Source organism: Muntiacus reevesi, chromosome 13 (assembly GCF_963930625.1).
Source record: "Muntiacus reevesi chromosome 13, mMunRee1.1, whole genome shotgun sequence".
Lineage (NCBI taxonomy): Eukaryota > Metazoa > Chordata > Mammalia > Artiodactyla > Cervidae > Muntiacus > Muntiacus reevesi.
The window spans coordinates 13,396,781-13,467,280 of NC_089261.1; the positions used below are offsets into that span (position 1 = coordinate 13,396,781).

Below are 70,500 nucleotides of genomic sequence, written 5' to 3' on the forward strand. Positions count from 1 at the left end.
CCTTGATGTAGGCTTGTGGCCACAGGGTAAGTAGATACTACTATTATCTCTGTGCCACAAAAAGGTACATTAAAAGTTGGAGAAGGTGGAATGGATGACAGATTTATCTGCATGTAGAGGAGACAAAATTCTGCACCCAGGGGCTTGTTTTAGAGAAGCAGAGATCACAAGCGATCTTATCATCAGCTACTGGATAAGAGCAGAGCTTGAAATCAGACTCCAGCAGGTGCTGTGTTACCTTAGGCAAGTTTCTTTAACTCTCTGAGCCTGTGTTTCCTTATGAAAACTGGTGACATCATGGATGTAGAAAACAAATTTATGATTGCCAGGGGACAAGGGGGTTGGGGAGGGACAAGTTAGAAGCCTGGGATTAAGATACACATAATACTGTATATTATATAGATACCTCATAAGAAACTGCTGTACAGAACAGGGGACTCTATACGCTGTAATGGTCTGTATGGGAAAAGAATCTTAAAAACAAACAAACAAACCCCACGAAATTCTCCTGACCATTTTTAATGGAATTTTCTGAATCTATAGACCATTTTAGGAAGAATTTACATCTTAACAGTATTGAATCTGCCAATTTATAATCATGGTATGTTTTCATATATATTTTGGACTTTTAATGTGGAAGTCTTGGTATCTTTTGTTAAATTCCTTTTAAATGATATTCTAGTTTTTTATGTCTCTGTGTCAGATTTTAATTTCATTTTCCAATGATTTGCTGATAGCTAATAAACATTAAATTGGTTTTTGAAAAAAAAAAAAAGAAAACCAGAGACAGTAGTAACATTGACTCATTAATAAAAACAGCAGAAACAACAGGGACAGTATTAATACCCAATAGTACTATGATGTTTTATGATGATAAAACGTTAATGGCAAGAAATTTCCCTAATCCGGAACACACAGAGAATGCTCAAGGCAGGAAAACAAAACATAAATTAATAAATGAAAACTTTTTTTTTTTTAGGTAAGGTGTAAATCTCGCCCCTTTGATATCTTTCCCCCCATTGGTATGGAAAGTTTGGGTTGAATTTTGACAATTCTTCTTCCAGACCCCCTGAACTGAAACCCTTATTGTCAAAAGAATTGTCATAAGCAGTTTTTAATGAGTGAAATTATTTTTTTTTCTTGATCCAGGTATCTTTTTGCACATCTAAAGCAGGGCCTGTCTAACCACTAGGCATAATGGACACCCTTTCTCAGATGACCCCAAGAGAGTAGAGCGGGGTGGATCTTCAGGTTAGAATGAATGCCTGGGCTTCCCTGAGAGCTCACTGGTAGGGAATCCACCTGCTGTGGGTTTGATCCCTGGTCTAGGAAGATCCCACTACACCCGTGCTCCACAACTGCTGAGCCTGAGCTCTAGGGTCCCGGAACCACAGCTACGGAAGCCCGTGCGCCCCAGAGCCCACGCTCCGTAACAAGAGCAGCCCCGAAATGAGAATCCCGCACACCGCAGCTAGAGAGCAGCCCCCACTCGCTGCAACTGGAGAAAAGCCCACGCAGCAGCAGAGAACCAGCACAGCCATAAACAAATAAAATTATTCTAAAAAGATAAAATGAACACATCCTTAAATGTCAACAAAACGTAATTTTATGTGAACTTGCCAAGGCATACAAAATTGTATTTATTACGTAAAGTTGGTGCGTTCTAAGACATGGGGTGAGGGCCCCCAAAAGTCAGAAAGCAGGAAGTTATGCCCCAAGTTATGACAATTCTTGAAGCTAGATGAGCACAAAAGAGTGCATTATATTTGGATATTTGGACATATTTCAGATTTTTCAAAACACCTAAGTAAAAAGGCCCTCATCCTTTGAATTTCAGTTCATTGCCAAGTCATGATTCTCAGACAACTTCTGCTTAGTAAAGTTTGAAATGTTTCATTGAGTTCATTCCTCAGATCACTAGACCTTAAAAGGTGGCTTAAGCTCTCAGGAGACAGAAGATTGGATAAACAAATATTTGTTTTCTGGAACATATCCAAATATCCAAATATAATGGACTCTCTTGTGCTTCTCTTTCAGTTTCAAGAATTATCACAACTTGGGCAGGGACCTTGTCACCATTCTGACTTTTGGGGGGTCCTCACCTCGTATCTTAAAATGCACCCATGTTTTGTAATAAAGACAATTTTGTGCAGTTCCTTGAGTTCTGCTTTGGTAAACTGACATAAAATTATACTGTGTCCACATTTAAGCATTTATTCATTTTAATTTGGCAAGATCCCCACTTCCTCTGTCACTACCCACTTGGTTGATTCACTTCATTGTGCAGCTAGAAACTAACAGGACATTTTAAAGTAATTGTATTTCAACAAAAGAAAAGAAAAAAACACCAACAAAGCCCAAATATGTGTTTTCTGCTTTTAAAATTCTCGAAGGCACGAGGTAATAGATGAATATATTAGGAAACTTTGGGAGGGGTTTTTCTAAGACTCTAAGCCATCCCACCCTTGTTTCCAGAGAGGTGGTTGCATTTTGATGTCTACCCAGCATCTTTACTCCCAGGCTGGGAGTTGCCCCACCTCCTGCCAATCCAGTGGCATCAGCTATCCTCACAATGACATGAGATCTTTATCCCCAATTCAGTCCTTCTCAGCAGGCCAGCTGGGATTGACGAGGAAAGGAGAAATGTCTCTTTGGATGTTTCCCCTCTGAGTTGGTGCAAGTGTGAATTTGTGAAGGTCAGTTTGGTGAAAGGGATCATAAACCTTGAGAATATGCTTATCTTCCCTCCTGACTTTCCAAATCTTGGAATTTCTCCTGGGGAGATCTCTGAGATGGGAATGCTAAAGTGAATGTTACAAAGGTTAAAGGGCAAAAAGAAAAAAAAATCACAAGTGAAATACTATCACTTGGATAGAATGGTGATATAGCCCTAAAATACATTTTTCAGGTTTCGCAAGTATTAAAATGAGGAAGGGAGAAGGGCATTGTGGGTAGGGACTTGGAAAAATCTTCTTCCTATTCTAAAGAAATAAATTCAATTACAAAACAAAACACTGTTTTTTTGAGGCGAAGCCAAACTATGCGTCATGTGGGATCTTAGTTCCCCCACCAAGGATCAAACCCATGACTCCTACAGTGGAACTGCAGAGTCACACCCACTGAACCACCAGGGAAGCCCCACAAAACAGTGATATTTTCACTAAAGACAAATTACACCAGGGTTGTGCTAAGCACCTTGGGGGTGCATTCTTCCAAAAAATCTTTTATCTTTAGATTTCTTTTTTGGGGGGGAAAAAAACAGTGAGCCCTATGTACATTTAATAACAAAAGGACAGAGTGATTGGGAAAGAAGTGTCAGAAAAAGTTCTGATTTTGATGCAGGCTCCTACTCTGGTTGAATTGATGCTTTTGAACTGTGGTGTTGGAGAAGACTCTTGAGAGTCCCTTGGACTGCAAGGAGATCAAACCAGTCAATCCTAAAGGAGATCAGTCCTGAATATTCACTGGAAGGACTGATGCTGAAGCTGAAATTCTAATAATTTGGCCACCAGATGCAAAGAACTGACTCTTTGGAAAAGACCCATGCTAGGAAAGATTGAAGGTGGGAGGAGAAGGGGACAACAGAGGATGAGATGGTTGGATGGCATCACCGACTCAATGGACATGAATTTGAGTAGGCTCCAGGAGTTGGTGATGAACAGGGAAGCTTGGCATGCTGCAGTCCAGGGGGTCAAAAAGAGTCAGACACGACTGGGTGACTGAACGGAATGGAACTGAACTGAACTTACCCTGGTTGTCTACAGTTTTTAGATTTTTGCCTCTAATGTCATCTCCTGGAGGGTCTTCTTGTCCCCCTCTGCCTTAGTGGCCCCTCTCACACATCAGTCTGTTCAGTCTTCAGAGCACTTATCACAATCTGTATCTTTCAGGTACATGTTAACTTGATTTTTAATCTCCCTGGCCCCTTTAGAATTTAAGCCGTGACCTTGACCATTCATGGCTGCAAGGCCCAAGCAACTATATGTAACGCACAAAGTGTGAGGAGCAATGTATTAAATATTGTAGAAGGAACAAATCAGACAAGGACTGTATGAATGGCTGAGTGTATGCGCAAATGAATGAAGGAGTGAATGAGTGAATGAAGAAGTGAGTAAATGAACGAGTGAATGACTGTTAGATGAGTCAATAAATGAGTAAGTGAATGAGTGAATGAATATCTGCAAAAATGGTTAGGTGGTTGAGTAAACGAGCAGGTCAGCAAATGAGTTAGTGAAGGAGTGAATAAATGAATGAATGAGTGAGTGAATGAATGAATGGCATAGTGAGTAAAACAGTAAATGAATGAGTGAATTAGGAAGTGAATGAATGAGTGGACTAGTCAGCGAATGAATTAGTGAGTGAGTAACTAGATGAGTGTATAAAAGTGGTTGAATCTCATTTGCCATGATTCGCTCTGTGATTGTGGCGATGTCATGTGACTTCTCCAAGCCCATTTTCTAATCTGATAAAGTGAGGTTCACACCTGATGGAAAGGAGTGAAGTTTCTAGAGGAAAATTTCCAAAGGACTTGGCTCATACTCTGCTCTTAGTAAAAAGGAAGGTGCTGTCAGTTCCTCATTACAACAAAATGCTGCCCAAGAACTCTGCTAGAATCTGCGTTGGAAACATGGTACCATTTTCTAAGGATGATGGTAATGATAGTAAATTGATAACAGAACTGCATGTTCCCAGAGTGACCTCTCCAGGACCACATTTGTGTTTTGTTTTGTTTTGGGCCACATCGTGGGGCAGGCAGGATCTTTTTCGCTGACCAGGGATCGAACCTGTGCCCCTGGCAATGGAAGCATGGGATCTTAACCACCGGACCACCAGGAAAGTCCCAAGATCACATTTTTAATATGTACGCAAGAAATGTGATCGCTCAGAATGGTAGGCTGTTAGTCCTGAGGGCAAGTCCTGTGTTCTTCAACGCTGGGTGCCTGCAGCAAACCTTATCTGCCATTTAAATCTGAATCGATCAGTTGGCTAACAATTGAATTTCTTAGCTGAAGTCTGGAAATTGAGGATTCTAAGTGAGTGAATCTGGCTGGCGTACTCCTACATGCAGAAGACAAAACCTGACAAAGTTGATTCTGTGAATTCCTAATAATAATAATAACAGCGACAAAGTCTAGATGCCAGATGCTGGTCTAGCCACTTTAGATGTGTAAAACTCCAAGTCTGTAGACAGGGTGTGTTGAAAATCCTGGATTCAGAGAGGTTAAGTAACTGGCTCAAGGACACACAGCAAAAAAGCTAAAAAGCTGGGTTTTAAATGCAGATCCTCTGAAAGAATCTATATTCTCTAGGCCAGTGTTTTTCCAACTTTTTAGTATTGTACCTCTTAAGGAAATTTTTTAGACTTTTTTTTCCTAATGGCCCCGACCCCCAGGAAACTTTAATATCACAAATACTGTGACATTAAAAAGAAACTTTAATATTACAGATACTGTAATATTAAACACCGCACATCTGTATATGTACTGTATGTGTATCCTTGCTTTCTTACACAGAGTAAGATGTTTGGCCCATCTCAGAGTCGGTCTTAACCCTCCTTGAGAATGTTTGCTCTAAATTGCCTTCCTCAGCCAGGAGCTCACTGCCCTCCTTCATGTTGTTAGCTTGGCTTGAGGGAACCTGGAGCGGGTGGGTATTGTGGTCGCCACACTCCCCTCCAAAATGCAGATCCAGGTCATCTAAAGTTCCCATCTTGAACGCACATTAAACCATTTTCATCCAGAAAAAGTATTTGGTCCCTAATACCAGCTATTTGGGCTTCCCAGGTGGCTCAGCGGTAAAGAATCTGCCTGCCAATGCAGGAGATGCAGGTAGACATGGGTTCAGTCCCTGGGTTGGGAAGATCCCCCTGGAGAAGGAAATGGCAACCCATTCCCAGTATTCTTGCCTGGAGCATCCCATGGATAGAGGAGCCTGGAGAGCTACAGTCCATGTGGTTGCACAGAGTCGGACATGACTGACCGTGCATACACACACACACACACACACACACACACACACACACACACACACACACACACACCCCAGCCATTTATTATTTCTGAGTCCAATCCTTGACCTCAGCACCTCATGTTTTAAAATTTCACGGATAGAATCAAGGAGCAGGGAGGTTTTCCAAAAACAAAGTGGACATTTTTTTTTAAAAAAAAGAATGAACAGTGTGGATGTTTTTTTGATTCTGAGTCAAAACCTCATGCCCTTAAGTCCTCAGGAGTCCCGGGGGGATCGTGCAAGCCCCCCACCCCTTGCCTTTCACTAATCCCTGGAGACTCAGGGGTCTGTCTGAAGTGGTCTTCAAGAGCCTCTGGGGTGGCGGGGTACCTCACTGGGGACCCACTTGAGCCTCCCGGCCGGCCATGCACAATAAGGCTGCATTCTTGCCCGATTTCCGCTCAGCCCGGCTCTCCCTGACCCTGAGACGAGGGACCACAAACAAGGCTCTTATTAGAGGGGCTGACATGGTGAGGCCAGCTTTTGTGCCTCCGCAGTTCCAGTAGGCTCTCCCCCCACCGGCCCCCTGCTCTTGGCCACTTCCTCCCCACTCCTGTGAACTGATGTCAGTTCCAGAAAGAATGGGATTGTTCTCCGGGACTGCCCGGCGGCAGGGCCCATGGTCCCAGCCTGGGAGAGACAGCAGGCATGGAATCAAGGAAGCACCCACCACTTACCACCCTGAAGATGGAAAACTCATTAAACGTCTTGCCAAAGACGCCCTCATCCGCAGGCGCCCATTCCGACGTTCGGCCGAACAAAGCTGGCATTCCTGGTGAGGGAGTGGGGGACGTTCGCAGTCCCTTCTGAGCTCGTAAAAAAACCAAGACGGCACAGAAAGGAAATGGAGCAGGGAGGGTGGGAGTGGGGGTCAGAGGGGGGTGGTTTTGAAGTCCATTCTTGGCTACAAATGTATGCCCGCCCTATTTTCTCTGAGGTCTCATGGCCTTCAGCCAGTGAAACACAACATCTCCATGGGTGCCAGGGACTTTGATGCAAAACACGAGGAATCTTCTAGGAAACAGAAGCTAACTGAAATTCAGCCTGTAATCTTAACTGTGTGAGGTGGCTAAGGGCCTTGGGAATTCCACTGGCCCAGTGTATCCACTTCACAGTGATGAACATGGAGGTCGGGAGGAAAAGAAGGAACTTACCTGAAGCTCCTTCCCGGACCTCAACTCCTGGTAGACCCTAGGTGCCTCAGGTATGTCTGTTTCCACAATAGGCTTCTTCTTTTTAAGTGTTTATTTCTTTATTTGGCTGCACCAGGTCTTAGCTGCAACACTTGGGATCTTTGATCTTCTTTTCAGCATGCAGAATCTGAAGCAGCATGTGGAATCTTTAGTTGCAGTATGCAAAGTCTTAGTTGCAGCATGTGGCATCTGGCTTCCTGACCAGGGATTAAACCCAGGCCCCCTGCTCTGGGAGCGTGGAGTCTTAGCCACTCGACCACCAGAGAAGTCCCCCACAACCGTCTTCTTCTGCCCAAAGCTTTCCATTGCGTGTCACACCTTCTTTGTGGGACAAGTAGAGAAATCTGCTCTATGGTGACACCCAGGGATGCTGAGGACAGTTCTGGGAATTGAATTCACTTCATAACTTTACTCCATCTGGTGGGCGGCCATCCACAAGCCAAGGAAAGAGGTCTCAGGAGAAACTATCCCTGCCCACTCCTTGACCTTGGACTTCCAGCCCGCAAAGCTGTAAGATAATACATTGGTGTTGTTGAAGCTCCCCAGTCTGTGGTCCTGCCTTACAGCAGCCCAAGCAAAACAAACACCCTCAGTGTTGAGCTCACTTGTCATATGATGTCTGCCTTAATCTTCCTAGTGACCCTGGGAGTGGGGGATTGTATTTTAGTCGCTAAGTTGCACCTGACTCTTTGCAACCCCAGGGACGGTAGCCCACCAGGCTTTTCTGTCCATGGGATTTTCCAGGCAAGAATACTGGACTGGGTTGCCATTTCCTCCTCCAGGGGCTCTTCCCCACCCAGGGATCAAACCCGTGTGTCCTGCATCCCAGGAGGTTTCTTTACCACTAGCGCCACCTGGGAAGCCCTGAGAGGGGCATAGCATTTCTCTTTTCTAAGAAGGAGGGCTTCCCATGTGGTGCTAATGGTAAAGAAACCGCCTGCCAATGCAGGAAATACCAGAGACAAGGGTTTGATCCCTGGGTCAGAAGATCCCCTGGAGGAGGGCATAGCAACCCACTCCAGTATTCTTGCCTGGAGAATCCCATGGACAGAGGAGCCTAGCGGGGTGTCCATAGGATCACAAAAGAGTCAGATACCGTCAAAGCAATTTGGCACGCTAAGAAGACAGAAAACTGGTTGTCTGCCTGGAGAAGGACAGAGTTTGAAACTGGCAACATGGTGATGGACAGAGAATAAGGAAGGGGTGTACACAGAGGGGAGGGGAGGACCAGGCTGGCGACTGAGACGCTGTGTCATGTACAGATGGGCAAAGAGGAGGAACCTATGGGCACACTGATGGGAAGATGGCCAGAGATGCCGGGGGAGAACCAGAGGGCCTCGGGGTCATGGGAACCGAAGGGAGAGAGAGGCGTGGAGAAGGCATGGTCGCCAGGGTCAGTGGAGCCAGGAGAACCGAAGAAGATAAGGCCATGACCTTGATTGACAGCTGTGGATTTAGTGCCGAGAGATGGAGGTTGATCCCTCAGCAATCCCTTTCCAGGAACATACTTAGTTTGACTTAGTCTTGAAGCAGGGACTTTTACGCGTTTGGGAAGAAGGGCAGGGGTGCTCACTCTGAGAATTTGATGAAAACCTTGGACCATCTCCCTCAAAAAATGCCCCTCTGCACAATCACCCGCCACCTTTGCCTCTGATGCCAGGGGGCCATGGAACCAATAAACCAGAGTCTGAGGGGAAGAAACCTAATAATCCAAATTTTAGAGCTGGGGTTCAACAGCCTTCCTTCCTGTTCTTTTTAAAGCCTCTTTTGACTCAGAGAGAAGAAAATATTAGTGGTCTTTTTTTTTTTTCACCACTAAACATGACTTATGAATGAGATTTGAGTCCCCTGGAGGGATTATCAATAACTCTAAATAGTTTAGTTCTTCTTTGGAATTACTTAAGAAACGTTAAAAAAAAAAAAAAAAAAAAAAGACAATATCAAGGGCAGAGCCTGTCCCCAAAACTCTGATTCCACCAGTCTGAGGTTGAATACAAATCTGACGTGTGTTTGTGGGGATGACGCTGCTCCAAATGAGAGGTTGTCATAGATGTGAAATCATCAGAGATAATACACCTGCTGGATTTTCATCATCTCTGCCCGTGTTTTGATCCACACTCAACATTTGTATCCTCCTTTGCGCTTGCTGACTTGGTCTTGTTTTTTTACTGAACACTGAGTTCTCTGACCCTGAAATGACTTCAGGTCCTGACATAAAACCTTGACCTTCCCGGCCCTTCCTTTCCTTATCTCTAAGTGAGGGGTAAGCCTGCCAACCTCCTGCTTCCCGGAGTGGCGTGAGCAGCAGCAATAAATAAATAAGAAAAGAGGCAAGAAGCTTATGTCCTCGGGGGCTCCTGGTTCTACTTGTTGTCACCGGACCCCAGCTTGCCTTACTCCAGACTCTGTTTTCTTTTGAAGTAAACGACCGCCGCCTATAAAACTTTAATGCAGGGATTTCCCATTGTCGGGGCGTCCGTGAGGCACAGCCTTTCTGATTCACTGTGTGTATATACTGACCGACCAGGAGAAGGAACTGACTGGGAGGTCTGGAAGTTGTTGGTTTGTTTCTGGAAATGCACGGGCTTATGTCCACTTTAGCAGACAGTATCTCAGACTCCATCCCTGATAGTAATGGCAGGCGGGCATTGGACTTACTCCATGTCGGTCCCGCAGTCTGTTGTATCTATATTATCTCCCAACAATCCCATAAAGCAAGGATTACTATCAACCCTGTTTTAAGAGCAGAGAAATGAAGGTTCCTGGAGCTGAAGCTTTTTTTTTTCCTCCTAAGGAAACTGGAAAGGGGGTGAGGTGGGGGGATGGGAGGGATGGTGGAGGGTTGGGAGGGTGGGGGGTGGGGAAAGGATGGGGGAGTGGAGGGTAAGAATGGAGGAGGGGACAAAACAACTTCACAGTTCATTCTCTTCTTCTAAGAAATTAGAGAAGGTTTATTTTCAGTTTTTAAAAACTCCTCTACCGTTTCCTTCAGACAAATCCACATGATTATCAATTCCAGTTTCTCAAAACCAAAATTCTCCTGTCTAAAGATGTCAAGGAAAAAAAAAGGGGGGGGGGGCGGAAAAGATCTCAAGGAAACTTGTCTGGCAAACAAAAAGCATAAAAGAGAAATAAAAAAGTCCTCCTTTTTGTGCCTCGTTCTCTTTCTAACGGGCGCACACTCACACACGGAGGTGTGCGAACGCTGTTGTGGCTTTGATGTCTCCTACGTGGGGAGCGTTTCCACTGTCAAATTGCTAGGGGGTGGAGTGTGCCTCCTGGATGGGGTTTTGATGGAAACACAAAGGTTACTGACCTCAAATACAAATTGGCTTGGCCCTCTAGAGTTTGCCCGGCTTCTAGCCCGCTCTCCTTAGCTACCAGGGCCCCGTCCTACCCAGGACAAAACAAACAGGGGCTGTCGGGAGAATTGCCTCTTCAAGGGCACAATGAGAAGGAGAAGTGGAAACAATTACGCCAACAATTCAGACCGGGATGTTAAAACACTCACCACACAACCCCGACGTTTACCTAAATTATCTGGGTAATTGCCTCCATTTTCAGCTTGGATTTGGGCTCTGTAAATCCTGGGGCTTCCAAATGATAAATAAGAAGGCTCCCCTTGAAGCCAAAGCTGAGAGAGAGGGAGGTCTCTCTCATCATTGTAGAAAGAACACAGAGGCGGAGTCCCTGAACTTCGTGATGAAGTCACCCCTTGGATGCAAAAACTTGGGCTCAACACTGAAGTTCTCGGAGCCTCTGTTTCCTCCCCTGGCCGTCAGAATGAAGGCTGCTATCTGGAATAAGGTGGAAGGAAGGAAGAATGGGAGGGAAGGAGAGAGAGAGAAATGGTTGCAGCCTCTTTTGTGTTTTGAATTATTACAAGCTATGGAGAGAAATAAACATGACCTTATGGCGCCCCCATTCATACCAAAGCAAAGCAAATCACAAAAAAAGTCATTCAAGGCAAGCCTCAGCCTTTGTCTCTCCTCCTGCAGGCCTCCTGCTTTTCTTTCCTGAGTGTGAGATCTGAAACAAAGCTGATTCCACCTTGAGTGTACACAAGCCCGCACCATTCTCTTTCCTTAGACTCTGATGATCTGTTATTTTTAAACTTTGTCGGAGATTTTTAAAACCAAAACCGTCTTACTTCACTTTGTGTAATAGGCACTAGGTTCATTCACCTCATTAGAACCGACTCACTCAAATATCTATACTAACGCCAATATATGGAATCTAGAAAGATGGTACTGATGAACCTATTTGCAGGTCAGGAATAGAGACTCGGACATAGAAAATAGACCTATGGACGGAGGAGGGGGGTGGGGGGGGGAGAGGATGAGATGTGTGGACAGAGTAGCATGGAATGTCTATACACAACCATATGCAAAATAGACAGCCAATGGAAATTTGCTGAATGACTCAGGGAACTCAAACTGGGGCTCTGTAACAACCTAGAGGGGTGGGAAAAGGGTGGGAGGTGGGAGGGAGGTTCAAGAAGGAGGGGACATATGTATACTGGCTGATTCGGGCTTCCCAGGTGGGAACAAAAGGTGGGCACAAAAAAGGAGGACTTTTTTATTTCTCTTTTATGCTTTTTGTTTGCCAGATGGTAAAGAACCTGCTTGCAATGCAGGAGACCCAGGTTCCATCCCTGAGTTGGGACGATCCCCTGGAGGCTACCCACTCATGGCTACCCACTCCGGTATTCTTGCCTGGAGAATCCCATGAATAGAGGAGCCTGAAGGGCTACAGTCCAAGGGGTCGCACGAGTCAGACACAACATGGCTAATTCATGTTGATGTATGGCAGAAATCAAACCAATATTGTAAAGCAATCATCCTTCAATTAAAAATAAATAAATTAAAACACACACACACGTGCAGGCAAATTAAGAAAAAACAAAAACAAACGGAAACCGTCTACATCTTGCAACTGGTGCGTTTTCTGCAGGATCCTGTGCCCCTGCCCCGAGGAGGTGACCTTATTGAGAACCTACTAAGTGCTGGGTGTCTCTTCCTGCCGCAGTTCATTTCTATTTCAAAGGGGTCACAAAGATTCAGACATGACTGAGTGATTTTCATTCCACTTCACTTCAAAGTCCTCCAGACTTTCTCCGGATTTGTAGCACCGTTTTCCATTTTGAAAAATGAGGGGCTAGTAGCCAACCTTACCTTTAGACGTGAGGCCAGCAAACTTTTTCTGCAAGAAGCCACAGAAAGATTTCTTACTCTAAAAGTCACACCGTCTCTTGTTGAAACAATTCAATCTGGCAGCCACAGAGAATGTGTAAATGAATAGGTGTGGCTGAATTCAATGAAACTTGATTTCTGAATACTGAAATTTGAATATCAAGTCATTGGCACACGAAGTATTCTTCCTTTGATTTCCCCACCCCCAACTATTTAAAAGTGCAAAAACCATTTCTAGCTTACAAGCCACATGAAACACGGGAGGCTCAAGGACCTGATTCTTTCTTCTGACCTCTTTGCTCCCTCTGTATCTTATTTACAGGGGATGGCTATGAAGCTGGATTTTCTGGGATGCAAATCTGATGAGAACAGAGATCGAGTCTCAGACACAGCTACTTGCTTAATAAATAAATGGGTAAAGAATGAATGACTCATCCTCCTTGAAAGTCTTGAAAAAGTGCCCTGCACTTCCCACAATGAACCAGCAGATGGCGGCAAAGGAACGGCCAAGCAAAGGCGCTAGAGCGGTGGCCGTGAGCCGCTTTTATTTCTGATTCTCCCTCCCCTGATCTCTGCAAAACAGGTAGCTCGATTTTTTCCCCCCCTGCCCAGAGGAAAAACCAAGAGTTAGTGCTGATTGACTGTGCAGTCCTCCCTTCCTGTTTGTGCTTCCTCACCTTTGCTCTTACTCAGAGACCAGGGTGTATCAAGAAATTGGGGGAAATAACACTAGAGAGGCTTTTATGTCAAATAAATCCAGCGCAGAAATGGTCTGTTTATTAACAAATAGAAAACAAAAACGCTGCGTCTTCATCTCCCTGAGTCAGGTCCAGGCTTTTGCCAAACGCTGGTCACACCATGCATACTTTTCTTGTGATTTTCCTGCGGGAAAGTCTTGGGGCAAAGTTTGGAGTGAAGTTGGGGTGGGGGTTGGGAGTTGATTCAGGAGGTCTGAGCAGGCATGGGTGGAGAGAAGTAAGGAGCCCTTGCTTATATCACCTCCTATGAAATCCATCTTGTCTTGACGAAGGGAGGAAATTCATCTCTAAGTGGCCAAGTACCACCAAAAGGGTTTTTTTTTTTTTGGCAAAACTTGGGAGTGGGGATGGGGGACTCCCCTGGGGCCCTATTTTATCAGAGAGGAGGAAACAGGAGTACCCTCCCCTCTCTCCTTGAACATTCTGCCCTGTCTAGAAAGTTTAAGTGCTTGTGAATTTTCATGTGTGCTTGGTGTGTTTGCCGAAATAAAACAAAAGAGGGAAGCATGACAGAGAAAAATGCAGGCGACATTTTAAAATGTTTCCACTATAACCTCTGCCTTCTAAGTTAATGGGGTTCCTGAGCATGTTTAGGCTGGCCTCACACACAATTTGGGTAGGTGCCTACTTTGTTCTAGGCTCTGCGGGGCAGTAAAGATAAAGGGAATTTTCTGCAGTGAAAAGAGGTCCCAGCTTTCCCCTTGTCCATTATTTCACCCGGGGTAGGGGGGGAGCTCTGGTGACCCTCAGATCCTAAACACTCAGATCCCTCCCTGGTCAACACATACACATCTATCTTCCAAAATTTAGGTCCCTGATTCCACCAGGTGTGGTTTTAATAAAAATTTTTTAAAAAAACATGAAAAACTAAGCCCTTCGCAAGGTCTAAATAAAGATGAAATCTGCCAACTCCCCACGATGTATGAAGGTGGCTCTAAGGGGGTGTAGATGCAGGGGGACTCCTAGCCTGGACCCCAGTGTTCTCTCCCCAAAGGAGACTCCTCCGCAGCTCCCCTTGCCCTGGATCTTAAGGTGGGAGGAGGGGGTGCAGTAAAAGGCAATTTTGTTTTATGAAAAGTGGTTTCCTTTTATTACCTGTGATAGTCGAGTGGGGGGTGACCTTAGCAACAGGAAATTAACACAGAATTCATTGGGAGTGATAATGACTGTTCATAATCATTGGGTTGATAAGTTAATATCATTAATTAGTAAGCTAATTAGACGATGCCTGAAGCCTTCCGGGTCTGGAGGCTCAGCTTCAAAATAAGCCAGGAAACAGTGTCCTTGCCGAAGGTGAGCAAGATGGACATCCAGAGAGATGGAGCTGGTCCCCAAAGCTACATTCTAAGTGACCAAAACCAAACTCTCCAAACAAAACCAGAGTCTCTAAACTTTGGAGGTTTTCCTCCCCAAAACCACCCCCCATTTCTTTTTGTCCCTCAAGCACCAAGTGCACCTTAATTTGCTTGGGTTCATATACCTCTGGAAGCTGAGAAAAACTGTAGGGTTTCCTCCCTTGAATCTGTATATATACAAAGTACGAAATTTTTGTATATGATTTCTGGGGATCGGCTGAAGTCAGGAGCCCTGGCCTCCAGTTAAGAGTCCTCACGCTAGAGAATGCCCACTAGCTAAAAGGTGGGTGCTTTCTGGAGAAGGGGCGCCGGGGCAAGCCTGGTGTGGATTGGGGTACACCACGGGCAGTCACGTGACTAACGGGCTCCTACCCCGGGACTGGGGCGTGGGAGCGACTAAAATAACTGCCCCCGACAACTGGCGCTCCTCAGGAGCTCCGGAGAAAGCGAGGAGTGTCTGGTTCCGGCACAAAAAGAAGGGAGGAAAAAAAGTGACGTCGAAGATGTCCGTGCTGGGGACTGGGGTGGGCGGCAAAGCGCAAAAGCGGGAGCAAGTCAGTGCCCCGAGCGTCAGTTCCGCGCCTGGTGTCCTTGACACTTTGGGGACCTTGAAAGGAGCCAGGGGACGCCCCGGCCTGGGCCCGCCGCGCCGGCCGCCGGCGGGAGGAGAGCCTAGACTGGGGGTGGGGGTGGTTGCTGGCGCGGGCCCGGAGAAGCAGCCTTAGCTCCGGGTGCCATTCGCTAGCCCGAAACCAGAGCCCGGGTCATTAGCGGGAAACCGAAGTGGCGCGGGGGATCGCATTTCAAAAGCTCAAATTGACTGACTGACTCGGATCGTTGGACTAGGGAGGACGAGGGGTTGTCGAGAGCCGGACGGCTCGGACGGGGCCAATGCCCCTTCTCTAAGTACCCCCCCGTACCCCAAACTCTCACCCCCACCCTAACCCAGATCTGGCTCAAAGTTGCGGGATCCGAGGGACACAGGCCGCCAGACTTCATCCCAGCCGCGGGGGCAGAAAGCGCCTTGCATCTGCGGCGCACGGAAGAGGGATCCTTATTCCCTACCCAAGCCCAAGGTGGGGGTGTTGTGTCCACCCATCACCCCCGCTCCTGCCACGTCCTCGCCCAGCCTCCATCCAGACCCCTGCCTCGGTCCCCGGGTGCTTGGGGCCTCCAGATGCCCAGGCTGGGGAACCTGGGCCGCGCAGTTCCCTAAGCAGACACCCCCTTTCCTGAGCGGGGCCGCGCCCTCGGTAGCCCCATCTCCCTCCTCTCGGAGGATCTATCTCCCCACCTGCCAAGCCCTCGGCTCCCACCTGGGACCAAAGAGTTCAGAGAATGAGAGAAAGTAAATTTGCTTAAGTTCCTGGAAGTTGATCAGGATCAAATCAGGAAAGAAAACGATGCCTGCGCCGGAGTATCGCCATCTGCGGTCCCCGGCTTCCGCGTCCGGGCAGATGGAGCGTCGCGAGGGCTAGGGTCGCAGGTGAGGCCCCGAGGGCGGCGGAGAAAAGCCCGAGTCTCGCCCTCCCACCCGGCGGGAGAGGGAAACTGGAGTTAGCGTGGTCACCCCGGCGCACGACCGCGCGATTGTAACGCGCTGTCCCTCTGGGTCCGGACCAGAGCACGGTATCCTCCGGCGTGCCCCGCCGCGTGCGTCTGTAAGTGGGTTTTGTCCCCAGCCCACCGTCGCTGCATCCGCCTGGGAACCAGAGCCCCAAGCGTGCGGTCTCCTCCCTTGACCCGGGAGACAGGGCCAGAGAATGAGACCCCGAGATAGAAACTGCACTTTTGCCCTGCTGGACAGACGCCCGAAGAAATGTAAAATGGTCTCTCGTCTGAAAACCCGGCGAGACACACGCCAAAATCCGACACACACGCCCACAGATTTCTCTACATCCGGGATATACGCACACCTCCACCTGAACTAGATAGACTGAGTGGTTCAAGTGGATTCCCGAGCCCACTGGGTCTCAAATGCTGGCTCCACAGTTTCCCCGGGCGCTCCCGGGTCAGTGGTTTCCCGGTTCTGAGCCTCCGTTCCCCCTACTTCGTAAAACAAGGCTAAAGGTCGTCTGCGCACACCATAGGGTTAATTGTGAGGCGGCATTAAAGGCGATCTCTTTTGTGGGGCGCTCAACCCAGTGTCTGTCTCTCGCACGTGCCCCGGTCTGCCAGCTCATTTTATTATTGTTGTTCCGTGTACTTTGAACGCCGACATCTGCAACATATACATCTTGATTATACGCATCTTGATTATAAAACAACCAAAGGCATCTACATCCGGAACTGTCTTGCGCAGCAACTTCGAAATACAAATTGGAAGAGACGTCTCCTGGTGGGGCACGTACAAGTCCACGCGGGCGCACGCGCATCCACTTCTAACACCTGTAGCTCCTGGCCCCAGAACGCCCAGAGTTACCCATAGGTACGAACTTTCTAGAGCTCTGTCTCTAAGGGCCAGGTCGCGATCGAGGCCTGGCATCTACACCCCAACAGCCACTCTCTTGGCTGGCTGCCGTGAGGTCAAAATTGGAAACCAGCGAGGCAGAAAAGCGCACGGACGCGAAGCGTTTCAAGCTTCTCGCAGAGCCCAAAGGCGGCTGCCTGTCTGCTGGCTTATGGGAAAGGTCAGCACCAGGGTTTTCCTTCTTGGATGGAATTTTTGGAAGGGCCTACCCGCCGGGAACTTGCCCACAAAGGAAGGATGGGTTCTAGGACAGCTCAGATTCAGAGGGAGGCTCTACACACAGACACACACACACTAGCACACGCACGCTCGTGAGCGCACACGCGGCTCCATCGAGCTTGTTGGGACCCGGGAGGAAGGAGCGCAGGGTCGTGACCCCGGCCTCTGCTAGAGCGCGCCCTTCGGCCCCTGCAATTAGCGCCGGGAGGTCAGCAGGAACTCGGACGCCTTCACCCGCGGCTCAGAGCACAGCGGAAAAAAAAGAAGGAAAAAAAAAAAAACGGGCCTGCCCCTCCCCCGCCGCCGGTCTCAGACGCCCGGGCGCAGCCAGGCTTGCAGCCGACCTTCCCAAGCGGCGGGGGCCCAAGGGCTCAGGCTGGCACCCGCATTTGTCACCTTAAATCTACAAGTCACGAAATCGCTCGGCCCAGCAGGCTGCGGTAGCTGACCCCAGCCCGGGCCCTTTACGGACTGCTGCTCCCACAAGCCGGGTGCCCTTCGTCCCCGTAGAAGCGACCAGGGTAGAAACCAGAAAAAACAAAACAAAACAAAACAATCCAGCGTTGTAAAGTAAGGAAGAGATAGCGCATTAGACACAAGGGAGTTGCGTCCAGGGGAGATTCTGAGTGGTGTGTAGTGGGGAGCGGGGATCCTTTCTTTATCTACCGATAAGGAACTCGGGTTATGCCCAGTCCAACAGGGTCGGGGGAACTAGTGGAGCTTTCTAACACGAATCAGAAAGGTATTTGGCGAGAAAATAATGAGAGAGGGTCCCCTTCACTGAATTTCCGAAGGCTCTTGGAAACCCAGAGTCGGGAAGGACTGTTTTTCTCATCTGAGGCCCAAACAGGAGTGAAAGTGATATTCAGGAAAAGGATGACGGCGGCTTCTTCCGATGCTGGGGGGTGGGGGGTGTGCTGAGGTGGGGGGCAGAGGAGGGGAGCCCGGGCTGGGGGTGGAGAGGATGAGAACGGGCAAAGGTGAAACCCCCCAGCTCCGGAACTCGGGAAGCTCCGGGGAGTCGAGAAAGCGGCCGCCACCGGGGCGCATTCGTGGGCCAGACAGATAGGTGGCACTCGAAGCTCGGGGAAAAAAAAAAGGCCAAGGCGCCGGCCCCGAGTGGCCTCCGCAGCGGCCGCCGCCACCATAAAGCCCGCGGCGAGATTGCGACCGGCGCCAGGTGAGTAATAGGCAACGAAATCCAGAGAGATTGCGAGCCGTTCACCCCCGTCCATCAGCGCCACAAGAGTTACTCATTAACATCACTATATACAAATAAGATACACGGGAGATTAAATTTAAAAAAAAAAAAAAAAGGAAGCACTGAGGTAGAGAGGCTGGCCACAAGTCTGAGCACCGTCCGAGAATTTGGGGGGTGGGGTGGGGAGGAGGTGAGCAAATCGGGACCGAGAAAGAAAAGCATTCGTTCCCTCTTGAGGCCGAGCCAGTTTTCTGCGTCTCCCCACCCTGGTTAGGGAGAGCGCCTCCCGGGCACCCCAACTGACTGCCACTTTCCTGGGGCGCAGGCACTGCACTTAATAGTTGGATCAATAAACAGCCCTGGTCAGCTGCAGCCTCTGCGCGTAGGGCGCGCGCCCTGGAAATCTTCGGGCCCTTTGGGGAGCTAGCGTCCCGAAGGTCCCCAGGCCCCGCAAAGCTCCCGCACGCACCCACCTCCGACCCCGCTGGTTTTCCCTCCCACCCTGGAAGACAGCGCTGGAGAGGCTGTGGGCTCCCCACGTGCCTGGTTGGAGATGGAAGGGTCTATGCCCCCTCTCCAAAAGGTCTCGACCTCGATCTCCTTCCAAGTACAGGATGGGGCGGGGGGGGGGGGGGGGGGGCGGTTCCTCCTCGCCGGCCATTCAAGAGGCCCCGAAGGTGACAGGGACTTGGGGCCGGGCTGGCGGGCTCCAGGGAGGCGGGGAGGGGGGGGATGGAAAGGCAGCCGCCAGGCAGGCTCCGGCTGCGTCCCCACATCAAGGCCCCCCGAGACAAGAGAAGGCCTGGAGAACCTTCCCGTCCTCCAACCTCCGCGACCCCCACCCCACCCGCCACCCGCCCCAGCACACTCACTTACACACACCTCCGAGGCGAGGCTGGGGGTGGGGAGGCCAGGAGACCAAAGACTGTCACGGCCTCACCATTTTTTATTGAATGTTTCAAAGATAAATCGAACTTCAAAAGGCAACTCCCCAAACAGCCCCGGAGGCTGGTTGGAGGGAAGAACTGGAGGAGGGTGTCAGCCTCCTGGTGACTTTTCCCTGGGAGGGGGTCAAATATGTGCCCTGGAATTACCTTTTGGAAACTGCCCTCCTCCCTCGCGGGACACAAAGTTTGCGCAGAGCTGGCCGCGCGTCGCACGCACAGTCCGGGCTGAGGACTCGGAGGGGTACCTTGGGTCAGCCTAGTCCAATCTGAGACACCGGGGACTCCAGGGGACATTCGAGTTTGTCCCCTTCTCAGGCGGAGCCGCGGGGAGATTCTGCTAGATTTTTTTTTTTTTTTTTTTTTTTTGCACACTGGGGCAAGAAAAAATTGCCTTGGATGGCTCAGATTGAAGCGCAGAGAGACGAGCGAACCCCAAACGAAAACGTTCGCGGTCCTCGCACTCATTTTTGATCGGATTCGGCTGGGAAACACTGACTTAGGGAGCGAACATTCTTTTTCCATTAAAACTTAAGTATCTGCAATTGCGAGTCTATCCAATTCTAATCAGCCCCCCTTCCGCCTCTCGTTTTGCTTCCTAATTTCAAGGAAAAGTAATTTCAGATTGAAGCGGCTCCCTTCCGCCGGCCGAGTAAGGGACTTTTGTTTTTAGCTTTGTAACTTGAGTGACATCTCTTTTGGGTTCAGTCGGGGCGGTCTTAATTATTTAAAGGCAAAGAGAAGGGGCTAAAAAGGAACCTAGGGAAGAAAGACGACTGCACTTTCAGGAAAGGTCGCTAAACAAAACACTTAACAGGAGGCCCAAAGACATTTCAATAAAAATTTATTGAAATTTCAACGAGATTTTTAAAGGGGGGGGGGGAAATACAGAAAACCAAAGAACTCATCAACAATTAATAACACAAAATATACCTTCATGAAATTTTTGTCTTTAAACCATCTCTCAGCACCTGACTTTTTAACTGTGAATATATCTCTCTAGAGGCACCAATTCAAAACATCAACACTGAAGACAGTAAGTAGTCAATTCCACTTTGTTTTGAAGAAATCAGAGACTAGCAAATACAAATAGGAAAGAAAAATTAGGAAGTCAAACCACAGCCTCTGCACTCCCCTCCCCCCCACCCTCTCCAAGCAATCTCAAAAACACTCTTAGGAATTTCAGGTGGGGCTAGGAAGTGGCACCACCTCCCCAGTTGTGGGTAAAATAGGCAAATAGCACTTTCCCCCAGTTTTGGACATTGAAAAAGAAATTTTCTTTGCAGACGACTCTTTTGAAAAGTGTGTTGGTGTCAGTGCAGAAAGTGTGTTTTCTACTTTTAAAAGCGATCCTGTGACCTTGAAATAAAACTGAGTATAGGAAAACAAAACCACAAAACCTGACAGCTGCAATCCTATTTACATAGAGCTATGTACAACGTCAATAAATTAAAGTTTAATTTTCCGAGCATTCATATTCCACCTATTTACAAGAGTTATCAAATAATTACATAAATACTTTGTCTAATAGTCTCGCTTCTTTATTTATTTTTTTTAAAAACCTTGTTATTGCATATACAGGAAACAGAAAAGAACTGCCAGAGGGACAACATGAATCCTGCTACAGAACTTAGATAAAATAAATTCATTTTTGGTATCTTCCCCATCCCTTCCTTTTTAAGTCATCCCCCTTGGGGTTGTCAATGATCTAGGAAAAGATAAGGGATCATATTTTCTCTCTAAAAGCAAGCATTCAGAAATAAAACCCACAAATACATTACTGTGGAACATGCAAGAGACCTAGAGCTCTTAAAACATCACAAGAATTATTAAAAAGACACAGATTTCCTTAATAGAGGCTAAACAAGGATGGCAGAGACTTCCCTCCCCAAACAATGCTGCGCAGTAATTTATTGAGAACTGATAAGCACGTCACTAGAAAGTTTTAATCTTCACGAACAGAATCATGTTAATGTATCCATTTGTCCCCAGTATTTTTTTTTTTTTTTCAATTTTGTGTTTCCACTTGGGACAGTGAAGGAAAAAAAAATACACACACATATATAGATCTTCACTGGGGGAGAAACTTTTCAACACCTCCCCTCCTGGGGCCTGGCTACCTCGGATCTTCCCACAGCTTCCAGACCAGCCCCCAAGGAGGTGCTCTGGCCGCCAAGGCTTGATTGAACTCCTACCCCCAACAGCTCAATGCAACTGGGACGTTTCTGAGCCAGATCCCGGATGTATAAACCACAGCCAAGAAGACAGGGCCTGTTTCTAGCACATTCTCTCCAGGGAGTCCAGCACCCCTTTCCCAGACAGGGCTGCACAAAAAAGGGCTGACCTCACTGCACGCCCGCGGTTTATGTGACATCCAACAAAGTGCACTGCAGACTGGATTGGACTGGAATGAAGACTTTTCTGGGGAGGGGTTTACGGGGAGGCGCTGCGGGACCTGTCGGGCTTGGCTTCCAGGCCGCTGACCAACCGCTGGATGTTCTGCAGTTCGCTGGTGGCCGCCTCCTTCTCCGGGCAAAGCTTGGGCGACAAGGACACGGAGCCGGAGGAGAGCGTGGAGGAGCGGCTGTTGAGTTCCGAGCCCGAGTCCACGGCCACCGAGGCCGGGCTGGCGGCCAGGGCGGCGGCCTTGCCGTCGAGGGGGCCCGCGGCGGCGGCGGCGGCGGCGGCCATGGACGGCAGGGCGGTGGTGAGCAGGCCGCTGCCGTCGGGCATCGGCACGGGGATGGAGTAGGGGCTGTAGCGCAGCCGCGGGCGCATGGTGTTCAGGTTCAGAAAAGGGTGGCGGTGCACGGAGCTGGAGGCCGCCGCCGAGGAGGCGGCCGCTGCTGCGGCCATGTACGTGTAAGGATAAGGAAACAGGCTTCCGAAAGGCGACATGGCCAGGCCCTGGGCGAGGAGAACAACAGGGCAGAGTGAGCAAGCGGGGTCTGCGCGGTGGGGAGGAGCCGCCCTCCCCCACCACCCCTCCACCCGCCACCGTCCCCGCGGACGAGTCCTTAACCTCACTCCCTGGGGGCCTGGGGGCGCGGATAGGAAGCTGGACGCTCCAACTTCTGCGTCTAGACCCAAATCTGAGCTGTGTTACCCTAAGCCAAATTACTCACTCCCTAGGCCTCAGCTTTCTTGTATGGCAAAAAACGGAGAAGTTCACCAATTCGTATTCTTTTGGGGGACTCTGGGGTGTGAAATGAGCTGCTGCTGCCTGCAATATGCTTCACACAGGGAGGCTGGCCATCAAGACTGCTGGAAATTCTCCCATCAGTCAGTTGTTCCACCTGTTAAATGGGGCTGCAGTCCACCCCACAAAAGTAACTGGCTGAAAAGCAGAGGGCATAAACTATTGGATATACATTTCCCACCCCACCCCCCATTCTTGTTGCCCCACCTCACAGCCGTCCCACTCCACTCTAGAAGTTTCTAAAAAAATAAATCTGGGGAAGATCCTTAAGCAAAAGGAAATGGGGCGAGGGCAGGTTGGAAGGGGAGAGAGTAAAGGGTTTTTGCTATAAGCAGCGACAGAGAAATCACCGAGCCCCAGATATGCTGGTGGAGCCCCAGATATTACAAGTGGAGAGATTGAGGTAGGCCCCCGGGTATAGGAAGTCAGTCAACTAGCAAGTGGCAGAAGCAGAATTAAAATCCTGGGGCCCTAGCCTGGGCTAGCTCTCTTGGACCCATTGCCTCGAGTACTGTTACTACTTGTTGATCCAGGCAGCCCCTCAGCCACCTGTCACCTCCCCACCAGTGAGGTCTCCAGAAGCGGCTAGACCAAGAGATGGGAGTGATGGTGGAAGGGCAGAAGCCTTTTCTGGTTCCCTCCTCCCCAGAGGGGAGGAGGCCAGTCCTGCCTCTTGGCTCAGAGAAGGGAGACGAATGTGCTCAGACAAAACAAAAGGCAAGGGTGTGCAGAAAACCCCATAGAATCTTTTTGCCCGGGTTCAGAGCACTTCCAGCGGCCTGAAACGTCTCTCCAGCTGCTAGGAGCCCCTACACAGCTGTCTCAGCCTTACACAGGCTGCTAGGCCTGCCATAGCCCCAGTCTGTCCTCTGACATTTCCCACGTGTGCACAAACTATTAACCCTTTGGGGAGCAGGCTGGCCTGCTTGCAGTGGGCGATGGGAGGGGGCCGGGAAGTAGTCGCAGGGAGTCAGTTCCCAATCCCAGGCCGTGGTATCTCCCTAGTGTTGGGGGAGGGCTGGCTGTAAAACATTTAAGAGACTTTTCAACTCTGAAGCTAAAATCACAGCCCTGGAAAAGGCCCCCAGAGCCTGAGTGCCTAGGGCTAGAGACTCAGGTCCACCACCTACCTCCACCACCTACCTACCAGCTGTGTGATCTTGGTTAAGTTACTCAACATTTCTGAGCTCTGCTCTTTCATTTAGAAGGTGGAGGTGATCATAGGATCACCGAAAAAGTCAGAATAGATCAAGCACTGAGAAGAGAGTGCCTGGCACAAAGGAAGTGCTGTGAAGAGTTATTATCTACTATACCACCTAGTTACTCTGCTAGACACAGCCCTTAACTTAGGGGAAATTTTAAGTTTTGAGGGGGGAGTATGACTTTATGATGAATCAATGAGATAAGCCTTGCCCCTAGTAATAATAATAAATTATTATTATTATTAGGCAGGGAGACTCGGTGAGGGTCTGGTTCTAAAAGGCAGGCAAAGGAGAGTGAATGGAAGGAGGGGCTACAGAGGCAGCTGATAAATACCTGAGAGGCCAGGACGTGCTGCTGGAGATGGAAGGGCAGGGTGGCCGACGCCCCCGACAGTCCCTGCGCCGCGGCAGCCGAGGCCATGGCCGTGGAATCCAGGCCCGAGACGCCGGTGGAGGCCCCGGACACGGTGGCCAGCAGGGGCCCCATGCCGGCCGCCATGCTGGAGAAGGCGCCCCCCATGGCGAACTGGCCGGGGTGCAGGAAGAGCGGGTGCCCATTGAAGAACTGCTGGCCGGCCAGGCCAGGGGCGAAGCCGAGGCCAGGAAGGGGGCCCTGGCCCAGGTGCGCGGCGGCCGGGTCCGTCTGCACGGTGAGCGGCGCGAAGGCCTCCTTGCCCGGCAGCGCGCGCGCCTCCTCTGCGGCCTTGGACGTGGCCGCGCTCTCGCGGCCCGGGCTCCGGCGCTCCTCGGCGCCCAGGCCGCGGGTGCTGGACGAGATGGTGGCCGGGCTGTGACGCGAATCGGGCGATGCCTTGTCCAGCCGCCCGCTGTCCCGGGGCCGCCCGCCGGGCTCGGCCGCGAAGAGGTGCGCCTTGACCGCCGGGCTGCCCTTGTCTCTGCACGGATCCTCCGACGTGGTGGTGGATATCTTGGCCGCGTCACAGGCCTCGGGGCCGTGCTCCTCTTTGCTGTCAGCCTCCGCGTCGCTCTCCCCCTCGCTGGGACACAGATCTACCGCGGGAGGGGAAGACAAGCCAGGCGGAAGGGCGTTAGCTCTAAAACCTGGGCCAGCACAACTCCAATGCCCCACTTGGAATCCCCCGCTCCGCCACTTCCCAGCTGTGCAACCCGAGGAAAGCCTCTTAACCTCTCTGCACCTCAGTTTTCTCATCTGCAAAGTGGGAGTGTGACAATACCTCAGACTTTAGAGGAAGGGTTCCACCAGTTAGTCATGTATTTCAAGTCTCTAGCTAGAGCTGCAACAATCCTCCCTGCAACCCTCCCCAAAGGAGTAGTGAATTTTACTATTTTATACATGTGGACTGATCTACTAGGTCAGACAAAGCCTTTACTGTCCTTTTCCCCCCACTGGATTGCAAATTCACTTTTTTAAAAAAAACTGATTTACCCTAAAACTCAGGGCAGGAACACCTTCAGTTACCCGCTTTGTTCCCTGAATGATTGATTTCAGTCCCTTCCACAGATTTGTGGACTCTTTCAGGAAGACTTGTTTGGAGAGAACCCTGAGGTCTGAATCGGTAGTGGCAGACATGAACTCCCCTCCCCCAACACACACACACACTCCCCGGAGCCTTCTCTGTTTGCCTCTGTCTCTGCAGACAGAGATGGGTGATGGGGGGGGGGGGTGCCCACTCACTGCCTGGAGACAATCATAGATTCTCTTTTGCTCTCACCACACCCTCTGTGGGTGTCCTACCAGAAAAAGAAGAAAAAAAGAAAAACCAAGCCCATTTTGTGTTTAAGCGTAAACAGATTGAAGAAATAAAGGACTTTCATTTTATTTCACTTAAAAAACAGGTTTCTTCCCCTTGAGAGCATGTGTGTCTTTCCAAATAAATAGTTCTTGGCTCTTTAAACACAGGAGATCAACTGAGGATCTGAACAGCTCCTCCCCTTCCACCCCTGCCCTCCCCAGCCCCCACTCTCAAGGCTCCATCTCCTATCCCAGGTCTAGGGTGGCTCTAGAGCTGAATTTTTCTCAGCCCCCTTCCCTGTTCCAAGTGGGAGAGAATCACCTGCATTCCCCCTCACCCCCATCACCACTCCAACACATTTTAAGCTAGAGTTCAAAGATATTAAAAAAAATCAATCAAAATATATATATATATATATATAAAATCAGTTGCTACTTGGTTGGAGGTACAAAAGAGAGGGATGCTCCAGCCCCCCACCCCCAGAGGGGACACAGGAAGAGAGACCACCCCCTCATCCCTGCCAGACCAATGTCTGGGAGAAAGGAATCTGAGAGCTCAGACTAACTTTGAGGGGCTGGGGGCACCCCAGATCCCCCTTGGTGAGATCTGGGTTCCGTTTTACAAACTTCTAGAAGGATCGGAAGCTTTGCAGGGGCAGGTTCCCTGGAGGATGCTCCCAGCTCCCAACTCTTCATTCAAACCTCCAAGACGTGGAGAAATCTGAGAAAGTCAGAGGTGGCCAGGCTCACCTTTGAGGTTGGATGTTCCTACGGTGGACACGGCTGGGGAGGAGGACTGGGCGAAGCAGTTGAAGGCGGCCTGTTCGCTGGAGGACTCGTCTGAGGTGCCATTCTCCTTTTTGTGTCTGTCATCAAACACCCTCATGGACTGAAGGGTGAGTTGCTTTCTGTGGCAGAAGCCGACACCCAGCATTATACAGGATGTTCCCCCCTCTCCAAAAGGTTCGGGCACACACACCTCACTCGCCCTGCATCCAGGATGACACTAATTCCCAGAAATCTCTACGCCTTGGGGGCGGCCGCAGGGATCCAAGCCCTGCTCCGGACCCGGGACGGGCTGAAGACTGTAGCCCAGGGGGAGGGAGGGAGGAAGAAGGCTTGTATTCAAGACCAGAGGGTTTCCCTAGGAAAGGGGCGGCTGGCTGGGGCTTGCTCTTTAAAAGTCAAGAGCAAGAGGGGAGATCGGAGCTGGCCAGAGATCCGCTGAGCAGCCAGTCTCACAGACCAAGGAGAAGAGAGGAATCAAAGTAGTGAATACAAACAGCAGACCAGCTCTGGACTGGTTGCTAAGATTGGGAGGAAGTGGTTATTTAATGGTGCACTTTACTGTAATCATTTCACCAACACATTAATCGGACTAAAAAAGAATCTATTTCCAGGTGAGAAATTATTTTTTAATGCCCACCCACTCCCCCAGGGGATAGGTTAAAAGTTGGGGCTGATTTTCTGGATTTTCAAAATTCTTTGAAAGCAAGTGGGGGAGGGGAGAGCTTCTTTTATTTACCATCCAGCTGTCAGCTTAATGCAAAATGATACATGTCCCCACAGAAGGAGGGAGCCATATATGTCTCCAGGGGCCTAGTTTCTGTCTGAGGGTATTTGCAAGACAAGATTGCAAAAATTCCAAAGCGTTTTTGTGAATGGCTTAGTCCTTTCCTGGGACCTGCGCAGAATAAGCCTAAATTAATTAGGAATTAATAGGCGTCTGTATATAATCTGTTATCCCTGATACTTTTCTTCCAGAGACATCTATGGGGGTGGCCTAGCTGACTTTCTTTAAGGTAATATGGAGGAAGAAGAAAAAGTAGTGTAGTGAAATCTGTAGGTTCTTGATCAAGGGGGAGGACATTGTTTTCCACCCTTCCACCACCCTTCTCAAGATAAGGGGTCTGCATCCCACTTCTAACAGCTGAGTCCTAGGACTCAGAAAAGTGATCTTCTAAATTGTCTGAGAAATGACTGCCACAGCTCACCTTTTTTCTCTCCTGCCATTTCCAGTGTCCCGGAAACCTTTTGCAAAAGGGTTGTTGTCTATTTTTAACTGAGTTATCTAGAGGAGACACAAGCAAGAAAGAAACATTGGCCTCATTTTCTAGAATGTTCCCAGAGTGTTGTCCCCCAACTCAAATGATCCACGCGAAATCTGACTTCCAACTGGAGAAGTCATTTGGACATGCCAGGTTAAAGAGAGAGAGGAGAACACAGCAGAAGTTGGAGGGGGCCGGGGGGAAAAACCAAAGGAAACTGCCATGGCTGGCGTTACCCACAGGAGGCCAAACCAGGGATTCTGGGCTGCAATGATCCTGCCTGGGCAGCCAACAGCATGGGCTTAGAAATGGAAAAGCTGTCAAAAGGGCAACCTGTGGATCTTAAAATTATGCCTTCATTTTGATTGTTTTATATATATATAGTGCAATTGATAATAAAATATGTTATGGTATATTTCCTGCCCAAACACATGCACACACATTCACACAGCACACCTTCCAACTTTTTCTGTACATCTAATAAAATGATTTATGGGGTTTCACTACCTTTGTGATGGACTGGGTTTGATTTTTTTTTTTTGCTGGGTGTTGGGGGTGGGGGGGCACATGTTTGAGGAATTACAATATTGACAATTACAGAATTAAAAGGACCGAATAACCGCTGGAAGCATTTGTTTTCATTTATATGCCCCTGCCACCGCCATTAGGTGGAGAAGGCCCATGGCTGCTTTGATCAAAAATGCTATATTTTATTATTCCATTAACAACTTAGATTCACAGGGTACTGGGTCTAGGATTGTGCATTTTACACACGAAGGAAAAATCATATGTCGTCTCTCAAATCCCTTTCCAGGGATGGAGGCAGAAGGGGATGATGTATACAGAGTTCGCTGGAGGTGGAAAAAGGGCCCCCTGGATGGATTCTTGCTCTTGGAGTCAATTCCTCTGCACTTCTTTCAGGGAGAGGAGACCCTGAAGTCTTTAGTCTTCAGATGAAGGAAACACACCTGGAACACCCCATCAGCGGGCCACAGAGAACCCACCCATAGTGAGAGTGAAATCAAAATGTAGGGCGGCATTGTCCGGTGAGCTGGATTGGCACTGAGGGCCAGGGTTCAGAAGTTGAAGGGCAGGGGTCTTCAGGTGCCCCTGCCGCCCTCACCCCTACCCCCAGTAACTGCCTGCTAACAGCCACGCTGGAGACTGGTGGCCTGGCAGCACTTTCTCTGTGTTGCTCTGTGCACACACCCATGACCTTCAGGCAACTATAGCTTACACACCAGGTGCTGTCTGCTCTTCCATTTGGGGGTACTCCTAATCCCCGGCCTCAGGCCCAGGGAGGGGGGAATAAAAAGCCTTCAAATGAAGTGGTGACTTTGGTCATCTCATCTCAAAAGACTCAGACAACTCAATTAGCATGACCCTGTGATCAGAGTAGGTTTTTTCCAAACACACATACACACACACACACACACACACACACACCATAAAAAACACAGCAGCATAAAAGGTAATAAAAACCAGACCAGCTACTCAGGATTTCTGGCTAGGGGAGAAAATCTGGTCTCCGCTGAGACTCCCCTCCCAAGATCCCTACTGACTTTTGCCTTCAATTTTTAGCTGGTTCCCTTCGAACCTGATTTCTGGATCCTTCTTCCTGAATGCAAAGAGGATGAACCTTGAAACAGACAGGGGAAAGCTGGAGTGGGGGTGGGGCAGGCAACCTTAAGGTGGTTACAGGAGCTTCTCACTGGCAGTGTTAGTTTGGCTTTTTTTTTTTCCCCCCACTCAGCACTGGATCCCTAGCTGGTTAAATTTTTTTAGTTTTCTTTCTGCCTCTGCTATGTGCCGGTGCCCCCCTTTCCCCCAAGCTCCACCGAAGGTCAAATCACAAAAGAAAAATCAGACTCCCATTGCAATGCTCTTGTAACTTTCTCATCCTCACCCCAAAGCAGCTTAAGGGATGGAGGTGAGGGTGGGGAGGTGTTAATATCACCATTAAAAAGGAAAGCAACTTTGGTTACCTTATCATTCTGGTATGCAGTCACAGCGATGAATTCGGTTTCAGGGAACAAGTACGTCCGAAAAGTACTATAAGGAAGTTTTAAGATGTCATTGGCCCTCACGATGTGGAACCGGGGCTGGTATTTATGCATGGAGTTCAGTATAGTCTGCAGGGGCAGGAAGAGGAGAGACACACATCACAAGAGGATTTATTGGGGGACCAATGCGTTCCTAGGACCCCTGCCAGGCTGATGTCTACCCCACCGACGGCACCGGGGACTCCACCTTCTCAGAGTACCTCGGTGGGAATCTTCAGCTCCCAACTTGTTACGTTCTGGAGAATCCAAATTGCTCCTCAGTTTCCAAAGGGTGCCCTCCCCCCCACCCTCACCATCTAAGGTTGCTTTGTTGAACCCTAGCCTACCTGAGTACCAAAACTATAATTCCCCTGCCACGTTGCTTGATCACTTGGGAAGGCCAAAGTCTTAAAAGATAGAGAAAAACATGCATTTTAATTTACAAAATGATTCAGTCCTTTAAGCGCCCACTAATTGATGAGCCCAATCCACTTAAAGCCCTGAAAGGCTGAACTCTAGAGAGGAATATTTATGCCTTAATCAAATCAAGGGCTTCAAATGCAATTCCTGCCCGCTGAAGATATGTCTGTGCCATTCATGTCTTCCTGGGCCTAATCTTTCCGCTTATTCCTCACTTATCACTCTGTTTATTTTATTGAAATGTTGGGGAGGCGTAGGGGCAGGGGGCAAAAGGTCCCTTGCTTGACTTTTACAAGCAATCTAAGTCTATGGAAAGTTTCTAGGGACTCCTGCGCTGAATCCACACATTTATTCGCAACACACATGCAATTTTTGTACTGGGAGATCTAGGTCTCATTTCAGGTAAACCTGACCTTCACCTGAGCCCGATTCCTTTTTAGTCCAAGGGAAGAAAAGTCTTTCAAAATCTGCACCCACACCGTCTCATCAACGCAGTCGAGGTTTTGAACCTTAAAACCCTCCCAAACAATAATACTATGACTCGTTTCAAAATAGAAGTGTGATATCGTAAAACAAATCCTTTATGAACATCTAACTTTAAGGTTGATTTTTCATCTTCTCACGATGGGTTTTTAACTTTCCTGTCAGGTCAAGCAGTTACCAAGACCTGGCCTTGCCACAGAACAGGAGCCGATAAAGTTCTCTCGCCCCTCACTAATTTAGAACGCCAGGCCTTCTATTATCCGAAGAGAAACACCCCGGAATTCTCTGTGGATCGAACAAGTTTGCTATGCTTTGTAACTGAGAGTGAGGGAGAAACTGGATTTTACCTGGAAGCGGAAAGTACTGCCTTTGCTAGGGAGAAGACAGGAAATTTTAGGAAGGCAAGCAGTGAAACTTACAAATCCATGTTTGTCCGAAATGTTGTTGGTGAGTTTCAGTTTGTGGAAAGTGACAACTTTGGACATCCACTGTTCCCCAGTAGCAGGGCTGTCCGGGTGAATGTACATTCTCTTCGGCATTTCAGGATCAGCCTTTCCTGCTACCATCCACCGGGAATTGTGAAATTTATAGCGACAGTCATCCGCAGCGATAATGTCCATCAACAAAATATATTTGGCTTTTTTATCCAGCCCAGAACACCTTACTTTAAATGGAGGAAACATTCGCCTACAAGGGAGAGAGATGAGGGAAGAAAAGAAACGGAAAAAAAAAAATCACTCAGAATCTTGGGTTTGATCCCCTAAGCTAAAATACTTCAATCAAAATTTAAAACTTTGTTAGAATTGATGATCTTGTACCAGTTCAGAGTAGGACGACTGGGTGCAAAATTGCTTCCTTCAGCAACAGAAGGATTAAATACGCTTCAATGTCTCTATTTTAAACGGCCCAAGATTCAAAACAAGTGAATAAGGGCACTGGGTTTCTCTATAGTGTCTAATAATTTCTTTATAATTTTTTGGTCTCTTGTATGAGTTTTGAGGTTGCCCTCCTTAGAGGGAAATTCTTGCTTCTGTATTTTCCTGCGGGTGTCTAGTTCTAAACAGCTTGGGGCAGGATTTTAGTAGACTTTGGTTAATCAAGGCTAGAATTTTCCACCAGCCATGGATAAGAAAATGTTAAACGGATCAAGAAAAGAAATGTCAAGTTGGGACCCCTCTCCGCTGTGGAACAGTAATCCCGCTGCTGGCGAAATGAAACTACTTCGGTGAGTTCTCCAAACGAATTCTGCAGACTGGGGTGAATTCTGAGGCCTGATCACCAGCCTGCCTAGCGCGCTGCTAACCACATTCCCCTCACTGCTTGGGGCCAGACCCAAACTGCAAGACTCCACCACCAAACTGATCTTTATTTCCCTGAAGTGTTAGCATTCGGTACTTTTGACTTAAAATGGAGCAGGGAATGCATCGCTGTGAAACTGTCTTCTGGACTGGAGGATAAGTGGCAAACTTTGGCCTCGTTCAGCTTGGAAAGACACAGAGAGCTAAAGACAAGAGAGGGATTTTCCTTTTATGTCTTCAACTGTATGCCTTGATAGACTTCAATGCCATTAAAAAAAAATCAGTGACTTTAAATGACAGGCACGTTTTGGTCAGGCCAGGACCTCTAAACAGTATGTAAAATATAGTCGATAACAGTCATACATGAAACAGCAGTACGTGTCTCCCTGCTGGCTCCTTGGGTCTGCAAACACAATCTGAATCATCCAGAGTTGCCTGTTGAACTCTCCCTTTGATTACAGACACAGGAACTAGCATGGACAAAGCCCAAATGCCCTTCGATTTCTCCCTAACCCTGGCAGGGGGCAGGCTCAGGCCCCCTCCAGATCCAGAAGCTGGGCTGGGTGGGTTGAAAGGGCAGGGCAGTTTCTTCCAGGCCTCCCACTACCACACAAACAAAAAGAGCTCTTCAGGGTTTCTCTCTGAAAACAAAATGAAAGAGAAAAAATACAACATCTACAAAGACACAGGGATGGTCCAGAAAGGTTTGCACAGTGCTTTCCTGCAATGGGGGTGCTTTTCTTTCTTCCTGCAGCTGTCTGTGTACCACTGAAAAATTCTATCTATCCCATAGAGAACCCAGTATGCAGACCAGGTAGGAAAAACCACCGACTGCAGACGCCCAGGTAAGCTGAAATTTCCTATCACTAGGGCAAGGCCGGGGAGCTTTCTGTACACAGTTTGGGGGGGGGGGGGCGGGTGTACTAAGTTTTCCTCTAAGTCAAATAACTGGCAAACCGACTGTTCTGGGAGAAGATAAATAAAAGGAGAAAAGAAACCTCCAGTCGCTTAGGGGAGTTGTGGGGGCGGGGAGGGTGCGTGGCTTGCTTACCTTCCCGACTTGGTAATGACCATCTCCGTGCCCCGCTTGTGGAATTGATCCCAAAGTTCTTTGGCCTCCAGGTGTACCTTGGGGTCATCCTCTACTTCTTCTTCGGGTTCCATGGTCTTCAGGGGCCTCAGATGGGTCTGAGGTCCCAGGGACGAGAATGGGATGCCGGTCTCGGCCGCCCCCACCAATTGATCCATGATCGGCTTGGCCAGGGCGCCCGGCAGCGAGAGCGCCGCCGCGCCGTTGGGAGGCAGCGTCAGAGCGGGGAAGAAAGGCGGCTGATGACCCAGCACCGCGCTCATGGCGAAGTCCGGCGCCCGGTGAGGTAGGAACGGATGGTAGGCCATGCTTGTCCCAGGAATGACCGGATCTCTCATGGAGAGGCTCATCCACTCCAGGCGGGGCGCTGGGCTCCAGCCGGGGACAAGTCCGCAGCTGCTGTTTAGTTTTGGTTTGGTTTGTTTTTTTAACAGCAGCGCATAGTTTGGAGGGGGGAAAAAGCGAAAGAAAAAAAAAGGCGGTGGGACGATCACAACTAAAGCACCTCAAAGTGAAGAGGGGGAAGTGTCTTTGGGGCAGGGGAAGGCCGCTTTTAAAGAGGGCAAGGCGAGAAATCAGGAGACATAGTCGCTTGGGTGACTGTCCCGGCGTCTGGCGTTTCCAAAAAGCCACTCCTGGAAGTCGGTTTCCGAGGCGAGGGGAGCGGGCAGGGTCTGGACTCGCGCCGGAGCCCTGCCGCTTGGCTCGAAATAGACACGCCTGCCCTGGGTACCGGCGATTGCTCCCCAGCCCCCAGTTCTTTGTTGCCAATGCGGACGGCTCTCCTAGAAGACTTTTTTTTTTTTTTTTTTTTTACCTTTTCTTCTCCTTCTTCTTCCCCCGCCCCCCCGTCTCTAGCCTTTCCCTTCGGCTCGCGGGAGGCGTCTGCAGTTGCGCTAGACCGGCTGGAACTGCGAGCGAAGAGAGCGGAAAAAAAAAAAAGTCTCTCTCCTTTAAAAAAAAAAAAAATCTCTGATGGAAGCCCTCTTCTACCAGCGCTATCAAAACTTGAACTGCAAGCGGGCTTCCGTTCGCCCTTCTCCTCCGCCTTCCTCCGCTCCGAGCCTCCGGAGGGTGTCTGGGTTTCAATCCGAATCTTGCTGTGTGTGCTCTGCTCCCGCGCCTCTCTTCCTTGTCCTAAAACGTGAGCGAATTCCCTTCCTAAATCTGCGTCCAGACGCGCAGGGCTGGGAGGATTTAGAAGGGGGGGGGAGGAGGAGGGGAATGAAAAGAAGGGAGAGAGAGAGAGTGAGAGAGAGAGACGGAGTGGGAGAAGGAGCGCCAGGAGAGGGAGGGAGCGAAAGAAAGCCAGCGAGAGCTCCTCGCCACCCTCCTCCGCCTCTAGAATTCCCCGGGCGTCTGCTCGGCGGTCTAGAAGGTCGGGCTCTGCTGTGGGCTGCGGGGAGCCGGAGGCCTCTTGATTGGCTCTTTGACGCTTTCGGACCAATTGTGTTGCTGCATAGGCGTGGTTTTCACAGGTCGAGTGCTGGGGGATAGAGCCGAGTTATAAAAAGAAGGTGTCGGAAACTGTAACGTCGCAGCGCCGCAACGGTACTACTGCCTGTCCTGTGAATATGTCAACATGATCAGAGGGAGGGCGGGGAGCCACTGGGAGCGCGCGCACCGAGTCGCCTCTAGGTGGCTTATCGAGAGATCGCCGCAGCCCCGGAGCTCGCTCTCTCGCTCTGGCTCAGTCCATGTCTGAAATGCCTCAGTCACCCAGCCCGGGATCGAGGGAGGAGGCTGGGCAAGGAGGGAGCACGGGGGAGGGAGGCGGGAGCTAGCGAGCCTGGCCAGGAAGGCGGAGAGCGCGCCGGGCGCCGGGCAGGGGCGCTCGCCTCTCGCGCGCTCGGCTCGCCTCTCCGGCCGCCGCGGCCGTTTCCCTCTCCCGCTCACCCTTTTAACCCGGCTCCGGGCGAGCCGAGCGGACGGCCCCGGCTTCCGTGAGCTGCCATCCGGCCGCCGGGCGCGACAAAAGCCGGGCGCCGCGGAGAGGCGAGCGCCGCCGAGTCTCCAGGCTTGTGCGCGCTCTCCAGCCCCACGTGGAGCCAAGCTCCTCCCGGCCGCCGCTCAAGGGCTCCCGAGCTCGGGTGTTTCTCGTTGCCGGTCTGCCCGGGCAGCAGGGCTCGCGCGCGGGCTCCCGAGCACGCGGGTGCGGCCAGATCTCAGCCCACGCGGGTGGGGGCTCCCTCCCCACCGCGCCCCACCCGAAACTATGCGCGGAGACCCAAACACCCCCAGCACATTTGTACGCGAACACGCAGCAGTCCACTAGGACTCAACCACCCGCGAAAACCACATACACGCCAACACTGACCCAGCCTGCACGGCAGGGGTCTGCGCTCAACTCACTCCGGAGGCGGACTCGGGCTGTTTTCAAATGCATTTACCAGCCCTTTTAGATAGATCTCGTCTTCCTTTTGGACTCGGACTCCCGGTTTTCCACCTGAATGTGTATGTGAGAGCAGAGGGGGTATCTGAACAAAGTGAGCAGAGCGAGGGACTAGGTTCTGGGCCTGTCCGCGTCCAGCCGCCGTCCTCCCCTCGGCGGTCGGCAGGGTGAAGAGCTGCTGGAATGGGGTGGGCGAGCTGGTGAGCGGAGGTGCTCCAGGCCCGTATCTTCTCCAGGCATCGCATTTATCTCTTGGTGCCTCAGTTCTTTTCTCCACCCGGGGACTTATCTCGCCAGAAGTCGGGGGTGAATTTGTAAAACAAACCGTGAAACGCCCCCACCCCAGAGGCGAGGTGACTGGCTCCAGTTCAGGTGTGTGTGTGTGTGGGGGTGCTCAGCAAGGGTGAAGGGGAGGGACGCAACCGGATCTTACCCACCGGACCTGTCGCCGAATTGGTAACTGTTACAGCAGGTCCCTGTCCGGGTCAGAGGACTCCCCAGACCCACATCTCCCGATTCTAGGGGCCAATGAGTCGGGCCATCCGTGCTTAGACGGAGGGACGTCTTGGGGACAGTATTCTTTTCCCTTCCTCCAGGGGAACCAGGAAAGGACTGCTTGCGGGGCCTAGGGGGCTAAGAACCCCCAGGCTCGGGTTGTTTACGTGTGTGTCTGTGTGTAGGTAACCAGCAGAGCCCTCTCTTACATTTTGCCTCGTGTACCCCCTAAAGCCCCAGCTCCCAAATTCCGAAGTGGGAGCAAGTGGGGTGTGTGTGTGTGTGTGTGTGTGTGTGTGTGTGTGTGTGTGTGTGTGAAAAATGCAGTTCCATTGTGGGACAACCGCGCCGAGATAGGGGCGGAACTTTTGAGGCGACGGGATTTTTCCAGCCTCGCATTTTTGACGCACATGGTTAAGAGCGCTTGGCGCCAGCGCTAAGAATTCCCTGAAGTCACCAGAGAGAATAAGAGTGGTTCTGCGAACTCCGTCTGGCTTGCCATCTCGCCCCTTTCTCTCCCTTTCGGCCTGTCTTTCTTCTGGCCGTTCTCTCGGCCTTTCTCTGCGGTGATGGAGCAAGAGTGGCGGGGGTCAGGGTGTCGGCTCACGATGCCCCCTCCCGCGTCCCGGGCGGCCCGACCCCGGAGGGTGCGAGAAGCCCAGGCCTTTCCCCTTCTGACTCCGACCACCGAGGTCACCGCAGGGTTTTCACCAGTCTCCGGAGGCAGAAACACGCCCTTCCCCCACTCTGCTGGCCGCCGGAGCCTGGGGCCGCACCGCTGTGCTTTCAACAGCGGCCCCAAACCCGGGGTCTGGTTTTGCCTGCACTCGCCGGCCAATCTCTGCTCCGACGCACCGAAGAGAAGGAAAGTAATTCTGCAAGCAGGAGATGACCGCCCCCCCCCCACCCACCCACATCCACCCAATCGGTGTCCTAAGCGTCCAGATGCCCAGGAAGAAAGACATTTTACTCGGTCGCCCGCATGCTGGCCTCCCTTCGGTTTTGGGCTGTGGGAGGGGAGCTTGCTGATTTCATTTGTAAATATCTCGACTTGCCTTTGGCCTCAACGTTGGAGGTGGACTTAACCGCGATTTCGGCCCCTTCTCTCACGTGCCTGTTTTTGCCCATAGCTCCACCTTAACCCTGGGGTCACCCCAGTTGCCACTCTAGCGCGCCAGAGAGGAAGGCGGGAGAGGAAAGTTTGTGGGGTTCTGAATCGAAAATGTCGACATCTTGCTAATGGTCTGCAAACTTCCGCCAATTATGACTGACCTCCCAGACTCGGCCCCAGGAGGCTCGTATTATGCAGGGAGGCCGCAGTAACTGGGGATCAAAAGCGGGAAGGTGCGAACTCCTCTTTGTCTCTGCGGGGCCGCCGCGCCCCCCTCCCGGTGGGTGATAAACCCACTCTGGCGCCGGCCGTGCGCTGGGTGATTAATTTGCGAACAAACAAAAGCGGCCTGGTGGTCACCGCATTCGGGTTAAACATTGGCTAGCGCGTTCCGAAGACTTGTGCCAGGCCTGGCGGCTGGGACAACTTGTAGGCCAGCGCGCCATGGGCCGGGGCCTTTGGGCTTATAGGCTCTAGCTGAGGGCTCTACCAAGGTCATTTTTTACCGCCTCCATGCATACCCCCTCGATCTTCTCGGCCTCTCTCCCCGCCTCACGTTCAACAAAAGACAGATGGGGAAATACTGAAGCAGCCTAGCCTGGCCCTGGGCCGAGCCTGAGAAACGGTGCTTTAAAAGAGCGGGAAAAGGAGGCCAAAAATTGAATCCGAGAGGATGCGCCGAACTTCTGGTGTCCCTTCAATATTCATTCCTCCGTCTTTTGCAAAGAGTATTCACCTAATTGTAGGCCTGATTTTTTTTTTTTTTAATCTCTGCAAATCTGAGATGTCTGAAGTGTTTAAGGTGAAGAACAGTATGAATGCGTATTTTAAAGTGGGCAAGGGGTGAGGAGGAGCCTCAGAATAAATGTATGTGCACACGCGCGCGCACACACACGCACGCGCACGCAACCAAATCTTCTATCCTCAGGTCAGGCCACGCAAGAGGCAGAGAAGCCCCCCTTGCCAAAGAATCTCCCTCAGGAAGCTCCCACTTTTCCCTAGAGCATCCTCTGCCTCCCACTCTAAAGGGGGGCAGATCGACCCTTTTGTGACCTAATGGTGTTTATCTGGAGTTTACAAAAACCCCGGCGGTGGGGGGGGGGGGCGGTGGGGTGGAAGGGTAAAGGATGGTGGGTAGGCGGGGTCGTTTACTTTGGCAAGTTTGCTGTAAATATTCTTTTCAGCATGTGTGAGGTCTGGCGAGGGACTATTACACGCTTATTCCCCCTTAAACTTTCACCCACCGTTTGCTGCGCAGAACTGTTTTTCAGTCCGAGGTGTCGCTGAACTGGGAACTCTGTTGACATAAGGACATCCAGGGGTTTCTCCGGGAGGGTCTGGGGCCTAATTAAGACGTTTACTATGGAGGTCGGTCAAAACGTAAACTTTCTCTGGGGAGGGGCTTTCTGGGTAGAGATGGCTCCCTGTTTCTGGCCAGGGCCCCTGCCCATGGGATCCCAGGCTCTTTTGATAGTGACAGACATTGAAACTGACTAGGTGTCTGCTTTAGGACTCCCATCGTCCTTTGCATTCAATTCCCCAAACCCTGGAGGTGATTTTTTTAGCGGGCACCTTAGGGAGGCAGCTCCCCTGGGATGAGTGCCTAGGTTAAGTTCCTCCAGCAGATAGCAGCCAGCACCCTCCTTTCCACATTAGCACCCCTGTGCTACCCCAAACCCTGACTCTCTCACATGTAGCTCTGAAGTCAAAGGAGGACTTCATGGACCTGGGAGGCTTGGTTTCCCTCCTGGAGTTTCGCATCTTTCCCTGCCTTCCCCCTGCAAATTTGCTTTAAGAGCCTAGAGCCTCTCAGGTCTGGAGGCTTCAGGATCAATCTTTTTGACGGAGAGTCAGTTTCTCCATCCTTGTTTCCATCCAGAGGTAGGCACAAGAGTCTTGGTTGGACCAGACAGGACACCCATTTCTGTTTCTCTTTGTTCTGCTTGGGCTATCCTCTCTCTCTGTCCATGTCTTTCAAAATTCCATGATGGCAGATCTGTGTTCCTTGTTCTGTTTTCTTCTACTTTCTCTTCTATTTCTGGCATCTGTCTAGTTCTCGGCTTCTATGACTCCTCAGTCTCTACCTCCCAGCCTTCACTTCTCTCATTCTTTTTTTTTTTAATTTGTATTTATTACCTTTTCTGTTCTTCCTTCTTCTCTTCCCTTTCTATTTTCTCTTTCCTGGTCCTCTCTGAATTCTCTTCTGCCTTTCTGCGTTTCTGTATTGCCTCTGTATACACCCCCAACTCTTCCTCTTTTCCAGAAATCAAGACAAGCTGGAGTTACCTCTCCCTGGGGTTCAAGCAGACACCTTCCCCTCATATCCCTGGTTAGGACGATAAGGTGCCCTCCAAGATAGAAGAATGCTGGGCCCATTTGTGTAGATTTGAAATCTCACTTTCTGCTTTTAGTATTCCCCAAACCACCCTTTGCCCAGGGCTGGCTCTATGCTCTAATCTCCCATCCTTTCTCCCTCCCTCTCCTTTCCAAGGCAGGAACCCAGGGTGAAGGGCAGCATGGCAGGTTCTAAAGCCCCAGTTCCTAGCCTCTGTCTGGCCCCAGCAGCACAGGGCTTTCCTGTAAGGCACATTTCCCTGTCCTCTGACAGCCCTCTAAATTATTGATCAGGGCGATTCAGTGCAAGAGCCTGAAGTGCACGCGCGCGCGCGTGTGTGTGTGTGTGAGAGACAGAGAGAGAGAGAGAGAGAAAGAGAGAGAGAAGAGTGTCAAAGTTGTCTGGCTTGGGGGGGAAGCAGTATTTTTAGTACAGAGGTTGACTTTGGCGCCAGTTGGTTTATGCTGTTTCTAGAGCATCATTCGTTATATACTTAATCCATGCTTATCATACCTCCCTTTAATGTAAATATGTTTTTGGCAGAGGCAGAATGAAAAGATTTCACCCTCTGCATTATTCTTATTAGCACCCACCTTTCATCAAAGCAGATTGCTCTGCGAAATGGCAAATTTGTAAACGACCAATGATTTAGAGAAGTTGGAAGGGAAGCAAGGAGGGAAGGATGAAGGAAGTAGTGTGTGTGTCTGGGGAGCGTGCTTCTTATACATCTGTGAAAGGATTTTTCCCTCTCTCTCTCTGTCAGGAACAGGAACTAATTGTGGTTTCCTAATTTCAAACCAATCTACATCTTCAATGCTCTCTTTGTGTGTTTTACCCCGATTACTTAAAAAAAAAAAAAAAGAAACCCAAGATAATGCAATGGATATTTCTTAGTCCAGCAGAAATGAGTTCACTGGGAAGAGGCTGGGAATTTTTCCTCTCATCTTATCTGATTCAGCATCTGCAAGGCGCAGAGCCAGAGCTGACTTCGGCCTCAGGCACCGGGCACTGTTGACCACCCAAAATCTTTCTGCTTTCAACATCCTCTTTCCAGATGTCTCAGTCGAGACAGGTAAGGGTGTCAATGGCACTTCAGCAATCTGTCCTAAGAATGTAGCCTCAGGGAGTGGTGGGAATCTCGGGGACAGAATATTTCAAAGGGTGAAGGGAAATAGACCGATGTATTCTCCAATCCCCAGTTGCAGACTGAGGGTGTCCACTGACTGAACAGGAGCCCCTAATTCTGTGACTTTCTGCTTTTGCTTCTGTCCATTATTTCTGGTGGTGTTTTTAGGCGCCCCGGGGTGGGGGGTCGCAGACAAGGTGGAGGGAACAAGGGACTGGGTAAGTGAGGGCATGGCAAATCGGATGACCGCTACTACTGTGAGGGAGGTTGACAGGGCAAAGAAGGATCAGCTCCTCTAAAGCTGCTGAACTAACTGTCCCTGAGAAGCCTCAGACACGTTTCCTCAATTTGAGCACAATATCCATTACTATTTCCCATACTGGGTTTCAATTAAAAAGGGTGAGAGCGGAGAGGGAAGGCTGGAGATAAATGAAAGGGAACAGTGAGCACCCAAGTTGTGTCTGTACGTGTGTTTCTCCTCTTTTCTTTCCATTTCTTTCTTGGAGCCTCTCCACTGTTTCTCAACAGTCAGCCAATCTGCCTGTGTTCCCACAGGTAATGCCTTCCTGTCTCCCAAATCGAGTAGGTGAAGATAGGGGAAAGGAGGTAACACCGACAGAGAATCTTTTATCTCCAGTGAAGCCGCAAGAGATATAGTTGTGTGTGTGGAGTGGCTTTGGGAAGGACTTTGCCTCGCCTATGTAGGCATGGGGTTTCAGATATGGGAGGGATATGGGCACTGAAGGTTCCAGCCTTTTCTGTCATACTGGAAACTAATCAAATCCCTCCTTCCTTGTACAGCCTTATGGGCAGTTTACTCTTTTGCGGTTCTAAGACACAGGGTGTTTGGCAGCTGGTTTCACCTGCTTCTCTGGCATGCCTGGCAGGAAGGGGGGCTTGCTACCCCAGCTTCCAAGGCCAGGATTTGGCTTGTGGGTGCAGGGTCGCGACTCCAGGCCTTAGCCCGGTTGTCACTCTCCCACCAAACACACCTCTCAGAATTTGGAATCAAGCACCAGCTCCTTTTCTGCCTCTGTGTTCTGTGATCACTGACCCTCTACCAGGGCCACTCAGATAACTGGGCAGGGGTCGCTGCACCTCTGTGTCTTAATTACCTGACAGTCTGGGGACCCTTTTCCTCTGTGTCAGTAATGACTAGATAACTCAACAGTGGGACTTCATTTTAAGTCAGAGATGTCTTGCTCCTGACCTAGTCATCCTGTCCTCCAAATAAGACATAAATCCTGCCTGAGTTTTTAGCATATTCAGGGAATGAACCAGTAGGAGTCAGAGCGATAGTTCTCTGGCTCTCAACCAGAGCTGAAGGCTTGGGTGAAAGTTTTGGTCTTAGAGATGCCAAGAGTCTTTAAACCTCTCCAGCTTGGCCTTGGAATACAGAAGGGTTCCAGAAGTTTCTCTTTCTCTGTCTTTTTTTACTTGCAAATTATCTTACTGTCCTTTATTAGGACATACAAGAACTAATGCAAATGTGATGAGAAATAGCTGTCAAGTTTGTAAAAGCAATTTTTAAACTCACTGTTATTCTCTTTTTGGATTTTCTTTCTTTCCTTTTTGTTTTTGAACTTTTAATTTTGTGTTGGGGTAGAGTCGATGAGGTGTGAAGGACTGGGAAGCCTGGTGGTCTTCAGTCCATGGGGTCGCAAAGAGTCGGACACAACTTCACAACTAAACAACAAGAGCTGATGAAGGCAGCTGTGACAAGTCTCAGGTGACCAGCAGTGAGACTCAGCTATACAGATGCATTCTCTTTCTTTTTAAATTTGTATTTTTGTTTTAGGGGAAGAAGAAGAGCGAGGGAGGCAGGGACACACACAGACATAGAAAGAGGGAATGTTTGGAATTATGAGAGAGCTTTTCCTAAGAGTTGCTTTTGCTGGCGCCCAGGCCTCAGTACGTTTCATTTCCAAGCCAAATACTAAAAATCCTTCTGGCGGGGCGCTTGGGAGGGCAGACAGGAGCGGCCTTCCCGATCTAGAAACCAATCCGTCCCCTACCTTTCCTCCTGACGCCCTATCCTCCTTGCGCTTGGGAAAGGAAAACTTCGGGCCCCAGGACGGAGGGGGAGAGAGTGACAGCCCAGGGCTCCCCCTGTAAAGTGCTTTTGGGCGATGGTTTCCCCTCCCCTTCCCTCCAGGCGGGGGGTTTTCACCCCCCTTCCCCTTACCCGGGTTCCAAATACGGAAGCTGGACGTGCTTCGCTGCGGCTCCAGGCCTCGCCTAGCGCGGTACCTGAGAAGACGCTCGCGGCCTCGGATTACGGGTGGAGGGGGGCCCGGGGCTGCGATCCAGGGTCCCCAACGCCCGCAGCGGCCGGCGGGGAAGCACAGGGGTCCCGGACGAGGCTGGTCCGCCCCGGGCCTCGGTGGCGACGGGGTCCAGCCAGGCACTGGCTCCCCGCGCGGGTTACCTGCCTTTCCTCTGCGGCGACCGGGGCGGGGCGAGCCGGCTTCCCGGGTGGGAGGGCGGCCGACCTTGCCCGCGGAACTCACAGATTCCCCCCCAAACTAAGATCGCGGGGATTCAGTTAGGAGCCCCTCACCGCGCACCGCCCCCGCCCCCCACGTCCGAGGTGTCTTTTTGCAGCCTGGGTTCCTCACTCCCGCCCCGCTCCGGTGAGAAAGGATTAATGGGGTGGGTGGGGGGATAGTAATGACCTTGGGAGGGGGCACTAAAGAGGAAAGAGTCGCGTAGCACTCTCTGTCTCTCAAAGGGGTGGGAAAACCATTGCAAGGGAGAGAGCCTCCTGGGAGAAAAACCGGGCTCGGAGGGAACCAGGCTGAGGCTGGCGAGATTTTCTGCGCGCAAAGGGAGGGTGGAGCGGAGGGAGCCATCTCCTCTCCCGCCGCTGGGGTGTGTTTTTACATGTTCTCTCAGCAGCAAGTTTTATAAACAGGTCAGCCCTGTGCTGCCAGGGATCTCTGGCTGCCAGTGTGGACGCCTCTCTTTCCCCCTCGCCCTCTCTGCAAGTCAACCCGCAGGAGATGCGGGTGGGAGTCCGGGCGGGGGGTGGGGCACCACCTTCCACTCTGGACTTGCAGGGTGTATCTGCTTTTGAAATAGCTTATCTTGTCTTCAGAGGGTAAAATATGAGTTCCCCGCATGTCTGAGTCTGGTCTTCTGGTACCTCAAGCAGAATTTGGGGAGGGAAGGGAAGGGGGGCTGTTCTAATTACCTCTGAGCCGAGCGGGGGTGGGGCGGGGGATTCTGTCCTTTCAGTCTGGTCCTGCTGGGGTGCCCCGGCATATTATTAAACCCAGACGCTCCGTCCAGAAGTTGGGGCCATGCGGAAAAGATTTACAATTAAGCCAATTGGGGCCGAATACAACCATCCAAAGTTTGCAGGTGTAAATAATGCCTTGCTTTTTTTTTTTGGCATTCCAAGCGACTTCATTTCAAAACCCACCCCCCTTCCACCCTACCCACCCACGACTGGGCTCTAGTTCTTTTGGGGGAGAGGGGGAGAGAGTGTAGCAGAGTTAGACTTTTTCTATTAGACAAGTTAAAATATGATGTTGCACTCACTTTTATGTCCGTGTATTGATGTCGTGGATAACCAGGACAGGCTCCTCTATTTCATTTCTCTGTCTAGAATTGAGAACTGTTGGAGTCAATGAAAGGCCTTTTGCGATTGGGTTATGAATTCTTTTTTTTTTTTTAAGGAATGGAACAGATTTTTATATAACAGATATTGGAGTTGGATTATTTTACAGATTTTTTTTTTTAGGTGTAGAGATTTGAGTGAGAGAGGATAAGAAAAAAACAAGGAAATTGCCTTTAGTTCGTATATCAGAATACTGCCCCAAGCTGCATTTGGGGAAGAGGTGGTCTTTCAGACAGCAGAGTCAGATGCCTTCTAGAGCTTTAGTTTAGATCTTCCTAATATTTGGAGAAGGAAATGGCCACCCACTCCAGTACTCTTGCCTGGGAAATCCCATGAACAGAGGAGACTCGTGGTGTACAGTCCATGGCGTCGAAAAGAGTCGGTCGGACATGACTTAGCGACTAAACAACAGCAGCGATTGGAGAGTTAGCTAAACGACGTATGGGCCCAACTTCAAGACTATACTCCATTGTATTATTTAAACAGAATAGAATATGTGTGTGTGCTTCTAGGATGCTCTATGTGGGTACAAGTGTGTATATGTGGACTTCCAAGTAGCCCCAGGTGGGAAATGAAATCTCGGATTTAAAGATGCTTTGCAATCACACCTCAGGGGCAGACTCCCATTTGATCAATATAGACAGAATTAAATTTGTTTTGCAGTTACGCAGTTACTCCTTTTCTCTTGGAGCAATAGTCTGTTACAAATTACCAGGAAATTGGAGAACGCCCCCACCCCAACTGTTTTTCAGTGCTCTCAGTCTTGCACTAACCCGCTCAGTAATATATGTAATGTGTGTGTACACAGGCACTTTTCCAAAAAATTAGCGATAACATTCCAGCTGTACGAAGAGTGATGTTTTTCTCCCTTTGCAAGTAGGGCTCGATCTGTAACTGAGTTGCCACTCTGAAGACCTATTCCCCGGGGACTGACACCCACGAGAATCTAGAAGTAGGAGGCTTTCCAGCCCCGGTTGCATGCAAAGGCAGGGAATCAAGGCGCCTGACTGCAGCCAGTATAAGGTCATAGGTGTAGAATTAGGAAGGCAGGACTTAACATGTCCACAACAAAAAAAGAGAAAGCGTCAACCCAGCCTGGGGTGAAACCCCTGAGCCGGCACAGGAAAAGTTTCTAAGCAGTGGTGGAGCAAACACTATTTTTTGCCTCCTCTTTCCTTTCCTTTCCCTCCCCCCTTCTTGAAAAAACTTCCCTGTCCAGTGCATATGTTGGGCATAAATAAAGAGGGGCAGTGGGAGGGGGGTGATTATTGAACGCTGGGTGAACCTGAATCAGCCTTAAGCAATCGGGGAGTGTGTGAGGAGGGTAGAAGATAGACGTGTCCTAATTTGGAGTGAGAGGGGGTGGATGGAAGGGACCGACTCCAGCTTGGAAACCTCCTCGATCCTTGCGGCTGGAGGGACTCGCCAGGACCCTCTGCCCAGGGTGCCCTCCTGTCTTGCCGCTGGATGGCGCTGGGAGGAGATGAGGCTGGCAGGCACTCGTCCTCCTGTGCCCCCGAAAGGTCTGAGCAAATCTCCGCCAATGAGCGGGGTTGGGACTGTGGTCTTGAGCCAGCGCAGTGGCAGTCCTGATGCACCAGGAGGTGGAAACTGTTTCTGGAGTCAGGGGTGGGAGAGGGTCACCCAGAGACCCACCAGGTCTGGAAGCTGGACAAAGAGAGTATGGGCAAGGATGGGAAGGTGGGAAAAGATGGTTCTCAGGGCAAACTAGTGCCTCATTTCTTGGGTGTCACCCATTTACCTAGAAAGGTGTGTGTGTGTGGGGGGGGGGGGGTGTAGACGGGGAATGGTCTGGACAGGAGGTCAGCTAGATAGGTATGGAGATTTGCAAAGGGTACAGGCTTTGCAGAACCTCATTGTCCAGTGTCACTTTTTGCAAAGGTCAATTTAATGGCCCCCCTTCCCCCACCGCAATCCCCTCCGCCCCCCGCCCAGGTATGCTCCGTCTAATTGGAGTGACTGGCCTTCCTGACTGGAATTGTATCTGGGATTGAGAATCTCAGGGCTGGGGTGCACTCCGATCTCAGGCTGCCTGGGGACGGGGCACTGGACATTGCCAGACTGACCTGAGTCCTCATTTGGGAGTGTCTGTCTAAAGGCATTTACGACCTCAGGCTGGCTGTTCCGCAGCCAAAGGAGGAACTGCGGGCTATAATTTGGAGAAGAATAAATTCATGTCGAACTTACTGAGCACTCACTATGCACCAGGCACTGCGTTAGATGCTGTGATCTTGTCAAAAGTTACTTACAGAGCTAGAAAAAAAAAAAATTAACCGTAACCAAAGAAGTTAATCAGTCTGGGTGTGTGTTTGTGTGTGTCACTCAGTCGTGTCTGACTCTTTTCGACCCCCTTTGCAAACTGTAGCCCACCAGGCTCCTCTGTCCATGGTGTTCTCCAGGCAAGAATACTGGAATGGGTTGCCATTCCCTTCTCCAGGGGATCTTCCCGACCCAGGGATTGAACCTGGGTCTCCTGCATTGCATGCAGATTCTTCACCCTCTGAGCCACCAGGGAAGCCCAATCACTCTGGGTAAGAGTGTCTAATATCAGTTCTCCACCTTGAAAACTCCTGGAGGGATAAGACTCCTCACATCTCTAGCTCTGTTTGGGAGGTGTTTAATAAATCATTCTTCAATACAGGAATGAAAATGAATGAAGAAAATGAAAGAAGTCGAAATAGAGGTGATTTTCTGTGCATATGAAAAATAAGTGAACACTTCAAAGAGCACTTAAAAAAAAAAAGCATCGAATTTGTAAGCTGTTCTCCCAAACAGATCCTGACATGAGACAGTGAAAAGATGGCAGTGGGAAGAGAAATTTGGTGTAATGGACAGAACCATCCACTTGGTCATTCCACAAAATCCTGACCAAGAGAGACGTCTCTGCCATGCACTGGAGACACGTGTGAGAACATGGGTCTTCCCAGCTTGATGCTTATGGTCCTGAGTTTTGGTCACTGTGGTTTAAAAAAGAGAGAGAGAGAGAGTGAGAGATCATTCCCATTTTAAAGATCAGGAAAGTTGAGGCTGAGGAGAGATGGTGTCGGGAGAGGACTCAAGGTCTTGAAGCAGGAAGGCTGAACTAAAGTCGGCCCTCAGCTCTTCTGTGCTCTGGGGTGGCAGAAGGCTGGGTGATTTTTGCTCCTGGGGAGTGTGGGAGCCCTGGGAACCCCGGCGGTGCTGACAAAGTCACCTCGGGCCGGCTTGGGGGGAAATGACAGAAGTTTACACCCTGATGAGGTTGCAAAGACCACCCCAGCTCTGCTTCTCCCACCTCCAACCTTGGGGCTATGATGAGGTATCTGACCTCCGAACTCTCCCATCCGTTGTTTCCTGTTTAGAGCGTTCACCTAGCCTAGGACGAAGCAGCTCTGCTGCTTTTTACAGACCAGAATTTGTGGGACAGAAAGCTAGGGAGTCCCATCCAAGGTCGCCTGGCTAAAGAATGACAGCAAAGAAGACTTTACGACGACCCCTCCCCGACAGGGTTTTTCAGAGTCTGTCCAAACCCCTCTTCTCATTAGTACCCCAATGCCCTGTGCAGTCGGGGCACCTGTGGTGGGTTCATCAAGTGTTGGTTGGTTGAATAACCTTAATTCTTATTTGGTTCTTGTGTTTTAAAAATTGCACAAACCAAAAAAATGGATCAGTGATCGAATAAAGGGGAATGGGTTGAGAAGCTCATTCCCCCGACTGGCTGCCTGGCGGTGGGACAGCCTTGGGTCATGGGCATGCCCTCGCAGCAGCAAGGCTACTTCCCACCAGCTTTACAAAGACGGTTGTGATTTCCTTCAGTCTATTTTTTCGTCCTACACTTCGTTGGGGTGATGGATGGAGGAGACAAGCTGACCCACTGTGAGGTCAATACAATCGATGCAGTCCTCCATGGACGACCTCTCGGAAACCGCTCCAGTGGCTGCGTGCTGGGTTCCACCCAAAAGCTTTCAGGATTTCGGTTTCTCATTCCCACGCCGAAGTTACCGCACTGGAAGGAGGATGGAGGTAGGTGGGCAGGAAGAAGCCTCCAGTCTCACCCAAGGGAGCCTCTGGGAACAGCGGGTCGGAAGAGTGTCTCCGCTCCCAGGCAGCCGGCCACGAGCTCAGGAAAGTCTGGTAAATTTCGTTCCGGAGCTTCCTGGCCTTGGAATCAGACATCCGCCAACTTTTCCCAGCGGGTCGGCTGTCCTTAGCCCTCGGTTCCTCATCTGCGAAATGGGTTTGTTACAAAATACTGTTTATTGGAGAGAATGTCTGTGAAATCCCCTTGGGGGATGATATGGAGAGAATGTCTGTGAAATCCCCTTGGAGGATGATACTGTTCTAAGACCTTTCCCAGACATCGGCTCAGAGAATACAACAATCTGAGGAGGCGGGCGTCTTTCACGGGTCTCCATTTCCCAAATAAGGAAACTGAGTCATGCAGAGAGATGTAGACTTGACTGAACTGGGACAGCCGTGAGTCCCTCCTGGAGCTGAGATTCAACCTGAGGAAGGTCTAACTCCTTGTCTGGCTTTTAACGACAAGGTCATAGGTGCCGTGTGCGCGTGTGCACGCGCACACACACACACACACAGTAGGTACACAAAGGCGATCTTTTTCTTTGCCCTTTAGGGAGCACACATTCCATGGAACCCTTTCCCAAGCACATCTGTAAACTGCTTTGATCCGTAGTCTCTTCCTTCTGGAAACAAATGCAATGGGGGTGGGGGGGGGAACGTTCGAGTCTGACAAATCTTCTTAAACTCGGAAATCCAGAGCTTTCAAGACAATTTTTTTTTTTTGTACGAAGGAAGGAGGGGGACGTGTGTGTACGTAGAATCAATATGGGCCAGACAGCCCTTCACAAAGGGACTCCAGGCGGGCGCCTCGGCGGCACGGCCCCCACCCCACCGCCCGCGGCGAATTAATTGGGCCCTGAAAGAAGGGGCAACGTAGCTTCCAGTTAATTAGTCAAGAAATGAATCAAGCCCCAGCGGCCTGGCAAAGGCCCCTGGGGCGCGGGTTTTGTGCAAGCCAAATTGGTCGGTGGGGCGCTCCCCTTTGGGTCGGGTGGGGCGCGGCGGGGAACAAGGCTTGGGCGCCTCTGGCTGCCCCGCGCCCGGCGCCCTGCACCCCGCGCCCCAGAGCGGGCTCCCGCGCTCCCTCGGGCTCTCGCTTTCATCGTCTGTTTCCTTTTTTCTGACTCCCTCCGTCCGCCTCTCCTTTCCCTTTTCGTCTTTTCCGTAGCCCCTTCTCCCGGAACTTTGCTCGCGGTTTCCCACCCCGTCTCCCAGCTGCGTCTGGCTCCAAGCTCTCCGTTTGGGGCATCTTCCTCTAAAGCCCCTGCCTCCGCCTAGCACATCTGGGGCTGGGTGGTCTGGGAACGGCGCCGGGGATGTGGAGAAGCCCAGACTTAGGGGACACAGGGTGGAAATGAGCCCTGGCTTTGGAGCCCTGAGGCCTGCTGTGTGTTCCTACGTACACAACTCTTCATCCTTGGGTCGCCTAGGATCCAGGTTCCCCGGCTATGGTTAGGAGAACCCTCTGAGATAATGCAGGGCTTTGAAAGGGTTCGATAACCCATGACCCGTGTCCTCAGGCGATGAGGACTTAGGATTGAGGCACACCTGCCACACAAAAGCAACTGTTGAGCGCCAGCGGTATGCTTTCCTTATTTCGTTCCGCCACGCCTCCTCCAGTCACTCTGGGTAACCCAGGCAGCCAAGATCCCGGGTGTTTTCCGTCAAAGCAGCTCTGCTGGAGAGGAGACAGGGGAGACACAAGTCGTTAAACTCAGTTATTTCCAGGTCTTTTTGTGCCACGTTCCAGCGGCCTCTCCTGAACTAAAGGGACGGAACTGGGGGCTCACAGATGTGGACTGATCCTCCTGGAGTCACACAGCAAAGGGGAAGCAAGGCTGAGACTTTCACCCTCAACCAGGCGTTCGGTGCCTTGATTCGGTGCTGCCCTCTGAGCCCGCGAAGAGCTCAGGCGATCCTCAGGTCCTGCTGGCCTGGCCCGGGCTCCGAACATTTATATACAGGAGGAGGCTCGCCAGAATCACCTTGCCTCCTCCAGCTTGGAACTAAGGCCCGGATTTCTCTCCAACTCTGCATTTCTTTCCCGTCTTTCTTTGTTTTTCGAGGTCCGTCTCTACTTTGGTCTCCCAGCCACCAGTCTTTCTCTGTCCCTTTCGACCCGCCTTCGAATGTACGGGGCTGAGGTCAGAATCTCTCCCACTTTCTTCCAATTATCCAGGTAGCTGCCCACATCTCGGGGCGTGGAGCGGGGTCGACACCCATCTGCCGCCAACCGCCAGGATCGGAGCCACAGACGCAGATTCGCAGTCTCCATGCCCTCGCGTCGATTCCTTGCCCTCGCGTCTCTGCCGCCCGCCCCCCATCCCCAACCCCTCCCCAAACCGCAGCCACCCGGTCCTAGGAGAGACCCCAGCGGATGATTCGATGAACGCTTCAGTTCCACACAGGAGCCCGAAACCGCGTCTTTTCTTTCTTTGCTTGCTTGACCGACTTTGGCTTCGCTCAAGGCCCCGAGGTGCCTGCGCCGCGCTTGGCTTTGCTTCCTGCCTCTCGCAAGCCGGGGACTGCGGTTTCCGCTCGCCACGTTCCTGCCAGGCGCGCACGCAGGGGCTTGGCGAGCTTGGCGCGCGCGTCTGGCGCGCACTGCTTTGGGCCTCAGTTTCCCCGCCCCTTTCGGATCAGTCAAGCGCGAGACGAAGCGGCTGGGACAGGAGGCAAGGCCAGCGGATTGGGTGGTGGCGGGCGCCGCAGTTGCTGTGTGTGGAGTTAAGCCTGGAATCACGGCCGCCGCACCTTCCCTATTCATCCTCTCCGCGGACTATCACTCACCTCCACGACCCTAGTCTCCTTCAAGTCTGCAGCAGTCTGGTGGAGCTCGGTTGGCGGCATAGAGATGCTGGCTACCTCAAGGCGAAGGCGAGCCAGCAGGTGCGGGCAGGGCTGGTTCCCTGCACTTGCCGGCTCCGCAGTCATTGCTGGTGGCCTTGGGTACACAGGCGGCCTCAGACAAGCTTCGTTCCATCAAAGTGTTGGCACACACCTCCTACTGCGCTTTAAAAGGGGGCCTTTAAAGCCTTGGAACTTTGGAAGAGTCCCCTAACTCTTCTGAGTCTCAGTTGCCTCCTCTGAAAAATGGGGACGATAGGTCCTGCCGCGGAGGACCAAGGCAAGGAGTAAATGAGACCTCTTGTGTACATCACTCAGTCTAACCCCTGGCACATAGTAAGTGCTCATTAAGCATTAGCTGTTTGGGCACCCTAATCTGGCTGTCTCTATATATCATACAGTTATTTTGGTAAAATAGATACACTTAGTATCTACTTAGTATATATGCATTTACTAAATGTATAGACTCAGTGCATACTTAGTATATCACCTAGACGTGTGGTCAGTCACTTCAGTCCTGTCTGATTCTTTGCCACTCCATGGAGTGTAGCCTGTCAGGCTCCTCTGTACTTGGGATTTTTCCAGCAAGGGTACTGGAGTGGATTACCATGCCCTCCTCCTTAGAATCTTCCCAGCCCAGGGATCGAACCCCTGTCCCCTGCATTGCAGGCAGATTTTTTTTACTACTGAGCCACCAGGGAAGCCCAGTATATCACATATACACTAAAAATATATACTATGTATGTTTAGAGTATATTTAAGGCATATTTTTTTTCTTAGACCACTACCTAGCATATATTAGGCCCTTTCTCTATTAGCATTGCTTTTACCCAGTTCTTTAAAAAAATTTTCTTTTGGCTACACGACATGGCATGCATAACCTTAGTCCCTCCATCAGGGGTCCAATCTGCGCTCCCTGCTTTGGGAGTGTGGAGTCTTAACCACTGGACCGCCAGGGAAGTCCCTCTTACCTAGTTCTGTTTACATCTCAGCCTGAAGTCCCATTCCTTGTCCTCTCCCGAGTTAATCCTGTAGTGATCAAGCCTCCCACCCCAGGCTTCATGCCGTTGCAGGCTACTTTCCGGAATCCCAGGATCTCAGAACTGCAAGTGACTCCAGAAAGTGTGCTCTCTTCTTGCCCTTGCACGGGAGTTCAGGCCCCAGAGGGGCTTGGAGACCAGGTTCCAATGCCTTTTCAGCCCCGGCCATCTCCATCTCCTGACAGGAGAAAAAAGTGTCTCTATCTATCTCTTGGGATCTATTGAGGGAAAAGCACTTGTGGAAAATAAAAGAATATGGTTGGGCGCCTGGAGCATCCTTGGGCAGAGCCCCCAGGACAGAGAGCTCTGTAAATGAGGAGGGGCCTATGTGTGACCTGGGATGGGAGGGACGGCAGGCCCCTGGGAGGGCTCCTGGATGCCTCGGCGCAGCTGTGTGTGGCTGGCTACTCTCAGGCCCAGACTGCAGCTGCCCAATTGCCGGTCAGCAGCAGGAGCCCACAGTCCCCTTCCTTGGTCCTCTAGGACATACTGAGACCGCTTCTTTTCAGCCTGAGAGTGAATGGTGTGGTGGGGAAGAGAGAGATGAGAAAGGAGAGATGGAAAGATGGAAAAGGAGGGTGACTGCAAGTGTGGGGAGAAGCGAGTGAGAGCAAGAGAGAGAAGGGACGCTTGGGGAAAAGGGAGGAAGGAGAAAACAGAGGGAAACAGACACCCACCCAGAGGTGGACAGAAACCCTTCACACCTGGAGAGACTGGGAGAGGCAGAGAGAGAGAGAGAGTACTCAGGAGACAGAGAAGCAACGAAGAGGCGCAGAGAGGGGAGAAAAGAAGGAAGGAGCTTGGAAAGGAATGTCCCAAAGGAGACAGAAGCGAGCTGGTAGGGAAATGACAGCTCAGGGAAGCTCAGCCCCACACCCCCGGGCCCGCCCTCCCAACATATTACTTAACTTGCCAGGAGATTATCTAGTAGAGTATAAATGCCTCCATTAAATCATGATTGAACTCCTCCAACCGAACAATTCCCGAAGTAGCCTCCAGCCCTTGGGGAATATGGTTTTCAAAACCCCTCGAAGCATCAGATACCAGCAATTTAGGAGATAAATTATCATTCACTAGGGGTTTCCAAGGGCCCCCTTACGAGGCCTTTGGGGTGGGGGTGGGGGAGTGTGTGGTTAAGAGCCTCCCAGTCCGTGCAGGAAAAGATGCCACATTTCTCTGTGGGCCATCAGATTTGCCTGGAAACCTCTCTCCTCCCCCAGTGCACAGCCACCCAAACCCACAAGGATGGTTGGGCCGGTAGGGTCCAAGGTTGGCCAAGAAGAGGAAAAATTCTGCCGGAGTCCTCCAGATTCCCAGAGTGCACTGGGCGAGATGGAGAGGGGCTCTGCACGCAGTTGCTTAGCTGCTCCCTCTGGAGAGGGATGGATGGAGTGTTGATGGAGAATGTCCCCAGTGACACCTGGGAAAGCAGACTTTCGTTCAACCAGGTGGGCGGGGGCGGGGGGTGGTGAGAGACAGGAGAAGGGTTAGATACTGGAGAAAAGCCTGGTTTATGGCAGTCTCCCCACTTCCCCATCTCATCACTCCAACTAGTTGACCAAATAAAGTAGGGCTCATCTTCCCTCTCACCCCATGCGTTTTCCTCACTGGTCTCCCAGTGTGCTGAGAAAGGTATTTTCAAAGGTAGCAGATAAAAAGATTTCCTTTCTATTCCTCTTCCTCCCACTGTTTCCACCTCCTCTCCTTGCAAGGCTTGTTTGCTTTGCTTTAACAAACAGCTTCTAGAGTTTGCTTTAAAGGAGCACTTAAAAAAAAAAATTGTACCCCGAGGGCAGGCCAAGTGTTAACTGCTTGTGTGTGTGTGTGTGTGTGTGAGAGAGAGAGAGAAAGAGAGAGAGGGTATGTATGTGTGTGTTAGGCCTCCTGAGTGGGCTTGTAGTTATAAAGGGGACCTGCTTCAGGTGCAGAAAGCTGGGAGGGGGGAGTGGCGAGGAATGCCTGGACAGATTTACACCTGTCCTTACAGCTGCCATCGACAACACTTACAGCCTCCAGAAATGACCCTTGGTGCCGACTTGTCTGGAAGCCATCAGGGTTAGTTTTGAAGCAGGAGTCTTCAAGTGGACCAGAGGGTAAAGCTCTGCCCAGCCCCTCCCAGCCCCTCTTCTCTTGCTATCCTCAAGTGCTGCCCCCTCCCCCCTGCCCACCAGCCCCCCGACCCCCCCCCCCCCACCTTCTCTGTTTCCTCTGTCAGACACATATCATCATTTGACTTTCTGATCCCTTGGTGCTACCGGCTAATGAGGCCGGGGCAGGGTGCAGAGCCTGCAGCCGGTGCATCGCGGCCACCCCCCTGCCTCCCCACAAGGAGCTGGGTCTGGCCCCAGGAATCTGTGCCGGGGGGTGGGGTGGGGATTCCTAACTCTACCCTCCAGCCAGTTCCTGCCCCCTGCCACCAGCCCCACCCCAGCCCACCGGCCAGACAGTTTGAGTGACTGACTGATAATATCCAGACGCCTCTGGAATCCTGCTTGCAGTCCTCCCAGCGCTGCTCGACCTGGTCGGCAGAAGTGGGGGCAGTGGGCAGCAGGCATTCAGCGGTGACACTTGTTGCCACCTCTCAGAGGCCGATGAAAGGCCCACTCAGCCGGGCCCTTCAGGACGGGGGACCCTGGAGCCAGAGCACTCAGAAGACATGTTTGACACCCATGCTGGGAACTTGGAGTCCAGTCCCCGACTTTCTCCGCTTGGCCCTGGCCCTGAAGAGGTCTAGGAGGCTGAGAGGTGGGCAGATCGCAGGCCACTGGGGTGAGGGGTGGAGGGGCGGGGAAGTCCAGCACTTTGCCTGAGAAGTAGCAGGCACTGAGCAAGTACCCAGTCTTGATTCCCTCACTGGCAAAATTGGGAGGGGTGGAGTAGAGAGATGTGAGAGCATCTTCATGTTTATATGTCTTGGTCTAACTTTCACAATGATTTCCTTAACGTATATTTCAAGCATCTTCTCACTTCTTTTTTTTTTTTTGACCATGCTGTGTGGCCGGCAAAATCTCAGTCCCCTGACCAGGGATTGATCCCAAACCCTCTGCTGTGAAAGCTTAGTCTGAAACCACCTGACCGCCAGGGAAATCTCCATCTGCTGACTTTTTCAAAACACCTAACTTGTTGAAATTGAAAACTTTATCTGGGTACCGTAAATCAAACTCGTGTCTCACTTCCCAGAAGTAGAATGAAAGTGGAGACTGGTGGAAAGAAAGCAATATGACAAGGCTCTGAGCAAGGCGCTAATTGTTAGAAGGGTGATCGAGACAGGTAGGTGGTTGCTCATCTGAGGCTGGACTTAGTCTGAAGGTCCCAAAAAGAACTGAAGTGGGACAGGGCAGGAGGGACTTCCCTGCTGATCCAATGGCTAAGAATTTTCATTTCGACTGCAGAGGGCATGGGTTCAATCCCTGATAGGGGAACTAAGATCTTGCATGCCACAAGGCACAGCTGAAAAAAAAAACACAAGAAAACAAAAGAATTGAAAGAGGACCGGTTCTTTTTCCGGGGGATTTAGTCCCATATAATGCCACTTTCAGCACCCTCCCTTGTACCCTTTCGACATTTTGGAGATTACTACTCCGTATGCTCTCTTAGCGCTTTTTAATGGTACCGAAGCATAAGCAGTCTTCTGCTCTGATTTAGGGTTTCTACATTCTGCTGCTTTATGAGCCTCAGAATCATGGCTCAAGCCCTCCCTTCATTTTCTCCATCACCACTAATAGCTTTACCACCTTTCTGGGCCATGGACTCCTCGGGCAATCTTGTGAAGCCTGTGGATACCGCCTCAGAATTCTTTTTCCTTTTACAAGAGATGGGATAACAATTTTGAAGAAAAGAAATATTAAAAATATAAAAGTATTGAGACTTCCCTGGCGGTCCAGTAGCTAAGACTCCACACTTCCAGTGCAGGGGGCCTGGGTTTGATCCCTGGTTAGGGAATTAGATCCCGCGTCCCACCACCGAGAGTTTGCATGCCTAAACTAAAGGTCCTGCATGCTGCAATTAAAGAAACTGCATAAGATCCCACATGCTGCAACTAAGACACTGCATCTAAAAAAAAAACAGCATAGTGATATATGTGTACCAAATTCATTAAATCAGACAATCTAGCCATGGTTCTGATACTGTACATTTGAAATCAGGCTGAGCAAAAACAACATTTGGGGGGTCTCAGTCATGCCCGTAATATGGTTATGAAAATATCTGTGATGCTATTGGCGACCACGTTACAGCCAGTGTGAGTCCTCCTGGGGGTGGTCACCTGGATTCACAATGGAAGAAAATACTAATTTCACTGTAAGTCACCCAAGTTCACAGATCCCGGAATTCCCTCTGGGAACACCCCTGGCAGAGTTCATTGGAGGACACCAGGGTAAGCACCCCTGAAGTGCAGAGGGAATAACTTGGGCTCTTGGGCTCTGCGAGGGACAGAAGAAGGTTCTCATGGGAAACAGGCCAGCTTTGAGAGCTGACGCAATCGCCAGATACCACGAGCTCGGGCAGAAAGGAAAGGCATTATCAACAACATTTCAAGAAATATTTCTCAACAGCCCCAGAGGGAAGAGAGAGGTCCGGCTTGGGACGGTTTGTCTCAGAGAGGGGAATTTTCTCCCCAAAGAGGCCACTATTTGGGGATCAGTGTCCCTATTGTAACATACCCATGCTCTGCCCCTGGGATGATGTTCTGGGCAACTCTGTAACCTCCAAAATGTCTGCTTTCCCACCTACTTAACAGATTCTGCCTTTCCCCCTCCACCAACGCTGTAATACACGCACAGCTACTTTACCCCAAAGGATTTGTGGACAGGTCTGACCTTAACATCAGGTAACCCCTTCATAAATGTTAAGACACAGGACTGGTGCATTTTCTGTGTTTAGACAAAGCACTTAGTCAAACTTCTGTGATCAGGGAAGAGAAGTTGCAAATGGCCCCAGGACAGTACTTGTCACCGTCCTTGGCGAAATACAGCTTAAAGAACTCGGAGTTCCTGGGACGGGCACTTGGAGGCCTGTTTATGGGATAACCGCAAACCGGAATGCTGGAAACCGTCAAAACACCCTCACATAAATCAAGTGTAGCTTAACACTGAACAAGGTAACCTCAGCAGATCCTGGGGTCCCAGCAAAAGGAGAACAAAAGCATTTATGGATCAGCTACTCTGTGCAAAACCTATGCTCTATTCTTGGCTTGTGTTCCCTGAAGTTCCCATTACAAGGTCTAATATTCATTTTTTCAACTCATTCCTTCATTTAGCAAATATTTACCAAGGGTCCACTATGTATGTGTCTCAGGCTAAGGATATAGCAGCAGCCAAGCACATAAAAATAATTGTCCCCTAGGACCTTCGAACAGGAGAGCAAATAAAAAGAAACAAAAACAGACAGGGAAAATAAATATCTGGTAGTGAGGAATCAAATGAAAAACAAAAACAAAAACAAATCGGAAAAAGGATTTGTGAGTGGGGGGTGGGGGCTTCATTTTTATTTTAGTTATTTATTTTTTAAAAAGATTAGCCATGACATGCAGCATGTGGAAAGTGGGATCTTAATTCCCCAACCAGGGATCGAACCCATGGCCCTGCATTGGAAGCGCAGTCTTAACCACTGCCAGGGAAAGTCCTTATTATATTTTACTTCTTTTTTAAAATTTCATGTTGTTCTTAATTGGAGGATAATTACCATATTGTGATGGTTTCCACCATACATCAACATGAATCAACCACATTTACTTTTTATTTACTTTTCTTTTTTTGGCTGCATTACGAGGCATGCAGGATCTTAGTTCCCTGAACAGGGATCAAATCCATGCTCCCTGCAGTGGAAGCTCAGAGTCCTAATCACTGGACCACCAGGAAAAGTCCTGGGGGCTTCATTTTTAAAGGAAGTATGAGAGAGAAGACAGGTGTGGGAGACCCAGCTCTACCTGAACACCTGGTGTATCCTGGATTCTCAGCCGGGTACCTCTATCCATCATCTCCACATTTTAGGTCTTTCTTATTTTCATCCCTGTTTTATTGTTGGGGAAGGTGAGGCTCAGAGAGGTTAAGTGACTCACGAAGGTCTACCTATTGCAGAGTTAGAATTTGAACCCAGGACTCAATTGCTCTTTCTTCTATCTCAGGCTGCCTCAGACACATTCCTGGGAAGACAGAAGAAAGGAAGAAGCAGGAAGGTCATGGAGGAGTAGCAGAAGACCAATGGGTAAACTTGACCCTGTGAATCCTCAGCTCTGTCTTCGAAGACTGGGGAAACTGAGGCCCACACAAGAGAAGTAATTGTCCAAGGTCACAGAGGAAAAGAAAAAATCCTAATGGCTACATGACTTAGCTCATTAGCACCTGTTCTTTTCTTGGGATCATATGGCAAGTCAGTTTGGTGCTCTGTGCCTCAGTTTACTTATCTGTAAAATGGAGCCAAATAGATCAGTCACCTGCAGTTGATCAACAAGAAAGACAAGATCCTTCAGGAGAGATAATTTATCCTAATACTTGGCACAGAATTGATAAGCAATAAATATTAGATTTCTTCACTCCTTCTCAACCAGCCTGATCCTTGGCACCATTTGGTCCAGAGTAGGGGGTCAAATATCTTATTTGTTTTTGTGGTCTGAGTTAGTGATCTCTAAACTTATATATCCATTTAAAAAATTTTTATTGGAGGATAATTGCTTCACAGTACTGTGCTGGTTTCTGTCATCCATCAACATGAATCAGTCACAGGGATCCACATATCCCACCCCTCTGGAACCTCCTTCCAGCCTCCCACCCCATCTCACCTCGCTGGCTTGTCACGGAGCACCGGGTTTGAACTTCCTGCGTCATACAGCAAATTCCCACTAGCTATCTATTTTATATACGGTAATGTATGTTTCCATGCTACCCTCTCAATTGTCCTACCTTCTCCTTCCCTCGCTGTGTCCAGAAGTCTGTTCCCTATGTCTGTGTCTCCTTTGCTGCCCTGCAAATAGGCTCATCAGTACCATCTTTCTAGATCCCATACACATGCATCCAAACATTTTTAATGAAAAATTTCCAACACAAAACAACAGAGCGACTGCAGCAGGAACTCCCAAATACCCACCACCAGTTCAATAATTATCAACTCATGGCCCATCTTGTTTCATTGATATACCCTCCCTGGATTGTTTTAATGCAAATGCAGACACTATATCATTTCATTTCTAAGTACTTCACTATGCAGCTCCAAAAGACAAGAATAAAAAAAATTTAAAAACAGCCACAAGACTGTTATCACATACGGACCCCTTAAGCAATCACTGGTTTTTTTGTGAAACAAACTGTTAGTGCTCAGTGTTCCTCAACCGTCTCCATCCTCCTCATTTTATTCCATTTGGATTGTTCCAGTTGGGTTCAGAGTTGGGTCTACACTGATTCTGATTTTATATCTCTCACATCCACTTCCCATTTTTTTCCCCTGAAAAAAATTGTAAATGGAAATAATGGAATCATTCTGGCTCCTACCATTTGCCCACCCATAGAGTCATTTGTTACATTTCTCTGTCTCCTGTATTTCCTGTAGACTAGTGGGTAGAAAGAGATATTTGGTGAGCTTCAGAGTTGAATCTTTTGGCAAATCTGCTTCATGGATGACAGTATGTACTTCTGCTTTTACTATTTATTTATTTTTGGCCATGGTGCGTGGCTTGTAGGATCTCCCTGACCAGGGATTGAACTGTGCTGCCTTCCGTGGACGTGCAGAGTCCTACCCACTGGACAGCCAGGGGACTCCTGGTGGCGTGTACTTCTACCAAAAGACTCACAAAATCACTTGTCTTTCTTCTCGGTTTGTGAGCAGCCGCTGAAGACCATTTTCGGCATGGATCCATCATTTCTTTAAGGATTTGCACAATAGTGATATTCATTTCTTCCATTTCATCTTCATTATGTGAAATACTCCCAAATTTCTCAAGAGGACACCACATCACTAAACGCTAAGGTTTGAGCAGACATCGTCCACTATCTACATTTTCACGCTTTTCAATGATAAACCTCTTCGACTGAATTTGACGTATGATATATAATTGAACTGCACTCAACTGGAAATTAAAAGCGATAACCTTTGAAAACAAATGTGCCTAGAATTTCTTCCTGCAGTCGGTGGTCAGTCCATTCTTAATCCAGGGACTGTGGGCAACTTTGTCAGGAATTTCTTTTCCCTTTTAAAAATTTTATTGGAATACGGTTGATTTACAATGCTGTGTTCATTTCAGGTGTAAGGAATTTATTTCTGCATTCAGTCAGGAAATTCAGTTTGCCTCTTGCAAACAAAATGAAAAAGGAGCCCGTGAAGCTCTCGAAAATGTTGATCGATCTGTGGGACCCCACCCCCGCAACCCGCCATCACCCCCTACTTTTCACCAGTGCTGGGAGAAGGGAAGGTCGGTTTGGGAGAATCCTGAGCAGAGAGGGTTTACAAACTTGAAGCTGCTTTAGGGAGAAGTGCATTGTTTCTGCTTTCATTTTTCATGTCAAAGTCCTCACACCATCAGAGCACACGGGAGACTTTAAACAAACCACATTGCCCCCAGGTCTGCTTCTTGAAGGAGGGGATTTACTCTTTACCCCTCCCCCTGACGAGTGTTAACAGCAGAATTAAGGCTGGGGAATCTGGCAGGGGCTTGCTTGCAGCGGGGAAGGTGTGTCTGGGCTTTTTTGCAAGGCATTAATCACTTGTTTATAGAGGGGGAAGAAAAAAAAAAAGAAAAGAAAACAGGAGGAAGACAGTGGGGGCTGTTCCCTGTTCTGGGTTCCCTTCCAGGCAAACCCTTTTACCGCCACAAGTGAAAGTCGCTCAGTCGTGTCCTTTGAGGACCCATGAACTATATATACAGTCCATGGAATTCTCCAGGCCAGAATACTGCAGTGGGTAGCCTTTCCCTTCTCCAGGGAACCTTCCCAACCCAGGGATCGAACCCAGGTCTCCCGAATTTCAAGCAGATACTTTACCAGCTGAGCCACCAGGGAAGCCCAAGGATACTGGAGTGGGTAGCCTTTCCCTTCTCCAGGGGATCTTCCCGACCCAGGAATCGAACCGGGGTCTCCTGCACTGCAGGCGAAGTCTCTAGCAGCTGAGCTATGCACCCGCCCTCCGTTCTCCGGCGACCAGCTCAGCTGGACTTGGTCCCGGGGTCCCGGTTGGTCCCTACAGAGGTGAGCGTGGAGGTGTATCAGTGGTGAGGGCCGGGCTGCCCCCCTGTGCAGAGCTGAACTACCTTTAAGTATTTCCAGTCTCACCCCCACCTCCCCACACAAGTATACCCCTTTTCAAAAGTACGTTTAATCACCATATTTCCCAAGTTGACACTCCAGACCCATGTTCTGAAAACAAAACAAGAACACTATTATTTTCACATAAATATTTACCTAAAGACACTGGCTTCCTATGTGGAATTGAACTTGGAAACCAGAACTGGAAGTGAATCTACTTTCAGCAATAAACTATTTGGAACTGTGTCATCTATGGATGTATTAGTTACAAAGGGGCACATGTTTTTTTGTTTGTTTTTTTCCTGATAAAAAATTTAAGATATGTTTATGGGATAAATCTGAAATCTGAGAAAAACTTAGTAACAAACTCTAATAATAATCACTTTCCTTTGTCCCCTCCCCCCCACACATATTCTTAGAATAAATAAAAGTATTGTTTTCTTTGAGTGGGTTTGTGTGTACATGTGCATGCCTTCACGCATACTCAGTTGTGTCTGGCTCTTTGCGACCCCATGGACTATAGCCTGCCAGGCTCCTCTGTCCATGGGATTTTCCAGGCAAGAATACTGGAGGGGGTTGCCATTTCCTCCTCCAGGGGATCTTCCCAAACCAGGGATCAAACCCACGTATTCTGCGTCTCCTGCATTGGCGGGCGGATTTTTCATTATTGAGTCACCTGAGAAGCCTTGCGTGTATATCTACAGGGTATCAAATCTAGGAGGTACAAAGCAGGAGAGTGAAAAGTAATATTCTCTCCCATAACTCTCTCCATAACTCTATTTCCTCTCCTCATAAGTCACCATGGTAACAGCATGTATCCAAGTGATTAATACACATGTGTATACACACACTAGTGTATGCATAATTTTCACTGATGTATCACTTTCGTCTGTTTTTTAAAATATATTATTCATGCAAGAATATCTTTATTTCAGGATCCCTTTTTAAATACACTAATATAGAGGAATGTTTTCTATTAATAATTTGTATTTCATTCAACACAGAAGGAATCATCCTTATCAAAAAAGAGAGACTAAATTAGATGAAAATGGGCAATCCGCAGGGAAATGGTAGCACGTTCAGCGAGAGGTAAATCACAAATATGCACTACGTAAACAGTTAACCTGTTGGGCCAGGTTTCCTTTGCTTTTATCAATAATATATGCAGTCCCCCATCAGCTGGACCTCCAGACTTTTGCCTGCACTGCAAGCAGATCTTGCTAAATGGACAAAACCTGCCAAGCTGGGCAAGCGTACCGAAAACATTTACATACTGAAACCCTCAGCAGTTTGGCTCCGCGTTTAACAGTGCTGGCCCCTGAAGGTTCCAGTTGAATCCTTCGTGCTCTTCACCGACCAGGAGCGCCTCTTTATTGTGTCTGTGATGCTGGACAGGTCTTAAAACGAGTCACGACAGTCCCTTCGTGGTCAATGCAGTCTACTGTGCTGCTGTCTCAAATCCATTTGCGATGGCTGTAAAACGCCGCCCGCCGATGCTAGCCGTAAATCTTGCCCTCTCATTCAAAAAGGCTGACAAGAGGGAAACAGCTTGAGTTTTCACCCCAGCCTGGCAAAGTCGAAATCCTGCTGTGCCTGCTTGTTTCCCAGTGCATGATCTTTTCTCGCCCCCTCCGTATCCCTCCCTGATGGTGGCCTAGTGAGGACTTAAGCCATTGAGTCTGAAGTGTGGTCCCGCAGTGATGGAAGAAAGTCAGATTGTATTCCCTGCCACTCAGGCTGATGGCTGTTCAGATCACATGGCCCCCTCTCTTTCTGTGTCCTTGTGAAAAATGATGAAATTTTGCTGGCAAACAGGTTTTTCTGGCTGATTACCCTTAAGATGGATGTTTCCCTTGACTGAGGGAAGCCAGGGACTGTCAGGAATGTTTGTAGGTGTTTGGATGAACCCTGGGACTTGGGTACAGACCTGTTTCTGAACACACCTTTTAGAACAGTCACTGCCCCACCTGGTCAAACAGTCCTAGCAAAACAGCCTTGGCTGGACTTACTGATGGGAATATCATCACCAGGTCAGACAGGGGAACTGGCTGAAAACCAAGCCATGGGTTTTCAGAGCAAACCAGCTTCAGATTCATCCATTCCTGATATTGTGAACAAGTCAGCCAGACAACCTCCCCAACCCTCAGCATCTATCAAAGGGGGCTGAAGCTTCCTGCCCTGGCTTCTGGGGCCTGTGGATAAAATCTTCAACAAACTTAAGATACGGAATGTTTGGAAACTGGTATTGTTATGACGGCAATTACAATAATAAGAGACATATTTCTTGGGAGTGAGATGAATTGACACTTCTAAGACAGGTGGAAATCTTCCTGCCCTCCATGCTGTAAAAGTGTGACTCTCAGGGAGCTTGTGAGATGGAGCCATAGAATTGTTGTACCAGTTATGGGACTTCCCTGTTGGTCCAGTGGCTAAAACTCCATGCTCCCAATGAAGGGGGCCCAGGTTCAATCCCTGGCCAAGGAACTAGATCTCACATGTCACAACTAAGAGTCTGCATGCTAAAAGATCCCATGTGCTGCAACTAAGACCTGATGCAGCCAAATAAACAAATAAATATTAAAAAAAAAAAAAAAAAAAGAATTGTTGTACCAGTCAATGTACAGATAACCTGTTCTTCAGATGTGTGGAATGATAAATCCTAGGTTACCACCTTCTCCAAGGAAGAACTGGGTATGTAAATATGGTGGCAAAAACACACCCACATATTCAAACACACACAGGATCAAAAGCTATAGGGCAAATGGAATTTTTATCATTTCATCCCTTTGTCCAATCTGCTTCCTTAAAGGAGCCAGAGGATGACTTTAGAATCCAAAGTGTCTCATTATTCACCATCACCCTATATGTATTTCCAATAGCTTTCCATTATTCTTATAAGAAAGACCAAATATTTTCAATAGACCCTCAAGGTCTGCTCTGGCTCAATTTATCTTAAGTTCTCAGTCATTTTTTCCTGCTCTTGCCTTGTGGTAGATTGAATTATTGAACCAGAAGCCTCCACACTTCTATATCCACGCTCTTTGCTTGTATCTTGGTGGTTTCCCTCAAGAATAAAGTTTCTTCCTAGACCTTGAGCTTTTGGTGACCTGCCCTGTCCAATCAAAAGCAGGCAGAATTGACAGTGGGCAATGTTTCCACTTGTCCTCTTGTGTGTCAGTTACCACTGACTGAAGAACTTTCAGCTTCTGCTCCTTCAGGCTGACTCCCACTCAGACTGAACAAACATGGATGGGTCTGCCTGGACCCCAACATGGGTTTGGGAGCTAAGCCCTGTCGGACAGGCAGCTTGAAGCTGAGAAGCCTAGCTGAGCCTAGCTAAGATCAGCCAACCTGAAAACACATGAAAAACCAAGGCTTGTTGGTGATGCCAGGGAGATTTTTGTGGTTTCTTGTTTCACAGCAACAGCTGACTGATACAAGATACACAGCAGTCCTCCTTGCCAGACTTCCTTGGCTATAGGCCCCTGGTGTTCCCCTCCTTATCACTTGAGTAACTCCTGCTCATCCTTCAGATCTCAACTCAAAGCGATCTCTTGAGAAGCCTTTTCTGACCCTACAGATTAGGTATAAACCCTCTATTATATAACCTTCATAGCACTTATTGGAGTTGTACCTTTATGGGAACATTCAACTGTTATCTGACTTCTTCCCTAAAGTTCTACGAGCATACAGGAAACTTTTTTTTTTTAATTCACACTGTATCCCCAGTTCCTAGCACAGAGTCTTTCTAGGCATATAGTAGACACTCAATACATTTTCTCGAATGAATCAATGAATAAAAGAGTTCAACACAATTTCTCCAGATTAAAAATATAAGTCTAAGACAAACAGCTTATGCAGTCTAAAAGACCAGCACAGAAGGAAAGAATGAAGACATGAAACAGAAAAATTTGTACACAGCACATTAGTAAAGGTGACTGAAAATGAGATTGGATTGGTTACATTCATTCATTCAGGTACAGGGCTTCCCTGATAGCCCAGTTGGTAAAGAATCCACCTGCAATGCAGGAGATCCCGGTTCAATTCCTGGGTGGGAAAGATCCCCTGGAGAAGGGGTAGGCTAACCTCTTCAGTATTCTTGGGCTTCCCTTGTGGCTCAGCTGGTAAAGAATCTGCCTGCAATGCAAGAGACCTGGGTTTGATCCCTGGGTTGGGAAGATCCCCCGGAGAAGGGAAAGGCTACCCACTGCAGTATTCTGGCCTGAAGAATTCCATGGACTGTATAGTGCATGGGGTCACAAAGAGTCGGACACGACTGGGTGACTTTCACTTTCATTCAGGTACATGCTAGACTGAGGGTCTCCTACACAGTGTCAGGGAATACTTCTAGAGTGAGTGATCCTTAGGCTGAGTCCTGAAGATTCTAGTGTCAAAACATGAAAAGCTGTGGAGATCTGAAGGAGAAAATGATGAACTCTGGAGGCATAATGGAATGCTTTGCTTGAAGGAGACTTTTGAACTGGACCATGTAAGTGAGTCAAAGTCCCCACATCAGATTGGAGGGGAAGGGAGATATTCAAGACAGAGGGAACAGCAGACAAAAAGGTGGATTGGGGCATGAAGATTTTTAGAGGATAGCAAATTGTTTAATCATCCACTTCCATCATCAAGGAAGTTGGTCCTGTCATCTACCCATTTTACAGATCAGTAAACTAAGGCACAGAGAGGTTGAGTAACTTACCCAAGGTCACAAGAGGAGGAAGTGACAGTTTAGTGCCATTAGACAATCCCACAACAGCCTGTGGATTGCTGGGCTTAGCAGTTAGGATGGTGTCCTCCTGAGCCAAAGCAAACCACAGAAGGTTTTACACAATAAAGCATGGTGGCCGGCAGAAGCACCAGCGGGAACTCAGGGACAAAAGCTCAGGGGATGCACTGGTAAACTGAAACAAACAACAAAAAAAAGGCGGTTCAGTGCAGAAAGTGATGACTCAACCTAGTTTGAGGTCAATTTCACCAGTGTCAGAGCTCTCCTGGAAAGTTCTAAGAAGTGGGAGAGGAGAGATTGGCAGGTTGTGGGAGAAAATGAGAGAAACAATGAGATGCTTGGGAAAAGATAAGGAGGATCTTAGTAAATATTTGGATGCTGGGGTGGAGAGAGGGGTATGGAGTATTGGGGAGCCCAGTGATTTTTTTATGCCCAGATCTCAGAACAGGAGTTATTTGGAAAATCCATAACCTGGGGTTATGGAGTATGGGTGGGGAGAAGTCAGATGGAAAAGATAGAGGTATCAAAGGGAAGGGCTAATGGAACCACACGGGAGACATTAAAAAGTAATAAATCTGGCAGCCTGGATGGTATTTACCCAGAAATTCTGTAGAGGATGGTTAACTCTTAGAACCCTGTTCACCTGGAGTTGGAGCTGGAAGGGACCCATGAGGGCTTCCAACAAGGGGTCTGGATTCACCCAGAGAAGAATCAGATCCGAGAAGAGGTGTGTTTCTAGGCTGAGCGCCACCCAGGGAGTTCTTGGAGCCAGAAGGGAGCTCCAGCTTGTGGGATACTGGGCTGGCAAAGGGGTTCCATCACATCACCCTCTGGGGAACACTCTGCCGAAGAGTTAATCAGCCCGTGGGAAGGGAGAACCACAGGATATAATTTATTTACCTACTCCCCGCCGAAATCCTTCCCAGAAGACCGTGGAGGCTAATTCTCTGTAATTATATCTCCTGCGAGGTTCTGTAGGCTCTGAGAGACACGTTAACTCATTAGTGTTCATAGCACACCTGGGACAAAGGTGTGGGGAGAGGCAAGGACTGACTTCACCAGCCAGAACGGGGAAACAGGCTCCCCATGGGAGAAGCAGAATTAGAACTGTGATTCCCTGAGTCCCAAGGGAGGAGAGAAAGAGATCAGACACCGGGGTTTGAGTTCCATTTCTCTTTTTCTCTGTGTGATCTGGGGGAAGTCACTCAACCTCTCTGGCCGGTAGTTTCCTGGTCTATAAAAGCAGAGAGCTGGGTGCCATGAGCTATATGGTTCCTGACTCAAATGCCCATTTGCTTCTAAGTTTAACCTCCCTGAGTTATGAAGAAAGAGCAAGTTTGTTGTGCAATAATGAGGGTGGATGTAGGTTAGACTGTAGGCTGAATTGCCACGTTGTCCATTGTCATCATTTGAACTACACTGATGAACTCCTCACAGCCTTCAGAGGTTCATAAATCTGAGACGAGACTTTCCTCTCTCACTGAAGCGACCAGTGAGGGACAGCAAAGTTGGGATGCCAGCCTGGGTGGAGGACTGGAAGAGGAACCGGTGGATTTCAAAGTTGTTTGCAAAAATTCCTCCCACAGTCCTTTGCACTGTGTTTTTTGCCACTTCCCCTGCTCCAAGAGGCAGGAACTGTTGCCCTTCCCCTTGAAGCTGGGCTGATCCCGAGACTCGGTTTGACCAATAGGATGTGGCAAACATGATGCCCGCACACATCTGATGCTGGGCCTTTCCAGAGTTCTGTTCTCACCGCCTTGTGGCCCAGGTACCATAAGAAGTTCCCATGAGACTTTTAAGAGCACTTGTGAAGGAAACAGCCTTTAGCTGTTGCTGCCAAGCTCCAGATATATGGAGGAGGCTGTCTTGGGGGACCTCACCCCCTGAGACTCTTCATCCCCAGCCCATCCACCGTATGCCATGGTCCTTTGAAGCTGTTACATTTCTGGTGGTTTGTTTCAAAGCTATGAGTAAGTGATCAGAATGGGTAATAGAGGTTTTTCTGGTTTCTAAAAACCCTGATTTTTCTGGCTGTTTGATCTAAATGCTGATGCCTCCTGCTCTTGATTCAGTTGCTGGAGACAATTGTAAGCTGTGTCCTTTCACCTCTGAGTTTCAACTTGCCTGAAAGCATAGCACAGCAACTCTGTAAGTTGTTCTTCAACCATGATGCAATCCTAGTGTGTTGATACGATTTTTTTCCCCTAGCCTCCTTACTGATTGGGTAAAGGGAAGGAATTTAGGTAAAGGAACAGGGAAGCTAGAGAAAGAGGATGAGAAAGAGACTAAGAATTTTCCAAGCACCTACCTTTGTACTAACTAGGTACCATGTGATTTGCCTTCCATCTGCTATCCTGTCAACCCAACAATCCTATGAGGTGGATGTTATTCCCATTGTGATGGTGGTTTAGTCTGTAATTTGTGTCCAACCCCATGGGCATGCAGCCTGCCAGGCTCCTCTTTCCATAGGATTTCCCAGGCAAGAATGAAGTGGGTAGCCATTTCCTTCTCCAGGGGATCTTCCCGACCCAGGAATAGAACCCATGTCTCATGCATTGCAGGTGGATTCTTTGCTGCTGAGCCATTGGGGAAGCCCCTATTCCCATTGTACAGATGAACAAATTGAGGCTCTGGGAAGTTAAGTGGCATGTCTGAGGCTTCCTAGCTAGGCTGTGACAGAGGCAGGATTTGATCTAATGTCCTGCTATAATAGGTACAATGACCATATTTAGTCCGTTCTCTCCCTGGGTTGGGAAGATCCCCTGGAGAAGGAAATGGCAATTCACTTCAGTATCCTTGCCTGGAAAATTCTATGGACTGAGGAGCCTGGCGGGCTACAGTTCATGGGATCGCAGAGAGTCGGACACGACTGAGCGATTTAACTTTCTAACTTTTCTTTCTATGCTGGCCTGAGCTTGTCTGAAGAGAGCTGGAGGGAGGTGGTGCCTGAAGCCATGGAAGATCTTTTGACTTCTTCTCCTTTACCTTCACCTGGAACTGGCTCTAGAAAGACAACCAGAAACCAGGAACTCTTCCATTGAGTTCCACCCTTGATTTCAGATCAGGCAAGGTCTTTGTAGAAAACAGAACTCATCCCAGACAATTCAACCAGGAGGAGTTCAATACACGGGCTATTTACGGGGGGCAGGGGGATGGTGAGCAAGGTTAAAGAAACACAAAGGATGCTGAGGTTCGCAGGGGCTGGCCACAGTGGGAGCTGTCACCACCCTTGGGGCTGCAGGGGCCAGGGGGGAGGCATATGGAGCCAGCGAGGGCTAGAACCATGGAGCTGGGCTTTCCAGCGGGAGCTCCGGTCACAGCAGGTCACTTTCAAGAAAGGGCAGGGAATAGATACCCAGACAGGACCTCTTAACCCCCCTCCCTCCTACCAGTGCTGCCCAGAAGGCAGAGGGCAAGGAGCTGGCACTGTATCTGCAGGGGTACTGGGCAGAGCAAAGAAGATAGAATGTGGATCTGCGTGTGTGGATGGGGCAGGGGGTACAGAATAAGCAGCACAGACCTGACCTCACCTCGGTCCTATTTCACCCTCCAAATGGGAACACATTCAGTGACCTTGAGACTGTTTTCTTCAAAGAAAGGGGACTCTTGAATGCCTTTTAGTAGGTGCGTTGGGAATTTCCTGGAATGGTTGCATGCTCACCAAGCCCTGCGCAAAATACTCTCTCCACCTGTCAGCACCCAGATAGGTTCAAGTGTGTCTCTGTCACACTTGGAGAGGAATTTGGAGTGTGTGTGTCTTCCAGCCACTCTCCAGTCCCCCTTTAAGGGGAGTCTTATTTTAAAGGTAGTGTTTATTGGCTTAATCTGCCGACTGTGTTGTTTCCCAACTGTGTTACTTCAAGGATGTCAGTGACATCTCTGGGTCTCAGCCTTCTCATCTGTAAAATGGGTTACTAAGGAGCATTGAATAAGAATCTCTGTGGATAACACTGAACAATGCCGGGCGCCTATTAAGCACATAGAGGTTGGTAGTTCTTTTTCTTCTTTATCTTCTCCTCCTCTTCCTTCTTCTTCCATCACAGAGGACAGACAGTGTGTATCAGGAAAAACAACAGAGAAGCCCTATGGTGGATATTCTTTCACCAAGTTGGAAAAACACAAAATAAAAAATAAAGTAATTCATAAAATCATCAGATCTTTTCTAACATGCTGTGAACTGTGATGAGCTCTGGATATATTCAGTTTCTATCTTTCACAAAGCTTTGGGAGGTAGATATTTCCAAGCTTCTGAGCCAACCAAGAAACAGAGGCTTAGAGATTGAACTTGCCCAAGGCCACCCACCTAGGAAATGGCAGGACTGAGATGGAAGCCCAGGTCCAGCTGAGCTGCAGTAAACCCTTTACCGACCACCTACTATGCGCTGGGGGAAGACAGGTGAAGCCACAGGAAACTGGGACCCTGTTCTTTGGATCTGAACATGCCTGTGACAAGACAGTTGCCAACACCACGCCACCTTCCGTATGTTCCACGTGACTAAAGATGCTTCCTGGGTGTCCTCTTCCTATTTGAGATGGGCCAATACTCCACGTATTGAGTGCTGGAGGGACCAGGGGGCGAGCGGGACCACATGAGACAGGAACTGTGGCCGTCTTTTTTGGAATAGTGTATTTTTAAAAATTGTAGTCATGAAAAGG

General features: G+C 49.5%; 1 protein-coding gene and 1 long non-coding RNA gene across 3 annotated transcripts; one reads left to right on the top strand and one right to left on the bottom strand.

The window, feature by feature from the left end:
* Nucleotides 1–20,860: 20,860 nt before the first annotated feature.
* On the bottom strand, nt 20,861–34,505 carry TBX3 (T-box transcription factor 3). Of its 2 annotated transcripts, XM_065904078.1 has the most exons (8): nt 32,799–34,505; nt 30,869–31,136; nt 29,894–29,953; nt 29,490–29,636; nt 27,451–27,527; nt 26,207–26,364; nt 24,077–24,753; nt 20,861–22,248 (listed from the first exon to the last, which is right to left on the bottom strand). In XM_065904078.1, exons 1-8 carry the CDS (start codon nt 33,185–33,187, stop codon nt 21,775–21,777), a joined length of 2,250 nt encoding a protein of 749 aa, XP_065760150.1. In that variant the 5' UTR covers nt 33,188–34,505; the 3' UTR covers nt 20,861–21,774. The 2 variants fall into 2 exon arrangements, with proteins under 2 accessions (XP_065760150.1, XP_065760151.1); XM_065904079.1 differs by lacking the exon at nt 29,894–29,953 and having other exon boundaries at nt 32,799–34,500.
* LOC136145603 (uncharacterized) lies at nt 32,206–58,417 on the top strand. Its single transcript, XR_010658815.1, has 3 exons — nt 32,206–32,451; nt 32,541–32,592; nt 58,010–58,417. It is a non-coding gene; the product is annotated as an uncharacterized lncRNA (long non-coding RNA).
* The last annotated feature ends 12,083 nt before the right edge of the window (nt 58,418–70,500 follow it).

What these genes read in the sequence shown, in the direction of transcription:
- TBX3 (XM_065904078.1), bottom strand. Translation starts at nt 33,187, where the DNA reads ATGAGCCTCTCCATGAGAGATCCGGTCATTCCTGGGACAAGCATGGCC. An exon ending in GTCATTACCAAGTCGGGAAG is followed by an intron (nt 31,137 to 32,798) that starts GTAAGCAAGCCA and finishes TCTCCCTTGTAG; the next exon opens with GCGAATGTTTCCTCCATTTA. An exon ending in ATTATAGTTTTGGTACTCAG is followed by an intron (nt 29,637 to 29,893) that starts GTAGGCTAGGGT and finishes CTGCCCCTGCAG; the next exon opens with ACTATACTGAACTCCATGCA.